The sequence below is a fragment of the Vigna umbellata genome, chromosome 4 (assembly GCF_029865625.1).
Source record: "Vigna umbellata cultivar VRB3 chromosome 4, Vumbellata_1.0, whole genome shotgun sequence".
In the NCBI taxonomy this organism is placed as follows: domain Eukaryota; kingdom Viridiplantae; phylum Streptophyta; class Magnoliopsida; order Fabales; family Fabaceae; genus Vigna; species Vigna umbellata.
In genome coordinates, this window is record NC_142168.1 from 46245147 (window position 1) to 46317235 (window position 72089).

Here is a 72089-nt window from a genome sequence, read left to right on the forward strand (position 1 = left end):
ACATACAACACACAAAGACCAGCAGTAAGATGTCCCCTCTCCTGCCGTCTTCAACCCTTTGAGAATCCCCTCAAAGTCTAGAACGCAACACGTCCTCTTCCTGTAGTCACAACAGGGCAACAACACCAATCTTCACAAGATTGAATTCCTGATCACCAAAACATACACCTTCAGTGCAGATTTGATCAGACAGTAAAAGTACACAATTTTTACTCTTGAAGCTATCTCCAAAGATGAACACCACGATCTTCTTTAAGAGTTCTTGGAGCTTTTCCCAAATCTGTAAGACAACATTAATATGAAAATTATCACACAATTCGTTAGATTCTCAAAACTTCTTACAAAATTCAAATTTGCGTCAATATATAGTTTTTCACAAATCTGACGCTCTTCAGTCGACTTTGCCACTGATGAAGTCAAATACAGTCATTACAGTTATAACAATTAGTAACAGTCATAGCAATTAATTGATTACGCAATTAATGCAGTTGTTTCACAATTAATGCTTGGTCAAACATATTTAAAAATATAGTCGTTAGACACTTTAAGACAAACATTAACAAAATTTCAAAACATAACAAACTTAGTCGAATGGCTTGCGCACATAGTCGACTTTGTAACAGTTAAAAACATAGTTTTAAAAAACTTTCTCTTCAAAAATTCTCACAGCATACTTTGAAAAAGTTTGTGCAAAGCCATGAGTTTTAATCGACTTACTTCATAATGAAGTCGAGTTAAAACTGCTGTTTTGTTACACAATTTAAGTTCAACTAAAGTGCATGTGGTTGTTCTTTTCCAAAACAATTTTCATGCAATCACAGATTAAATGTCACATATATAACATAGTGAATTGCAATGATCAACACAACACAAACATGTTCTCATATAATCATAATCATGAAAGTAATGAACATGTAACACATAAACACATGAGTTATTAATTAAGTGTTGTCATCATCAAAAACCAAAAGCTCTGAGATTGTAGGTTCAACTAAACCAGTGCTCCCCCTATCAACAATCTCAACAAACTGCATATAGATCTTTGATCCTAAAGGAATGATAAACAAGTTGACCAAACTTGAAGATTTGATGGCAAATCCTTTTCAAGAGGGATGAGATGATGGCATACCACTAGTAGTGTAGGATTTATTTTGGGCCTTGTGTTTTGGGCCAAGTAGAATAGGATTTTGATCACTCAAGTCAACAAAGGGCCGAGGCCCAATGTTGAACAAAGTGGGACATGATTTTGGGCTTGTTGACCAAGGGGTCAAGGTTTCATCTAACTTGATGGACTAGGAGGGGTGGGCCATCCATGCCATGTGTCACCCTACCTTTGGATAATTTTTCCTCCGAGTTAGCAGCCACATATCACTCTAGGAATGGAGGTGATTCTCCATAGGTAGTGGCCACATGTCCCCGTCTCACTAGAGAAGACTTTTTCCACTTGTCATTCTCTTAATGGAGATGATTTTCTCCTTGCTCTCCATAGGTTTAAGTTTCTGTCAATTTTGAGACACCTTAGCCTATAAGTAAAGGTGTTTCTCCTTCATGTAATACCTTTGATTTAGAATAAAGTTATGCTGCCATTTTTGTGCCATACTGCTCTTTTAAGTTCAGCCTAGGATAGAGCAACCCAAGTGGTCTCCTCTAACCACCTTTCTCCAAGAGTTGACCCAACCTCTCTTAGAGCACCAATAAACACTGCCTCCATCATCCATAAACCACACAAAACTGTGAGCATAGCTCCCATGTTTATCAAAGCTTCCACATCCATCATCCTTGAACCCCAACACATGGCTTTCTCTTTTAGCTTTGACCCAACTTAGCTAAGGAGATTGCCATCAGACCTAATCGGTCTTGGCTTAAATTTGATCGAATTCGGTCGAGTCGATCTTGACTGAAATTTGGCCAAATTCGACTAAGTCAACCACCACCAGAAATTTGTCGAATTCCATTAAGTCGTCGCGATCAAATTCGACGAAGGTAACCTTAACCGAATTCGGCCGAGTCAACCTGGAGTGAAATTTGGCCAACTTTGACCAAGTTTGCCCTGATTGATATTTGGCTAAATATGGCCGAGTCGACCACGATTGGAATTTGGCCGAATTTGACTAAGTCGATCACGACTAAAATTTGGTTGAATTTGACCACATTTAACCCAAACTGAAATTTAGCCGAATTCGGTCGAGTTGGTCCCAACTTAAATTGGGTTGAATTCAGCTGAGTAGACACAAACTGTAATTTGGGAAGAATTCGATTGAGTCGGCTGAAACCAAATTTGGCTGAGTCAGTCTCAGTCGAAATTTGGTCAAATTCGGTTAAGTTGACCATGATCGAAATTTGACAGAATTTGACTGAGACAACACGATCAAAATTTGTGTGAATTTGACCCAACCGACTCTGGTGGAAATTCAACCGAACTCAGTAAAGTCAACCAACTTTGACCATTGTTAATTTTTCTCTTTTGCAAATTTTTTATAAAAAATCAAGACAATTCGAAAACAGTTCACAACCAGGCTAGTTCAAAAATATTATAGTTGTAATTCGATACAGAAATAGTGTAGTTTATTTCGACAATAGTGTAGTTCATAAATAAGTTAAAGTACATAGTACTTCAATTTATATTACAGTGCAACGTAATTTAATAAAATAAAAAATAATTCAATTTAGTTGATCTGAACTAATTTTCAATTCAATTTAGATGAATTAATTCTTTTTTTTCACAATAGTTTTTAACAATTTAATTTAGTGCAATTCCTTTACCCACTCCTAATTTTCATAATTTCAGAGAAGATGATTACTGTGCGGATAATTTGACTTTTCTTGAATTAAAAAATAAAATTTAATATAAATGATACTGTAGTATATGGATAGTTTTTTATTTTTTTAATAATGTGTTTCAACGTTTTATATTTAGAGTTGTTGATTTTTTTCATGTATGAGTTTGGTTTAGTTTCAATATTTGTTTTCGTATTTCTTTAATATTAATTTTTATATAATAATAAATGACTAATATATTTTTATATGTCAGTTTTAACTAAAATTTCAAGGTATATATGATGTCCAATAGAAGTTTATATATATAAAAAAAAATTACGAGTTTTATTCTGTTCCTATATGTTACGCCACCCTTTCCTCATTTTTGCTGTGTCCAAAATGAATGGTCTGACAGAGTAAGAATTGAATGCTTAAAGCTACCACAAATTCTATAATTTTCGTAAACATTATGGAACCGTCGAAGGGTGGGAGTGATAGTTGTGCGACCATTAAAGAGGACGAAACAAACTGGTCAGATATTTTATTAATTTCCCTCACACATTTCTCTCTCTTGTTTTAAATATGTTGCCTCTTCCCATGAATCTCAACAACAAAAGTTTTCCTTGGTTGGTTTAAGGTGAAGAAGGAATGGAAGCAATCAGCGAGGAAGAGATTATGGAGCCAGTGAGTCCAACAGGGCAATACTTGACAAGCTCTTCACTCAGTATTTACATTCTTGCTGTCATGGAAACTCAGCTTCCCATTATCGATGACTCTCAAACTCTCCCACTTCTTCACAATCTCTTCCTTCCCATCAACCCTCGTTTCTCCTCTGTCATGGTAACCATCTTTTCACTTACATTTTTTATATTCTTCTCTTTTTTAATTACTCATTTTTATATCTTCAAATATATATTAAAAACTTTTTTTTTATTTTTAATGCATAACTAGTGAAGAATTTGGTATATATTATGTAATATGTCTTGTAGATCAAACACCTATTTTTTCTTTCTCGGGAAGTATATTTTTAATAGAGTATTTTTGTGGCAAATTTCCTGCATCTATCATAACATGCGTTTCTGTCACTCACAACACTGGCTTCCAACTTTAACTTTAAGATCTAGATAAGTTCCACCACTCAGGTGGTAAAGTAATTTTTTTTTTCCAAAAAGTGCTAACAAAATGAAAAATGTGTTTATTGCAATTTAGTTTATCTGAATATTAAAACAAAAATCTAATATATAAGTAAGTTAATTAAATTTAGGCTTAATTACATGGATAATTTTCACTTTGGAGACACTCTGTCAATTTGGTTTCCATTTCTAAAATTTTTTTAATTCCGTTTCTAAATTCATTATGTGTCAACCATACATACGAAGACCTCGGTAAGTCAGATCAAGTTATCTGGATTTTTCATCTAGAGTTCTTCATGTATTTTACTAAATTAATTGGACTTTCCACCGAACTATTTGACTTTTTGATGCATTTTATCGAGCTCTAGGGATGTCTTGTTGAGCTATTTGACTTCTCTATATATTTTATTGAGTTTTATGTATGTCTAACTAAGCTATTTTAGTTCTTCATGCACTTAGTCGAGCTCTAACTATTTGAGTTCTCTATGCGCTCAGTCGAACTCTCTGACTACCTTGGTGACCTCTCAACGCTTTGTTTTTTACTTTTCTTATTCAAATTTTTACATAAAAAAATCCTTAATTATGTGTGACAGTTTGTATAAATTATCACGAAAGCATGCCTAATAAGTTAGCATTGATGATTTAAACCACGTTAACAAAAAAAAGATTGATTACTACACATTACTAAACTTGGAGATGAAAAAACGAAAACAAAATTAACACATTTGGGACCAAAGTAGAGACCATCCAATAATTAAGCTTAAATTTAAAAACAAAATCGTGTGCATGTATGTAAATATAAGGGTAGGAACCCATTTAATAGAAATGAATTTCCATCGACTTTAAAAATTCTTTCTTTAAAGTGCCTTTAATGCATAGGTATCCATATAGCATCTGCGTAAAGGCCGGCATGACTAGCCTTCCTAAGTTATGAAGAAACCTTCCTAAATTGAGCCATGTTACCCATTCCCCTGCCCATTCTTTAGCCAAAATACATGCCTCTAATTACACTACCCAAAGTAAATTATACTTACACTTACACATTGCCTTCAACTTCTCTATGCCACACCTACCCATTACATAAATGACACCACAAATTATCTAATGTAAAATATTTAACATACATTAATTTATGTAGAATTATTTAAAGTGATCCGATGAAATATGACATAATAAATCCAACCAACATTATTAATTAAGATATATTTTAATATTATATTAAGATGTGATTTTAACTAAATCATCTTTACAAAATTACTATTGTGATTTATACCGAATAAATTAATCTTATTTCTTTTCAAGAAATCCCCACACCATTTATTATATACCATCATTTTGCTTCATAGTTATTTCTCCACCAACGTTTTCTCTCACACAAACCATGGTATTCTTGTATGAGTCTAATATGATAGTTAATGTGATGGAAAAAAAGGGAGAAACAAAATAAAGTGAAAATAAGATGAAAAAGAAGATAACTAGTTACAGACACATACTTTTAATCAAATCAAAAGAAAATGTGCTGTTATGCATGCACTATATATGTATAAAATATACATAATTGATTTGATTAGGCATGTATGTACCCTTTTGCTGTTATTGCCTCCAAGACAAAAAAAAAAAAAAGAAAAACTGACTATGGATTTGAACAATAGATCAGGGACAAAAATGGAGATAAAAAGTGGAAGAAAGTTGAAGTGAAGCTTGAGGATCATATCAAAGTTCCTACATTTGAAAGTGGCAATAACTCTTCAAACTTGTTATATGATGAGTATCTTGATGAATACATGTCAAAAATAGCTGTGGAACACTTGCCACAACATAGACCCTTATGGGAACTTCACATTGTAAAGTACCCTACAAGCAAAGGCATGGGAACCTTGGTGTTCAAACTCCACCATGCCCTAGGGGATGGTTTCTCTCTCATGGGTGCCCTTCTTTCATGCATGGAAAGAGCTGACAAAGTCTCTCTACCCTTCACACTCCCATCAAGCCAAACACCCAAAACACCAATGTCTAACACCAAAGGGCTGTTCAAGAGATTGCCCTCCGTTTTTCTTCGTACTCTTTCCGATTTTGGATGGAGCTTGTTGAAGAGTAACTTGATTGAAGATGACCAAACCCCCATTAGATCTGCTGCTGAAGACACCAAGACAAGACATATCAACATCTCCGATGTTTCTTTCTCCTTCGATCTTATCAAGGAAGTCAAATCTAAACTTGGAGTGGTAGGTCAAATCTTTCTAAACTTTCATATATCATCAAGTTCATTATTACACAGCTTTTAGGATAATAAATCTCACTTCCATATATCCATGTTTTTCGTAACTTAATTACCTTTTAATTCTCTTTAAAACTTGATTATTTTTGACGCAAAACACGCGATATAATTGTTAAAAAATGAATTTTTATATTTAAAAACAAATTAACAAAAAAAATAGTAAATATAAAGTAGGTGTAAAAATTTATTGGGTACGAAAAAGATTAATTATGGCTTTATTATTATTTATTATTATTGTGGACTTTTGTCTTTCTCAACTTTGGCAAATTGGTCTCCTAACTTAATAGTGAAAACTTCAGTTTTGTTAATTTAATGATAATATACATATTGATGTGACATTACACATTGGTGGCAATGTATATAAATATTAAATGAGATTATAACAATTGAATTAGCATTGAAAAGTAGGAAAATCCAATTAGAAATGTATTTTTTAAGCAACCATGTGTCTAAATATGTTTAGCAAGTGTATTAATTATGTTTATTTTTGTTGGATAATGGTGTTATGGACATGAGGACAGAGCATAAATGATGTGCTTTCTGGGGTAATATTCTTTGGAATTAGGCTATACATGGAAGAAATGAGTGAGAAATCAAGGGAGGGTCATTCCACAGCACTGGTTCTGCTGAACACCAGAAACATTGAAGGGTACAAATCTATAAAGGAAATGGTGGAAAAGAGAAATAGCAATTCTGCATGGGGAAATCAATATGCCTTTTTGCATGTTCCAATTCCACAACTCACTGATTCCAAATATGCAAATCCTCTTCACTTTATTTTTGAAGCACATAAAGAGATAGCTAAAAAGAAAACTTCTTTCGCCACTCCTCTCACTGCCATGCTTCTCGATACACTCAGAAAACTAAGAGGAACTGAGGTAAAAAAATTGTAAAAAAGAAAATATTTTCCATAATAATGATTATGATCATCCTCTTGTGACTTTGTATCAGGCTGCAGCTAAATACTTGTACTCAACCTTGAGAAACTCAAGCACAACAATCTCAAATATGATTGGACCAGTGGAACAAATGGCTGTGGCTAATATTCCAATCAAAGGATTTTATTTCATGGTGGCTGGTTCACCTGAGGTATGTCTGGATTTTATTATTGTTCTTCATCTGTGTCAGTAATATCTTTTTTTAGTTAGATTTTTAATTTATTTTTTTAGTGTTATTTTTACTGAATTTTAAAATATATAATCTTAAATTTTTTAATGTATTTCAAAACATTAAGATCAATATTTATTAATATTTTTTAGCAATTTCAAAAGTTGACAGATAATTTTTTTTCCACATAAATCCTAGTTTTTCCCAAGAACATACACGTGTTCCAGACATTGCTTTCTGCATTTACTAGCGACAATTAATGAATGGTGTGTATGTGGGTTTTGTTAGGTTGCACATCAATGCATGTCAACCAATAACATAGACCTAGCCCCCACATATTAATTAAAAGGTGACAGAAATTTATTGACTGATTAAACTAATATTTCTGTCTCTTTTCTATTATCATTTAATGTTTAATATAATATTAATGATGTTTTTTTATCAGTAGTATATTCTTACTTTTAATTTACAGCATCATAAGTAAATTTACTTAAAATTAGTAAAAAAAATTATATCTTCAGTTCTTCTATTACATTATTATAAAATTTCTGTGATCTTATTTATAAGAAACATGATAATATCAAGGTTTCAATGCAAAAAAGTACACATTTTTTTATGTCAAATATAAAAAGTAAAATTATAATAAATATCAAATTAAAATATCAAATAAAAAATTGAATAAATGTTAAATAATTATAAAATATAGTAAAAATAATTTGATTTAATAAAATTAAGAATTATATTTTTAAAATCGAATGAAATCATATAAAAAGATGTGTAATAATAGAAAAATATCTTAGAAATAAAAGTAAATTTTGTAGGATTATACACATTAAATATTAAGAGAGAATACTCTGGAAAGAGATGTTATTCACTGTACAAAGGATTTATATGATTAAATACTTGAAGTTAAAAATTAAATTTTTTTACATAAAAACTAAATAAATATATTAAGTAGACAGAATAATTAAATGAGTATTAAAAAATATAAAAGAATTATTTATAAGTTTTCAACTTTTCTTTGATATTTTGCTAATATATATATATATATATAATTGTTTTTTCGATTAATTAATCAAAGTAGATCATTTCACGAGAATGATTTTGTTCAATTAAATTGTGTAGTTATATTTTTTTATTAATTAAAGAAAAAGAATTCTAATTTTATTAATATACATTGAAGTAATTTTTTCCTTTTTAACATTTTCTTTTCACTCGTTCTAGTTTGCTATCACTGTTTGATATTTGTTTACATTTTGAAAGAAAACATTTGATGGTTGCAGAGTCTGACCATGACAATCATGAGTTACATGGGAAAGATAAGAATTGCATTTGGAGTAGAAAAAGACTTTATCGATAAGCAATTGTTCAAGTCTTCTCTGGAAAATTCTCTTCAGATTATCATAAAAGCAGCAAGACAGATTAAGGCATAAAATCAAATATATGCATGCATGCACTATTATTCTTATTCATATTTTTTACTTTATTTATTTAATTGTGCTGTAATGATTCTGTAATATGATTTTGATTGTGGGTGTGAAATGTATTTATATTGAACTGGAACTGTATCACTACCAGAATGTATAAGTGTTTTGTTTTTTTAATTCCAAGCATAATTTCAAAAGTACCATGGAAAAGTTTTGTTTTTAATTACTGCATTTAATAGAAAATGAGTTTTTAACTCTATTTCGTCTTAAAACTTAATTATTTTTTTGTTTTAAACTATATGTTATTAATATACAATTTTGTTGGTTAATATATTAGTAAAACCTAGCTAACAACTTCATCCAATTTAAAATAACTAATTCAAATATACGAATTAAGTATTGTAGAAGATATTAGCTTATACTGAAATTAACAGTTAATTTGTTCATCACATCGTTAATAACATTACAAAATACACATAAACATAAAAAGTCTTTCAAATTAAAATATATATATATATATATATATAAACATCACATTGTCAAAGATTCGGATAATTAGACCTAAGTTGAAGGAAGCTATTTTCAACAAAAAAAGGTTGAATCAAGTCATATGTTCAAATATTTTTAAAATAAAATTGTCTTAAAAAATAAATTAAATTAATTTTTCAAATAAAAAAAATTATAATATAAGATATTTCAATTACTTAATCCAAACATATTATTTACGAAGTAAAGAAAATTCAATAGTGAATAATTTAAATATAATGTATTTTATTTTTTTAACATTACTAATTTTTTTTATCCAAACACAAGTTTAAGATTTTTTAGATTATATATCTTTTTCATTTGTCTCAGAGATAATGACATCTCTTTCATCGTCCTGAACAAAAAAATACACCTTACGTATTACTTCTTTATATCCTTTTGTTTTTTTTAATAGAACCATATCACAAAACAAATCAAGTATATATATTCAACTAATCTTTAAATAACCAAAAATAAAAAATAAAACAAACAAAAAATTCTAAATTTAAGAAAATAAAATTCCATAATTATGTTAAGACAAGATCGTTTAAAGAAACTAGAGTGTTTAGTAACTTGAGTTTCAAAGTTTAACAAACAACACTTAACGAAATATTAATTACAGAATATAACGACAAATGGTTAAAGGATAATACTGAATAAGTGTTTATCAGATATAACAATCTATCCATAGTATTGAACAAGATAAACATTTATAAAGAATATAACACTTAAAGTGAATTTTGTCTAAACACAAACAACGTTTGGTATAATGGAAACATAGTCCAAGTAATCATTGTGCTAAATGGTGATGCTTAGGAATCAATATCCAAACGTGTTAAGCCACTGTGCATCTGACAGAACGAATTGTCTAAGATACCAGGATCACGCACTAAATGTCATCAAATGATACATAACTATTCGATATCTCAAACATGTCTAATGCATAAACATAAAAAGACCAAATGCTATAGAACTCTTAACGGAGTGTTTAATCAACATTGTGCTTGAACAAGAGATATATCGTCTGAACAATATGACAAAGTGTCTAAGTGTTAGCTATGACTAAGCATAACCAAACGATGCACTAGACCTTAGACATCATTATGAAACATGCGTATAAAGTCTCCTTGAGGGTTATCAAAATTTGTGCTTGTAATCAAACACTAATTATGTTTGGATATTTAGAAGTGAATTAAAAAACTTATACTATTTAGCTCAATTGAGTTAAACGTTCTAGACAATTGTCTAGGGAAACTAGAAGTGGTTGAGAATACTTGTATACCAAGAGTGCTTAAACTCGTACTAGTCAGGATTGACTACGGGAACCAGGAGTTGCATTTAATACTTAGGAACCAGGAGTGGTTAATAATACTTGGAAACGAGGGGAGGTTGATAATACTTGGTGTATACTAGGAGTGATTTGTACTCATTTGTAATCTTTGAAAAATATTAGTGGAACCCCTTAAAAGTTCTTAAGGGAGACTGGACGTAGCTCAGGTTGAGTGAACCAGTATAAGAATACTTGTATCATTGCTTCCCTTATTTATAACATTTTCCTAAACCACTTTATTGAAAACATACGTCTAAGAGCTATTACAGACCGTCTAACCCCTACAATAGTTATTAAGTGTTGATTTGCGAAAGAGTTTAAAAGCACTATTCAAACCCCTTCCCCATTCTAGTGTTTTTTCTACATTTCAAATTCTACCCTTGTAGTTAGGACAACTCCTAAAACCGTTTCACAACTTCATTTGATATCTTATGTAAAAGGTTTCTTCCATAGTGTTGATAGGGGGAGCTATGTAAAGCTGAACTCATATCTCACATATGAGTTTTTGATGATGACAACATAAATGTTTTATAGTTTCTTGCACATGGCAAAATTGTTGTTTGTTTATATCTGTATATGTGCTTGAACTATCTGTGTTATGCATTCACTATTTACAAATGAATTTTTGGTGAAACACTTTACACATTACATATCTGTATGAATTAATCGATTACACAACTTGCTTAATATGTTAAATTCATCAGATATCAGTACATGCTTAACAGTGGCAAAACATCAAGTTTTAACCAATTACATTATGGATATAATCGATTAAAACTCGTAGTTATGCCTGCACATGTTTACTGAGTGCATTGATGTGTTTTGAATAGAAAAAGTTTTCAAAATGCTTAAGTTTGAAACTTATCTGATTACACTAATTTCTTAAGCGGTTAAATTGTGCATTGATTGAAAACCTTTTCCAAGAATAACCATAACTATCACAACAAACATATTTTTAAATACTATGACTTCCATGTTTTGGTTAACCGATTACATGCTCTGCTTAATCTGTTAAATGCTGAAAATGTAAATTTGTATAATAGCGTAATCGATTAAATTGCGTCAGAGTTGTGAAAATCTATAAATAGACGCATTGCTTCTGTTTTCAACAACTTTAATGAATCATATCTTTATGTACCCGACATTGTTTATTGACATTTATTACAAGAGCATCCTACTCTCTTCAAGAATCAAGAATTCATACATTTGGATATTTTCATCAAGATTCTTTGAAGAATTGAAGAGCTTACATTGGCTGGTCACTTTCTACACATCAAGGTGTACTGTACCAGATCTGTTTTTATTTGCAATCAAGTCTGATTGTTGTTCCCTGTTGCTGCTGGCCAAGAAGAAGGACTTAGAGGAGATCTTGTGACTTAGAGTGGGGTATCTCTAAGGGTTGACAAAAAGATAATTGTTCTTTCTGGGTATTTTTGCTATAAGTGATTTGGAGTTGTGAGGAGAGTACAGTAATTTTTAGAAAGTTACTCAAACTTTAATCGATTAGGTTTTCAGTATAATTGATCAAATCAATCTTGATGATATTTGTTTCTCAAAAAATTGGAGAAGGTGCTTCCACAAACAGATCACCTTTGTTTGAAGGAGAAAACTATCCCTTTTGGAAAATTCGAATGAAGATTTTCTTGGGATCAATTGATAAAGATGTATGGGATGTAGTGATAAATGGTCCATATGAGCCTGTTAAAGTGGTTAATGGCAAAACTGTGAAAAAGAATTTCACTAAATGGAATCTGGACGAGAGTAGAAGAGCTCATTATGATGTGAAGGTAAAGAACATCATTTCCTCGACACTAACTATGGATGAATTCTTCAGAGTATCAAATTGCACTTCAGCAAAGGAGATGTGGGATGTCCTAGAGGTTACTCGTGAAGGAACATATGAAGTTAGGAGGGCCAGGAAAAATTCTTTGATCCAAGAGTACAAAATGTTACGCATGAAGGCTGGAGAGAATATATATGATGTCTAGAAACGTTTTACTCACATTGTTAATCATCTAACTACTATTGGAAAATCATTTAACAAGGAGGAAATTAATATCAAGATTTTGAAGAGTTTGAACAGAAACTAACAACCAAAGGTTACTGCAATTTTAGAATCGAGGGATCTGACTACAATGAATATGGCCACCTTGTTTGGGAAGCTTAGGGAACATGAGTTTGAACTAGGAAGATTGAGGGAGGAAGAAGAAAGTGAGCAGAAACATTCAATTACCCTCAAGACTACAAGTAAACATAGTTCAAGAAAGCATGACTGTGATGCAGACTCAAATTCAGTACTGCCAGAAAAGGAAGTATTAAATATGATGGTAAAGAAGTTTTCAAGATTTATGAAATCTAGAAATCTAGAAATTTTGTATATGATTTTGCAAGGAATGCTAGAGGCAACAAAAGGAGAAGCAAGGTTGTCACTCCTACCTGCTATGAATGTGGCAAAGAAAACCATATAAAACCAAATTGTCTTATCTTGAAAATGAAGCAGAAAATTGATGAAAGATCAAATCAAGACAAAAGGAGGAGCAAGTGATTATATTGCCTAGGAAGAATGTGATTCAGGTTGCTCTTCAAGTGATGAAGATGATCAAAGTCTAAAAGAAGAGAATAACGTATGTCTCATGGTGGGCTCAGTGAACTCAGAAGGGAGTGGATGCAGTTTCAATGATTAACCAATGCACATAAGATATGATCAACTGCTGGATGCCTTTCAAGAACTACATGCAGAAGCCATGAGGCTCCAATACAAGGTTAATTGATTAAACAATGAGAAAAAGGATTTTGAATATAGGATAAATAACCTTGTTGATGATAATACTTGTTTGAAATTTGATCTTGATATTGCTTTACAGTCTATTAAAGATGCTAAAACTGAAGCGAAAATTGTTGTTAAAGACTATACTGATTGCCCTGCTTACCTAGAGAAAATTGACTATTTTACTAGAACATTATCTAAGTTTACTCTAGGCAAATAAAATTTGGAAGCAGTACTTGGTTCTCAAAGAAGGGCCATAAATAAACAAGGCATAGGTTACTTTGCAAAAAGTGAAAGAATTAATTCAAAGAAATTTGCTGATTTGAGTAAATCTTCCTTTGTTACATGTTTTTACTGCAATACTATTTGGCATATTTCAAAATCTTGTTATTTCAAGAAAGTTGGTATCCCCTAGGGAACATACAAGTGGATTCCTAAGAAACCAACTCCTACCACTAACATAAAAAGCCTTAAGTTCATTTGGGTACCTGCAACCAAACCTTATGATGCTTTCACAGGGAAGTAAAACAAACTGGAGGCATAAAGACTCAAGAAAGGCTTAAACAATGAATCAAATACTTCTTGAGGTCTGCAAGTGGTAACAAGATTTTATTTCTGTAAATCATGCATCATTTATTCAATGTAACATTCATATTGATGTATGTGATTGATCTATGCTGATTTGGTGTGATATCTTGTATGAAAACATGTTCTGCGAATTTTAATCGATTATATAAAGATATTAATCGATTACACTTTTCTCTGTATTTCACTGTTTTTCAAAAACTGAGATTAGTCACATTTTAATAGGTTAAAGTACTTATGTAATCGATTAATATTCATCATTGTTTGCTGTGATTGCTTTTTCTGTGTATTGATATGAACCAATCGGTTAAATACTTTGGACAATTGGTTAAGTCTAGAAGTTGGGCTTTTTCAAATATTCAAATTTTCAAATGGGCCTCTTTCAATACTTATTCAAATAGGTTAAAGAATTTAATCGATTAATTTGTTCTTTAGCTGTTTTAGAAACTAGATTCTAAACCCTATATGAGAGAGAGATTCTTTGTGTAACCCTGATTCTACAATGGCCTCTTCATCTTATTCTCACCGTGGTAAAAGAGCTGCACCATCTGTGAGGCGTGCCAGTCCCAATGGATGGATTAGTGATGAAGAAACTCTGTCAAAATTCATGTGCTACATGAAACTAATGGAGGTAACTTCTCACATGTTTTTGAATCTGCAATTCTTTAGAAATGAAGGGTTTCTATTTCAAGAGTGGCTAGCGTATCAAGGACTTGGAAAATTTGTTCAAATGACAGGGCTACTATCCAAACCTTGTAGAAGTGTTCTATGCAAATCTGAAAGTTGAAAAAAGTTTCATCTGCTCAAGAGTGAAAGGCATTAATGTCAAAATTGATGAAGAAATGAGGACTTCTTTTGTTGGTCTCAAAGCAGAGGGATACAGGTCACACTTAAGCACTTCTAATATAAGCAAAATGGACATCTATAAAGACTGTTTAAGATTTCCAAATAGGCCAAGGGCTTTCTCTCTTTTCCTGAATGGAGGCATGAAAAGAGAAGAAAGATTATGTGCATTTGTACTAGCTTGGATAATATTACCTGGAAAAGGTAATCATGATCGGTTAACAACTAAAGATGTATATTTGATCCATGCCGTGAGAACCAGAATACCAACTAACTAGGTATCAGTCATTAGTGATCATATGATCAACATAGCAAAACTACATACACATTGTCTGCCTTATGGTGTATCCATAAGCAATGTGTTAAGGCAATATCACATTGATATCACTGGTGAAGTCAAATTGGGATGCAACAAAGGTGAATGAAATATGGAAACCAACACTACACCATATAAGACTAAAGAAAAATGAAGATGGTTGGGTATTCAAGGATGAGCGTTTGCCTATAATGGAAGAAACTATACCTTCAAGTGTCGATGAAACTCCGTATAGTTTCATGCCAAAAATTGAGTTTGAAAAATTTGTTGTAGATCAGTTCCAAAGACATTCAACAAAGCTCTCAAAAATTGAAAAATCGGTGACCAGAATTCACAGGAAAATAGATGAAGCATTGGAAAACAATGTTTTTGGAAAATCTTCAGAGGATGGTACAAATGATATTGAGGACCAAACGGAAGACGAGTTTATGGAAATCTCAGACTTAGATTAGGAAATATAGTCTAGATTAGGTCCTGTTTTGGTTCTGATTTTGTTTTTGATTGGATTATTGTAAATTTGGCCATAAGGCCTTATCTTCTGAACAATATTACTCTATTTCTATTTTGAGCTTTACTAGTTAAATGAAATATTATGTTTGATTTCATATGTTGTGTTTACTTGTTACATGCTTTCTGATCGAATGATTGGATGAAATCTGTGTGAATGATTGAATCTGTTGTGTATGAATGCAATATGATATTTTTACTGTCATATACATCATTGCTCATTCATACTCATTTGATATCTCAATTGCATCACAACTGTTGATTATTTCTGGACTAACACTCAACATCGTTGAGAAAAGTTGTGTTATGCAGGTTTGATACTGATTTTGAAAGCTGTAATGATCTTATCAGTGTTACTGAACACCTTCGCGAAATGTAATCGATTACAAAGGATATTTAATCGATTAACATTTGCCCAGCAAGATTTTAGTCGAATAGATTATGAACATAATCAATTAAAAATCGTTTCATTGGTTTGTATATTTATATCTGCTGAGGTAACTGCTTAACATGGTCAAACTGTTATTTTATAAAAATTGTTTCATTGGTTTGTATCTCATTATAAAATTAAGTAATATATCATCACAAACAAAAAAACTTAAATTTTAAAAAAATTATTATTTTTTAAATAATTATAAACAAAAATATTTATTTCAAATTAAATTTAAATAATTCAAATATTTATATAATTATAAATTCCTGATATTTCATTCAAAAAATTAACAAAATATCTTAAATTTTTTAAAAAAAGTTAAAAACTATAAAACAAATCAAACTATAATTTCTATAAAATTAAAAAATTCAAATAAATATTAAATATTTACAAACTAATTATTTCATTCAAAATAAATATAACTAATTCAAATATTTATGTAAATAATTAATAAAACAATTTAATTAAAATAAATATGAAAAAACTGTAAAAAATAATTCAAAACAATAAAATTTAATCAAAATATAAAAAAGTAATTAATTAAAATTGTTGAGATTGTTGATAGGGGGAGCAAAGGTTTTAGCTCAATCCACAATCTTAGTATTATCTGAGTTTTTTATGATGACAACACATAATTAATAACACAGGTATATTTTGTGTTACATGTTCCATATTTACATGTTATATGCTTTTGATAACTGTGTTAAATTTGTTCAAGCATATAAGAGAAGATGTTTGTGTTGTTCATTGCATATCATTGTGTTACATATGTGTTTTTATGTGTGAATGCATGACATTTGATGTTGAAAAGGAAAACCACAAGCACTTATGTTAAACATTAAATGTGCGACAAAACAACATTTTTAAGTCGACTTCATTATGGGGTGAATCGATTAAAACTCGTGTCTTTGCACAAACTATTTTCAAATGTGCTGTGAGAGTTTTCAAAGAGAAAGTTTTTCAAAACTATGCTTAACACTGTTGCATAATCGATTGCATGTGTGCTGTATTCGATTAAGTTAGTTATTGTTTTGAGATACCGTTAATGCTTGACATAACTGTCTAATGGTCATATTTTTTATTGTGTTGACCAAGCATTAAATGATAGTCGACTACATTAATTGCGCATTCAATTAATTGCAGTGATTGTTGGTAACTGTTATAACAGAATTGTTGTATTCGAATGCATTAGTAGTTAAGTCGATTAAAATGCGTCTGAGATGAGTTATTCTATAAATTGACGCAAATTTGATTTCTGTAAGAACTTTTGTGATTCTAACATTTTCATACCTTTTGCAGAAAGCTGTGATCTTACATAGAGTAAAGAAAAGCTCCAAGAAACAAGAGTGACCGTAGTGATCAACTACTTGTGATTTCTTGAAGAGCAAGATTGCTGTGTTTTTCAAAGGCTGATCAACTTGCACATTTGGGTGTCATTGAGAGATCAGATTTTACAATCTTTTGAAGATTGGTTTGAAGTTCCCTATTGTGATTACAGGAAGAAGAGCGTGCAATATTCTTGACTTTGAGAGTATCTCAAAGGGTTTAGACAACAGAAGAGGGGATTCTTATTGCTGATCTTGTTGTGTATTGTCTATATTTTGATTAGAGGGTTAGAGAAGTGTTTTATATTTTTGACGTGTAGTCGCTATAAAAGCCTTATTGTAATTGATCATTATAGTGCATTAGCTTCTTGGAAGGACACTAGATGTAGGCTTGACCGAACCCGTATAAAAACATAGTGTTTGAATTTTATCATCCCTACTCTCTTTATTTAATCGATTACGTTCTGCATTTATTCGATTAAATTTCCGCTGTATTGAAAATATTTTACCTTGCGATTCAAGAAAAGTATCAAGGCATCATTTTTGTGAAAATGATTTTAAAAATTTTTATTTTTACATTTCACCAATTCACCCCTCTCTCTTAGTGTGTGAGAAATTGAGCCCTTCTATTTTAATAAAAATAAATATAAAAACACTAAAAAAATAATTTAAAAACATTAAATTTAAACTTGAAATTTATGTAAAATTAAATCATTAAAATAAAATATAAAAAAATCAAATAATTAAATAGGATTTTGAAACGCGATATCGGATGTTGAAAACTGATTCGACTTCTATCGGATTTTGATATTCGATATAAACTTAATCAATTTTCAACATTTGATATAGTCTTTTCGTGTTTCAAAAACTGATTCAGTTATTCTAGTTGCAGATCAGTTATTACCTTGTCCAAAACACGTTGTAATCATTCAAATCCTAACTCTACAGTCTTATTCTATATCTAGAAAAATACTATAAAATTGAAAACAAATAAAACAAACCAAACGCATCAATCTTTGAGTAGCGAAATCAGAGGAAAGAAGAGCAACACAAATGGAGAACACGAAGAACAGTGTGTGTCTGAATCCACGAATGAAACGAAGTTCAACCTGCAAGAAGAAGAAGACAAAGTTGGCTGTGTGTGTCTGAAAACAAAGCAGAGAGTGGAAGCAGAGCAAAGAATGGAGGCAGAGATTACCGAGACGAAAGAAAGGATGAAAGGAGAGAAAGTGAAATCCAATGCAAAAAGAGAAAGTGAGTTCTACAAGAAATATGAAAGCGTGAACAATGAAGCAGAGAGAAAGCGGTTTTAAGAATCTTTAACTAGATTCTTTTTTGAGTTTCCCTAACAATTCAAGTTATATCATATTAAGAGAAAAGAAGGGGATGATAAAGAATAATTATCTCGTTGACGTAAAAGTAACTGATTCCTCTCATAATAATATTATATTAAATTTTATTGCATTATTTTAGAATAACACATTAATCTACAGTAAAATATTTTGTTTTTAATATAACAGAAAAAATACGGTATTAATCTAATAATTTTAATTTTAGTAATTCTATTGGACTGAATATGTGTTTTATCTTTATAATTATCATATATATTTTATTAAAGAAGAAACCAATATAGAGATATAATTAATCATAGAAAAATTACTAAAAATTTTAAATTTATAAAACCAAAGCAAAAAATAAAAAACTTCCTATAATTTAACTCCATTTTAACAAAATTAAAAATTTTGTACCCCAACTATAATTTTTTTTTCTTATCATACTAAAAACAAAATATGTAATACTTGTCACTAAGAAAAGACTGGGTTTTGAGAAACCAACAAATTTAAGTTAGTTGATGTATAGTTTTATTAAAAGAAAACTTAATGTCTCTATTGCATTCAAAGGCAATGTTTTAAATAAAAAAACGATCTTATGCCAGTAAAATATTTTAAGAAATGACATAAGAAAGTATTAAATAGTTATTACCAAAAGAAGATCATACCAAACTCAACACAACAGAGTTTCAAATGAGTGATTAGCCAGCATCATCCACTTCTTCAGCTTTTGCTTTATCTTATACCAGTAAGAAATAACACAAGAAAGTTTTAAAATGGTATATCTATTGAAGTTACTGGCAAAAGAAGATCATTCCAAACTCAAGACAACAGAGTTTGAAATGAGTGAGTGATTAGCCTTTTGGTTTATCTTTATGATTTATGAATGAGTTAAGATGATCTGTTTTTCCATTGTACTATTGCCAAGGTATGTCTGCCACCACAGGCAACAAGTTTGGCTATCCAATGTCCCTCAGCTTCAGTGGCAGTGAGGTTGTGTGGAGGAGGAAGGTTTATAGGTACCTCCATTGGTTGACCAGTCGTCACTTTCCTACCATATCCAAGACGTCCATGGTCACCTCTACCAAACTGCAAACAGTTCAACCCAACAAATAATATGCTTAAATCACTGTTTTTTAATTCATTCAAAATCTCCATTTTCTTAATGCACACTAGCAAGAACAAAGAAGAAAAGAAGAGTCCAGATTCTATACTGGGTTTTTTGATATTGTTCTCTGCTGGGCATTAACAATACATTGGTACTTTAAAAATCTTTTTATATATTTTAAAACATCAAAATCAGTGTCTATTAGTATATATTTTTAAGGTACAGCAGAGGATCAGCACAGCAAAAATCCAATAGAGAATCCAAATTCAAAAGAGAAGAGAACAAGAGGATACTGAATTTCAAGTGTTTATATTTTCAGACATGTATCACAATACATCACTACTGACTGCCTAACATAAAACACAAAACCACACATTTTAAGGATAGGTTGAATTGCAATGTTGAACCCTTTAGTTAGTGATAAGGGATTCCAGTTCTCCTATTTTTCTTGTGATTATAGTCATTCCATTTTGGAAAATCACAACTTTTGGTTCAATCTTTAATATTTAATTTTGCATACGTTTTATTTCTTTTATTTTGGTCCAATTGAACATTAGATCTAGCATGTTCAGTCAAAGTCCTAAACAAATACTTTAACTGTCACTTATTAAAACCTGAAAATAAGACAAATAATGGTAAAACGTGTTCAGTCATTCTGAACTTTGTAAATTCAGTTTTAATCTGTAAAAAATTTTGTCCATTTTTAATAATACTTAATTTTGAAAGGAATCAATGTTAGTCCTTGGTGATTTAAATAACGCTAAATAAGAAAAATGGCTTAGTGTTTGAAGAACCAAAAGTAGTGCATTTAAAAATAAAGGAAAAAAAGGCTGGCTTAGTTACCTTTTAGTTATATTATTCATTCATTTGTTTATTCTTGTTCAATTTAATCCCTTTCTTAATAAAAGATTCAATCAAGTATCTAAATTTTAAATATATAAGTGTTAACTATTTAATATTCAATCAGGTCCCTCAAATTTTTAAAATAAAACAGTAAGGCTCTTTCGTGTGTTGAAATTGATATATGGATTTTATAAACTGTCTATATGGGAATTAAAATCTACAGTATTTGTTTACTAACTATTTTAATGTTAATTGGGTTAAAATTGATCACAATATTACGTTTTAAAAGATTGAAAGACTTAATGGAATATTTTACCAATAAGAAGACAAAATTGAATAATTAATATATTAAATCTGTTTTTGAATGATTCTATATGACCAAATCATAGAAAAGAGAAACAAAGATGGCATAGAAAATACTTACAGAAAACATGCGGCCATCGCGGGTTAATGCCACTGAGTGAGTACCTCCACAAGATACCTGACAACAAATCAATAATCTTCATATCAGAAAAATGATTACCCATAAAATTTCCTCCCTTAAAGTGTCATGATTAGTACAAGATATGAAGCAACAACAGGTTCATGTGATGTGAGAAGTTAAATATACATCTTCAGAATTAAAATAGTTTTAGATATTTTGGTTCTTCATTTTGGAGCATCAATGATGTCAAAGTTAAAGGCTAGAAATTTTTTGTCGACATTACCAAGCCATGACACTAATGCACTATGTTTTGTTAGTGTAGAAAGAAAAAAAAAAAAGTACCTGCACAATATCTTCTCCAGCCAAAAGTTGAACCTTCTGGGGTACCATTTTACTGCTCTTGTCACTATCACCAAACCCAAGCCTGCCATGTTCCCCCCTTCCCCAGCCATATACCTGAAATGATGTTAACAAAGATAAAATTATAGCCAAATCACCACAAAAATATTAACAGAAACAAAAAGACCAGACAGAAGGAAAGAGTGGTAGTATTAAGTATCAAATATCAACAAAGAAACAAAAAGACAACTGAAAGGTATGGCCCCTCTTACTCCTTTACTACATAGGAACCTATAACTCCATGGAGAATGACCACTTGCATCCAATGGGCTTGTGATATGTTCAAGGGAAACATTTATGTTAGAAGAAATAAGAGGGACAGACGGGTTGGGTTTGTTGTATCAGACTATTATACAGTCTGTTTGGAAGGATGTTTTCTTTAGTTTTCGTCATTCTTGGTATTCCTGTAAAGAGATAGGTGAGGAGAGTCTGGTCCTCTCGAAAGACCAAAGGACTGTGTTGTGTTTGGTTCCTCCTCATTGGTGAAATCCTTTGGTGTTGTTCTAATAAAGACTCCAAGATTTTGTGGGTTTATTTGTATCAGGTCTGAATACCTATCAGCTTGCAATTTAGAGGAAGAGGAACAAGGGACAGAGTTTCATTCGGTAAAGCTGCACACTTAGTTAACAAGTAAACTGGGGTGAATGTGATGCATAACAAGGCCCAACGTGGAATGGTTTGCATAAGATGAATATTATGGGAAAGTTAGAAGAAGACAACTGACTCGAGGGACTAGAACTAATCAGGCAACAAAAGTAAACGGGATTTGTTAGGAACCCATAATTGAAAAGAGAAAGAAGAGTAATAGTCTTTATTTTATAGACCAAAAAGAACACACAAATAGGAGACCACTCTCTCCTCCAAGGGTTTCCCCTTCACAAAGAGCTAAAGCTCAATCTACAAAATTATCCAAAAGTGCCTAGCCTACCAGGACCTCCAACTATATAAAGGAAACCTCACTCACCCTAAAAAAATAACTAACAACTACTCCTTAATTTGTTTCCTCCTATCATACACATTATATCCTATCATTACACGCCGCTATAGAACAACCTTGTCCTCAAGGTTGGAACAGTGAAGCTTGATCCCATGGCTACAGCCTGCAATTTCAGATCTGGAGGCTTGGGTGGTGGTTGACATGAGAGTGGCTTTTGTATACCAGATTCTTAACCCAGTAATGTGGAATCCCAAAATTCCAATGTCATTGATGTTCCAATCATTATCACTGTTAGGATATTTATCCTATTTTATCATCATTATAGTGTGTCAAGGGTTACCCTATTTATCATGATTATATTGTGTCTAGGATTACTCTATTTATTATGTACTTTTGTATCAATTTATTCTTATAAATAAAAGATCATGAGAGGCATCAATCAAGCCCTCTAGAATTATTTTACAGTTTAATTCTCAAGTTGGTATCAGAGCAGGTCGATCCCGCTCTGGTTTCTGTCTCGTAATATCTGTCCGGCGCCACAGTCTGTCGCCGCCCGTCACCGTCCGCCACTGCCCGCCGCCGGCCACCGTCGTCCGTCGCCGGCCACCGTCATCCATCGCTATCACAGTTCCGTTCGTCTAAACCCTTAGGGTTTTCTTGTTCCTCGCTGGTACTATTCGTCTTCTTCAGAAATGGCGTCTCGCAGTACTCTTTCCTTCTCCGGAAGTCCATCAATTACCTCCGAGAAGCTAAATGGAAAAAATTATCTATCATGGTCTGCTGCCGTTGAAATGTGGTTCCTTGGCCAAGGGCATTATGACCACCTTGAGCGAGATGGAAGCCATGCGCCTACTGAAAAAGCTGATCAGTGGAAACAAGCAGATTTCTAGTTGTGTGCCCTGTTATGGCAATCAGTGGAACACAAACTTCTTGTATCTTTGAGGGCTTCCAAAACTTGTCACTCCTTTTGGAAGAAAGCCCAAAGCATTTATGCCAACGATATTCAACGTCTCTATGACACTAAGAACAAGCTTGCATCTCTTAAAATGGCAGACCATGATATGGTGTCCTTCATGGCTGAAGCCCAATCTGCTGTCGAAGAACTCAGGATGTTTTTGGAAGTGGACCCATTAGAGGATATAAAAAGAAACAAGACAAATTTTACATGGTGTTGATCCTTCGTGCCCTACATCCCGATTTTGATTATTTCAGAGATCAACTTCTAACTAGTCATGAGGTCCCCTCTATGGAAACATTGACCACTCGTCTTCTGCGTGTCCCGGTACCTCAAACTCAAGAAGCACATGAACTAGTGGAACCATCTGTCATGGTTGCTACACGAGGAAGAGGAGGACGTGGCACTAGAGGAGGAGGACGAGGAGGTCGGGGACGTCCTCAATGCACATACTGTAAAAAGATGGGTCATACTCAAGAGAATTGCTACTCCTTACATGGTTTCCCTTCCAAAACCGCCAATATTTCGAAGACTGAAACTTCCACTTCTACTTCTATGATTTCTGAGGATGAATATCAAGAGTATTTAAGGTTAAAGTCTAACAGCTTGGCACAACCATCTCAATCTCCCAGTACATCAACAGCCTGCGTTTCTCAATCTATGCAAGGTCAAAATTCATGGGTAATTGACTCAGGTGCTTATGATCACATTTATGGTAATACCTCTTTGTTTTCATCTATTTCCTTTCGAGAAAAACCTCATTTCATAACCCTTGCAAATGGATCTAAAACTTCCTCCAAAGGAGTCGGTCATGTTTCTTTGTCTCCCTCCCTCAATCTCAACTCTGTCCTTTTTGTCCCTAATTGTCCTTTTAATTTAATTTCCCTAAGCCAGTTGACCAAAATGTTAAATTGTTCAATAACCTTTGATCATAAATCTTTTGTTATACAGAAGCGTGATTCGGGGAGACAGATTGGAGAAGGTGGTGGATTATACCATTTTGGATCTCGTCCAAGGGTGTCCTGTGTTGCCGCTCCTAATCCTAAAGTGCTACATGATCGACTTGGCCATCCTCATTTGTCCAAATTAAAAAATATGTGTCCTGAACTTAGTGGTCTCCAAACCTTAGAATGTGAGTCATGTCAATTAGGAAAACATGTTAGATCTTCCTTTCCTAAAAGGTCTCAATCAATATGTAATTCTAGTTTTTCCATCATTCATTCTGATATATGGGGACCTAGTCGTATCTACTCCTTTGGTTTTAGATATTTTGTTACCTTTATTGATGAATATTCAAGATGTACTTGGGTTTATCTTATGAAAAATCGTTCTGAATTGTTAGCTATCTTTACATCTCTTTTGAATGAAATCAAGAATCAATTTGGTCAAGTAATCAAAATATTAAGAAGTGATAATGCAAAAGAGTATTTTTCATCCTCCTTTTCTGCCATCTTGAGTTCCCATGGTATCTTACATCAGTCTACTTGTCCTCATACACCGCAACAAAATGGTATAGCAGAACGAAAAAATAGACACTTGGTTGAAACTGCTCGTACCTTTTGCTTGGTGCCCAGATTCCTGTCCATCATTGGGGAGATGCCATCTTAACTGCATGTCATCTTATTAATAGGATGCCCTCCTCGTCTCTTGATAATAAAGTCCCTTTCTCTATTTTGTTTCCTAATAATCCTCTCTTTCATACATCTCCCCGAGTGTTTGGCTGTGTATGTTTTGTTCATGACATGTCTCCAGATCTAGACAAACTCTCCGCTCGCGCTCTCAAATGTGTCTTTTTAGGCTATTCTCGACTTCAAAAAGGATATCGGTGTTACTCTCCTGAAACCAAGAAGTATTACATGTCTGCTAATGTCACATTCTTTGAACACACTCCTTACTTCTCTCCATCTGTTCAGGATGTTTCTATCCTTCAGCAGGTCCTTCCTATTCCAATGGCTGAGTCAAATAGCTCCACTGTCTCTGTCAATCCAAGTCTTGATCACAATCCTCCTCCACCTGTTTCTCCACATACTGAGGTCATCCTACACAGGGCCCCAATGGATAGTCCACCTCCCCAAGACAATGGTGAATCTCCTACTTCAGATTCTTCTCCCTCGTCACCTCCTCCCACGCCTCCTGGTGAAAATGATTCAGCATGGCCTATTGCCCTCAGAAAAGGTACTCGTTCCACTCGAAACCCTCATCCCATTTATAATTTTCTAAGCTATCATCGATTGTCGCCCTCCTATTTTTCTCTTTTATCCTTAGTGTCCTCTGTTGTTATACCCAAGAATGTGAAAGAAGCACTTGATCATCCTGGATGGCGACAAGCTATGATTGGAGAAATGCAGGCTCTTGACCACAGTAATACTTGGGAGTTGGTGCCCCTTCCCCCAGGCAAAAAGGCGGTTGGCTGTCGATGGGTGTATGCAGTTAAAGTTGGCCCTGATGGTGAAATTGATCGGTTCAAAGCTCAGCTTATTGCAAAAGGTTACACTCAGGTTTATGGTCTTGATTATTGTGACACTTTCTCTCCTGTAGCCAAGATGACTACTATTCGCCTCTTCTTTGCCATGACAGCCATTCGTCACTGGCCACTTCATCAATTGGATATCAAGAATGCCTTCTTACATGGTGATCTTGAGGAAGAAGTTTATATGGAGCAACCTCCTGGGTTTGTTGCTCAGGGGGAGTCTGGTATGGTATGCAAATTGCATCGATCTCTATATGGCCTCAAGCAATCCCCACATGCTTGGTTTGGAAAGTTTAGCTCCATTGTTCAAAAATTTGGACTAAAACGCAGTGAAGCAGACCATTCAGTTTTTTACTGTCATTCTTCTCTCGGGAAATGTGTTTACTTAATAGTATATGTTGATGATATTGTTATTACAGGAAATTGTTGGAATATCTCAACTAAAAGAGTACTTGTGTAGACATTTTCAAACCAAGGATCTTGGAAGTCTCAAATACTTCTTAGGCATTGAAGTAGCGCAATCAAAAGATGGAGTTGTAATCTCTTAAAGGAAGTATGTTCTTGATATATTACAAGAAACAGGCATGATTGATTATAGACCGGTAGACAGTCCCATGGACCCAAACCAGAAATTAAAGACAGAAGAAGGTGAATTATTCTCCGATCCAGAGAGGTATAGGAGGCTGGTTGGAAACCTGATTTATCTCACTATTACAAGGCCAGATCTATCCTTTGCAGTTGGAGTGGTTAGTCAGTTCATGCAGGCTCCATGTGTTGACCATTGGAATGCTCTCATTCGCATTCTAAGGTATGTAAAGAAGGCTCCCGGGCAAGGATTATTATATGAAGATAAAGGAAGCATTCAGGTCTCTGGGTATTGTGATGCAGATTGGGCAGGTTCACGTATTGATAGACGGTCTACTACAGGATATTGTGTTTTTCTGGGAGGAAACATTATTTCATGGAAAAGTAAGAAACAAAATGTAGTAGCTCGATCAACCGCTAAAGCCGAGTATAGGGCAATGGCGCACTAACATGTGAACTTATATGGGTGAAACAATTCCTTCAAGAGGTTAAATTCTGTGACATCCATACTATGAAGATGTATTGCGACAATCAAGCTGCTCTCCACATTGCATCAAATCCAGTGTTTCACGAGAGGACTAAACATATAGAAATTGATTGTCATTTTGTTCATGAAAAGCTGTTGCATAAAGAAATATGCACTGAGTTTATTGGGTCAAACGATCAACTCGCAGATGTATTGACCAAGTCACTAAGGGGTCCTCGGATTGAGTTTATTTGTTCCAAGCTTGGTACATACAATTTGTATGCTCCAGCTTGAGGGGGAGTGTTAGGATATTTATCCTATTTTATCATCATTATAGTGTGTCAAGGGTTACCCTATTTATCATGATTATATTGTGTCTAGGATTACTCTATTTATTATGTACTTTTGTATCAATTTATTCTTATAAATAGAAGATCATGAGAGGCATCAATCAAGCCCTCTAGAATTATTTTACAGGTTAATTCTCAAGTATCACATCTAAGTTCAAGCATAAATTCTTATTCATATTACATAAATCTGATTTTGGGAAAAATTGTTGCTTGGCTACATCTCCACCTTCAACTCTCTTTATTGTTGCATCCCCTTCCTCCTCCATCATACTATATTTTTCTGTTAAAAATCTCCCTTTTGTTTTGGTTTTTTCTTCCTTACAGAGGGTGTGATTCTTCATTGCTGGTCTTTCTTCCACAACTAGAGCAATTTGCATATCTCTAATTAAGTCCTTTAAACCATGTTGTGGCAACCAATTGTGAATGTTAGATTGCAGCCCTGCAAAGAAATATCCCTGCCATTGATCTTCTGGTGTTTTATTTGCTTGTGACTCCAATATCTTGAATACTTGGATGAATTTTTCCCCACTCTCAGTCCATGTTACTACTGCCAAACTCTCAAGTAAAACTCTCCGGGCATTTCCACCAGCCGTTGGCGCCAAGAAATTAAACCCACCCTCCTCAAGAATGCCAATATCTTTATGGATATAAAGAATATCCATGTCCCATAAACCATCATGTTGTGAATTATTACTAGGCAACACATCAATAGCATAACAAAATTCACCCCTATTGTTGTTTCCTACTCCAAATTCTTGAATTTAATCTTCCACCCTTTCTTGTTTAATTGTTGCCCATTTTCCAACAATGGCTTTCCGTTTCCTACCCCCACACTTTTCAAAAATGGTGCTGCATTCTCTGCCCCAACAACTCCTACAGAGGGGTTTAGAAAGATCTTCCCAAGAAAGGTTCTTGGATTTTTGTTGCTAGGTCGTGAACCCTTGGACTACATTTTCTTCCATGTTATTGCCTGTTGGGTGTACCCTTGTTGATCCTTTGATGTTCTTAACTTCAAAAACATTTGTTGCCCTTGTTGTTTGACCTTTGGTGTCATTCCCTTCAAATGTGGACAACTTCGCTCCTTCAACCCACGAGAAAAGTAGTACTTCCTCTTCTCTTTTTTGCTCCCAATTGATTGAATTTTCTCCTCCATCTAAGGGTTTCTTTGCTTTCTTGATATTTTGCAGACTATTTTTCTCAATATCCATCCCAGCTTTACCTCATTCACAGACCCTTGGCTATCCTCCAAACTTCTGTCTGACTTCTTGAAGTTTTTCATAAGAACTCCAATAATTTCCTTGAGTTCTTGCTGCCCATCTCTTAGCTCCTCAATTGCCCTTCCAAGAGTGGACAAGGAAACACCAGTGAGATGAGTACAGCAGGGAAAGAGGGGGCCAGTACTACAGGAATATTCAAGACTGGCAGTATTATGACAGGGGATAACCGTAGCAGAGGGATAAGAAACCTGCCTTACCCAGAATACATCTGAAGGAGAGAAGAGGAAATGTGTTTTCATTGTGGAGGTCCCTATAGTCCAAGCCATAGGTGCCCTGGAAGGAGTATCAAGATTTTGATTATGGTCGAAGATGAAGAAGAAGGTGAGGTGAGAAGGAGGGGAAAATGGAGCAGAAGTGTATGGAGCTGTCAGCCTTCTCGGCAAGAGGACTGACTCAGACAAACACTATCAAATTACAAGGATGGGTGAAAGGAAAAAGGGTGTTAGTGTTAATTGATAGTGGCACCAACCACAATTTTATTTCAACAAAATTGGTGGTTGAATTAGGCCTGGAGGTGGAAGAAAGCCCTCCCTACAAAGTATGCTTGGGCGATGGCCACACGAAGACTACTAGTGGATGTTGCCCCAACATTTTGGTCGTCCTGAAAGGAGTAGAGGTCAAGGAGAAATTTTATCTCTAAACTCAGAGGAGTAGATCTGATACTGGGGGTATCATGGCTAACTTCATTAGGTTCTTTGTTCTGTTTCATTTTCTGGAGTTAAACCAGAATAGTGTTCCAGGTTTCTTGCTCTTAAGGTTTCTTGCTCTTAAGAAACCTAACAATGTTTGTCCATAAAAATATTGTTAATGGACAGATTGGATGGTTTTTAACCTTTTATTATATGATTATGAGTAGAATAATTTTTTTCAAAGCATATTCAATGGATCAAAATAAATTATTTTTAATCTATCCATTAGGATGCAACTAAAAGTTTGTCCAATCTATTTGTTTGTATCCTACTCTTTATCCTCTATATCCTCAATAACACACCTACTCACCCTTATTCTTAGCATGATTTGATGCCAATGAAGATGAACTAATGTGGCTTCAATGTTGACTTGAGCAGCATGTAACATGACTGCAAAGGCATGTGCATGGGAGAGACTGTTGCTAAGAGGTTTGCCATACGACATTGTTAATGTGGTTATTAAAGTTATCAAGGATAGAGAAGGCTAATAAAAAATAAAAAAATCAAGGATGGAGAAGTCGGTTTTGACCTTGTGACATAGTCCTTGCAATTTCCATGGTTAAGTTATAATTGAGATGTCTTATCTAGGCAATGCGTGTACCACATATCCATCTTTCTCAGTCCTTAATAATGCACCTCCTTGTCACTTTTCTTAATCTCCCTTCGTGCCATATCGAAACAACAAATTAACGACTCTATAAAAAGAGGATGAAAAGAAGAATGAAGTGAAGGCTGAAAAGGAGGGACTTCTTATAGAGACCATGATGACATGCATAACTACCAATCAATAAGGAATTTGATTGTAATAGATAAATAAAAGATAATGATGCATATTTCTCTTTGATCCTACCATTGGTATCCTCCAACCCATCAAATTGAAGGATAACTATAGCAGCACCAAAGAGACTGAAAATAAACAATATTATTTAAAACTTCCCCTATTTACATTTCTTTAGAAATGCATTTACTTTTAAGATGTACTTTTTATTCTTTCATAAAATATAATAATTTGTAGTAACATATCTAAAGAGGATATAATATTGTTTTGAATGTTTATCCTTGGCCCCTATGCTTACCAATTTTTATTTGACTAATTTTATAAGAATATTGAACTGCAGAGATCCAATTCCAAACCGAACCAATTCATTCAAAATTGGATTACTTTGGTTCAGAGAGGGAGTAAAGCCTATTTTGTAGGCTTAAGCCTAAATCATTTTGGAAGATCATATCATAGTATAACCTAGATCCATCAAAAGGGTCACTCATCATATTACACGAACCAAGTCCAATAGTGCTGAATGTGAAGGGGTGTACTGGGAAAAACTCAAGTCCCAAAATGACTAGAGATAGTGGCCAAAAAGTATATATATAAGTGATGACAATCTTTACCTTACGTGTCGTTTTGTAAGGTTGTGTTAGGTCTAAACAACTTTGTAAGAGGATAGATAATCTAAATTGCTTCTATTAAAAGAGTATAACAAGCAGCTTACTTTATTGCAAAAGCTATTTTCAAAAACAATAATTTATATATGGTTTTCTCCTATAACAGCTCTTTTCAAAAGAAACAGAAAACTAAGAAATTTAAAACTATGAAGTTAAATGTAGAGTTCAAATATTTTAATGGTATATCTTCAAATTAAAATTTAAAACCAATAGATTCTACACACAAAAAGAGTACCTCTCCTTCATCGGTCAATGCAGTAGAATGCCATCCACCAGCTGCAATATCAACCTAGAGTTCCAAACAGATTTAATAAAAGAAATTAGATATTTAAACTATAATCAAAGATTGAAAGTTTGTAGGGTACAGATGTATAACAATCCTCAACTCCTATGCACATCCAAATATAACCCCAAGAGAAAGAATATGTTAGGTTTCACTTCCTTAATTGATGGCTAAGGGAACCCCTGAAGAATAATAAGAGAGAAGAGAGAGATATTTGAATTTCCAGCCCCTTTTCATTCATTCGAAAGGCTATATATAGCCATTACAAAAAATATTCAGATCATAATTGGTTACAATCAAAGGGTCTTCCTGATTTGGTGGGCAAGGAAATCTACAAAATCAAAAGCAATCTACCAAAACGCATAACTGAATTATTCTGGTGCAATGAAAACCTGGCACTTCTAGAAACATGCTGACAAAGAGGGATTCTATGGAACATAATCCTTCAAATGGGCTGGTGTGGTAGTAATCCTTTTGGGCCTTGCCTTATTCAGATGGCCTATGGTTTGCTTGCTAACAGAATACCACTGGAAGCAAGGAGCTATACCCGCAAGTTGGTAAAATGGAAATAAATGAAAAATAAAAAGAAAATTAAGGGGCTTTGGTAGAAGAAAAAAAGAAAACATATGAGTAAAGAGATAGAGCGATAAGTAGAGATAGTGAGAAGTAGTACATTGGATCCCACCAATTTTAAATTATCTTTCCTCTTGTTCTTCCCCACCAAACTACTTATACTAATTCTATCTTCATTCATCTTATTAATTTCATTAATACCAAACAAAGGCTAAGCATTTTTAATAATCTAGCATTCTACCTACATGCATAAACTTAATATTTGCTTGTGCACCAAAACAGCTCACAAACACACGCTTGCAAGCGTGGACACACACACACACACAAGTTGTAACACTGATATATGCCTGTGTTCTAAAGCATACATCCAATTCTGAATCACACAAGTTTATAAAGAGGAATATTCAGATATCACCCAATAATTTGTCTCATTAATTATCTATTTGATTTGAGATAAAGATTTCTTTTCATTTCCTATGTCCATGAACCATAATAAAAAAGGATCTTGTTTTCACTTTATCTCTTGTTTTAAACGTGTAGCAGAGGTAATGGTGAAAACAAATTCTTGTTTTCACTATTTATTACACAAAATCATTAAAATAAAAAGTATGAAATGTGATTTTTTTATAATTATTTGTGAAAAAAAAATCTCAACCCAAAGATACTATAATACACATTATATTGTTGTCACTTTGCTGACATGCAACAAGATACAGACTGAGGAAATAAATTTGACACCACAACTCATTAGAAGGATAAATTTACATTATTGAGTATATATTATCACACATTTTAAAACTACAAGGAAAATTAGGCAAGCCATCCTAGCCCCATGGTTGTTCTATAACTTATATTTCCTCTTCGCCAATGGTAGTTTAAGAAACACTACAAAAGGTATGACAGAATCATCCTTTTGTTAACCATTGTAAAACAAACTCGACAAAGGAAAAGGGAAAACAAAAGGGGCACAAGAGGTAATATGCACACAGTTATATTCAATGTTGTCAAACTCAAGGATAATAAAAGGAAGGGGAGATAAAAGATCCTCAAACATGACTTGTAAGAGTTTACGAGGATATGAAAAACTATATTTACAGACCTGTGCATGCATTAAAAATAATATAGACAGCTAAAATAGATTGCCATGTCATAATTTACCATAATAACTAATAAATGGCAGAAAGATTAGAAGAACATATGATAGGTTTCTGAATTGGAAACCTATCTAATTAGCACTAACACACACTCAACAACCAGAAAAGAAGTATAAACTATATATTTCTCTATTCAGTATAGCAGCCAAACAACCTCGAAGGGAGCCAAATTCTCCCTCCACAGGATAAACGTGATCTTGTCTATACAATATACAATTCCAAAAAGTGTCTATTACTCAAATACATCAGCTCTTTTATAGGAGCTTTATTTCCCGCCCAAGCTATGATTATAGTTATAACTACCTCACGTCTCTCCCCCTCTTTATTCCCTTTTTTCTTCCTTTCAAAAACTCTCCATACCCTATCAACATATTACTAAGAAAAATTATAGAACAGAATATAGTTGAAGTCCAAGGCAACAATTGATGATGATAAAGGCAACACCGACGGTGTTGATGAGAGAATCAGAGACGGTGACGCGAACCTTGTTGATGGTGAAGCAATAATGATAGTAGCATTAGTGCTGCAATGACGACCATAATGATGGGAGTGTCATCAATTATGGGCGTCATCGAGCATAATTGTTTGGTTTTTATTTGCTATTGGGAATCCTAGGAGATAAAGAGCCATCCTTTTTAATTTTTTAAGTCGGGTCATCACAAGCCTCATCTAAAAAATCCCAACACATGAGTTGGATAACTCAAACCCTAGGGTTGACCAACAAATCACTTGAGATTAAAACAAAGAAATATATTTCCATAGGGCTTAAGGAACCCCTCTCATAGTTCTGTATTTATATATATGAAGGTTGATACAATAGGAAGACTAAAAGGCAAAAAGCTCTATCCTAGGCTACTTGGACAAATAACTAGGGGCAGAGGTTATCTAACACTCAACCTCCTGCCTTAGACTTAATGATGACATGGATTTTCAAGCTATTTCAACACTCCCCCTCAAGTTGGAGCATATAGATTGTATGTACCAAGCTTGGAACAAATAAACTCAATCTGAGGTCTCCTTAAGGACTTGGTCAACACATATGCAAGTTGGTTATTTGATCTAACAAACTCAGTACATATTTCTTTTATAAACAACTTCTCACAAACAAAATTACAATCAATTTCTATATGTTTAGTTCTCTCGTGAAATGCTGGATTTGATGCATTGTGGAGAGTAGTTTGATTATCGCAATAAATTTTCATAGTCTGGATGTCACAGAAGTTAAGCTCTTAAAGAAACTGCTCCACCCATATAAGTTCACATGTTAGTGACGTCATTGCCCTATATTCAATTTCAGTTGTTGATCGAGCCACTACATTTTGTTTCTTACTTTTCCATGAAATAATGTTTCCTCCAAGGAAAACACAATATCCAGTAGTAAGTCGTCTGTCAATAGGTGAACATGTCCAATCTTCACCACAGTACCCAAAGACCTGAATGCTCCCTTTTGTCTTCATATAACAACCCTTGCCCAGAGCTCTTTTTGATGTACATTAGAATGCGAATGATAGCATTCCAATGACCAACACATGGAGCCTGGATGAATTGACTAACCACTCTAACTGAAAAAAATAGATTCGGCCTTATAATAGTAAGATAAATCAGTTTCCTAACCAGCCTCTTATATCTCTCTAGATCAAAGAATAATTCACCTTCTTCTGTCATTAATTTCTTATTTGGGTCCATAGGACTGTCTACTGGTGTACAATCAATCATACATGTTTCTTGTAATATGTCAAGAACATACTTCTTTTGGGAGATTACAACTCCATCTTTTGATTGAGCTACTTCAATGCCCAAGAAGTATTTGAGACTTCCAAGAATCCTGGTTTGAAACTGTCTACACAAGTACTCCCTCAGTTGAGATATTCCAGTAGTCTCATTTCCTGTAATGACTATATCATCGACATATACTATTACCTAAACACATTTCCCAGAAGATGTATGACAGTAAAAGATTGAATGATCTACTTCACTACGCTTTAGCCCAAATTTTTGAACAATGAAGCTGAATTTTCCAAACCAAGCACGTGGTGATTGCTTGAGACCATATAGAGAGCGATGCAACTTGCATACCTTACCAGACTCCCCCTGAGCGACAAACTCATGAGATTGCTTCATATAAACTTCTTCCTCAAGGTCACCATGGAGGAAGACATTTTTGATATCCAATTGATGAAGTGCCCTATGACGAATTGTTGCCATTACAAAGAAGAGACAAATAGTAGTCATCTTGGCCACGGGAAAGAAACTGTCACAATAATCAAGGCCATAAACCTGAGTGTACCCTTTAGCAATTAATTTTGAGCCGATCAACTTCACCGTTAGGGTCGACTTTAATTGCTCACACCCATTAGCAACCAACTGCCTTCTTGCCTGGCGGAAGGGGCACGAGCTCCCAAGTATTACTGTGGTCATGAGCATGCATTTCTGTAATCATGGCTTGTCACCATCCAAGATGATCAAGTGCTTCATTCACATTTTTGGGTATAACCATAGAGGACACTGAGCATAAATGAGAATAATAGGCAGCTGACAATCTATGATAGCTAAGAAAATTATAAAGGGGATGTGGGTTTCAAGTGGAACAATTACCTTTTCTGAGAGCAATAGGCCAGCTTAAATCATCGTCACCAAGAGTCGTGGTATGAAGTGACGAGGGAGAAGAATCTGAAGTAAGAGATTCACCATTTTCTTGGAGAAGTGGACCTCCATCGAGGTCTTGTGTCGAAAGATATCAATATGTGGAGATGAGGGTTCAAGAGGCTTTTATCAAGACTTAGATGGACACAGACATTGGAAATATTGGATGCAGCTATGGGAATAGGAAGGACCTATTATATGATATGAACATCTTGAACAGAGGGAGAGAAGTAATAGTTACTCATTTTCAAGCTCCTGCTTTAGACTTAATGATAACATGGATTTTCAAGCTAATTCAACAAGCACTACATGATGCATGACCCGCTGGGTAATAGTTACTCATTTTCATCACCATGGCAATAGTTACTAATTACTGCTCAACAATACAATATATTGAAAGAATGGAATTGAACGAATGAATATCTTTTATTGATGGTAATATCTAAATAAACAAAAGTAAACAATAATTGGGAGTATAACCTCCATCAATTATTTGGGAGCATAACCTCCCTCACAAGACAATAATGTCTGTCACAAAACTCAATAATCAAAAGCATGCCCTTAACCCTAGACTCTAGCTTTATTTATACTAATTATTTCCCGCCCCATCTCTTACTAAATATTTCCCTAGAATATATCTGCATTTAATATAAATATCTCTATATTTAATATAAATATCCCCATATATTATCTTAGCATATATCCTTAATTATAAATATCTTATATTGAATATTTCTCTAGGATATATTATTATTTACTCTAATTAACTTATACTGAATATTCTCTCCTATTGTGGCTCCTTTTATTGTAATTAGCTCTCGCCCCCCTAACCGCTGCGCAGTTAAGATGGTGATTCTTCAACCGTTCGGCTCAGGTCCTTCCCTGCTTCCCACCGTTCGGCCTGATCGCTCCCTGCCTCCCACCGTTCGGCCTGGTTGCTCCCCGTTGTCCACTGTTTGGCCTGGTCGCTCCCCTTTGTCCACCGTTCGATCTGACTGTTCCCCCTTGTCCACCGTTCGGCCTTACCTCTCCATGCCTTCCACCGTTCGGCCTTTACGGTCAATACGGTTCGGCCTCACTTCCCTCCTACCTTTCTTCTCCTTCTCATTACCTCCCACCTTATACCCTAACAGAAGCTCACACAACTTTCTATGAACAAAAACTCCTGATAAATTACTTTACTTCCTTTTGTTCGGGCATAAAAAAAATAATCTATTGTGTCACCTACTACTTGCTATAAAATTTAAGAGTGAGATCCAAAAATCATCTTGGAATGTCATATTCCTGCAGAAATATGCATCAGTGTTCACATACCAAAATATATTATTTATTCTGTCTGCTGACGCAGAAGCTGAAAATAACAAGGTGTTTTCAGAGAATGATATACTAACCAGAGTAAGATCAGAAAGTCCTTGGACAGGAATGGGTTGTGATCTAGGTTGAGTATCTCCAGTTCCAAGTTGTCCATATTCATTATTTCCCCATGCCCATAAAGTTCCATCCTCTTGAAGAGCCAAATTATGAAATGCTCCAACAGCAATGAGCCTCACACTTTCAAGACCTTGAACCCGAACAGGAACTGAAATCTGTTTTCTGTAAGATAAAGCAAAAATATTATAACTCAGCAAAATGTAGAAACTGTTTGGTTACTAAAAATGCAGAAAAACATCTGAATAAGTAAATTAAGTTCATATTTAGATAATAGGAATATAGTATTATAAAGAAAATGAAAAGAGAAACTGTTAGGTTTCTTGGCCAGATTTATAATTCAATTTAAGAAATTAACACACAAATCTTACTACACAATGTAAATAAATAATACTCTAATTCTGAAAAACATAATACAAGAAAACATCCAACAGCTTCCAAGGGAAGAAATTTCCTTCTAGGACAAGCCCTGTTCTAAAACAAAATACACACCACCCCGGGAACTAGAACACCCCTTCCTTAAAAGACAAAAGCTGCCTAACTATGAATTAAAACTTCCCTTAACTGTTGTTTAAACTCCTCCTAACTATCCCTAACCACTTCATACTAACTTCTATGTTTTATTTTTGCCAAACTATCTAAAAACTGTCTACAAACTGTCTAATACATTACATATCCTATCATTACTCGCCGCTGCAAAACAATCATATCCTCAAGGTTGTAGTCTAGAAATTGGTCCTTAATCGTTGTGACAACTTCCCATGCGACTGCCTCAAGACTTCCTTTTGGCCGTTGGCTTAATCCTTGAATCTGCAAAAATCTAACTTTGACAACATAATATTTTGCAAACAAATGCTTAATAAACAGTATGACTCGGGTTCCAAAATCAACAAGTTTATTACTAGAGTTTGCTAGCAATCGATTTCCATAACAGATAAGAAACCCAAGACAAAAGGGACATGGTCTAACTTTCTTGTCCTTCTTGCATAGGGCCTACTACTTTGTCAAGAAATACTCCACCAATTGGTTTTCTAATGTTGGGTATACTAGAGACACCAATATCTTGAATTCTTGGATGACTTTTTCCCCCTTTCCCTGTCCTTATTACTGCTGTCATCCTCTCTAAAATTTCCACACTCCCAATCTGTTACTGTTGCCAAACTCTCAGATAACATGTTCCCTTGTTCCCTTGTTCCCTTCAACTATCCTTAGTTGAGGTGTTGCAAGATCTTCCCAAGAAAGGTTCTGAGATTTCTGTTGCCAGGTCTTGAACCCCTTGACTGCATTTTTTTCCATGTTATTGATGGTTAGGAATACTTTTGTTGTTCCTGTGATGTTCTGGACTTCAAAAACATTTGTTGTCCCAACACCAACTACTACCTTTGAACCATCCACATTCAAAACAACCTCATCTTTTACTTTAGTCCCACAAGTAATAGTTAAAATGTTCCCACCACATTCGGTCATCTTTCCTCTGTCTTCACCATCCTTCACTGTTTTGACATATTCACCAAGACCTACCACACTATCCCCCTAAAACCAGCAGCTTTTGCAACTTCATTCTAAAAAGCAAGAGTCACAACATTCCCATCACAGTCTTGGTCTCCACATTCCTCTTCACTGATATCCTTTTCTCTTTTCTTCTCCCAATTGATGGAATTATCTCCTCCATTTGAAGGTTTCTTGGCTTTCTTGATGTCTTGTAGATTATCTTTCCCAACAACCATACCCTTCTTTACCTCTTTCTTTCCTTTCATGATGTCATGAAGAAGTTCCCCTCTCCCTCCCTTTCTTGCTCTATCAATAGATTTATCCCTTCCTTTAGAGTCCCTTTTCTAAATCAGGACATCCAGAATCCTATTACATTCCCTTATCATTTCTTCCAATTATTAGAAACTTTTCTCATCTCTTGACACCATGCCCTCACCTTTTCCAGTTCACTGGTCCCCCTCTCCAAACTATTGAATTCCATGCTTTCCCTCCTTCTTGATCCGGTAGGTCGAACCAATTTGTTAGGTTTCTTGGAGATAAGAAACCAGATTTATAATTCAGTTTAAGAAATTAACACACAAATCTTACAGCACAATGTAAATAACACTCTAGTCCTGAAAAATATAATACAAGAAAACATCCAACAGCTTCCAAGGGAAGAAATTCCCTTCTACACATGACAACACCCCCCTCTCCTTAAAAGACAAAAAACTAGCTAACTACTAACTAAAACTTCCCCTAACTGTTGTTTAAACTCCTCCTAACTACCCCTAACCACTTCATACTAACTTCTATATTTATGTTTGCCAAACTATCTAAAAATTGTCTACAAACTATCTAATACATTACGTATCCTATCAAAAACACTTTATTAAGATAGAAAAATAAGTGTGTAGAAGCAAAAGTGCCAAAGTTTTTCGTGGCAAAGTGCCATCTTTGCTACAATTTGAAGCATTTGTTTGGAACAGAATTTTAGTTTTGGAAGCTTCTTCAGCATGTCACTTTATACGTGTGATTTTGCAATCTAATTTTAAGAAAAAAAATACGAATAGATATCTTCAGAGATTAGGAATTGTGGTAATTAAAGGAATTATCTATAGAACCTTCTTAATTAGAGAAAATATCTATAGAATCTTCCTATTTAGAGAAAAATCATTTATGATCTTCTAGATTAATTTTTAGTACATTGTTTCCTTATTTCCTTTTTTAGAAGATTAGATTGCTACAAATAGGGGTAAGGAGAATGTGATTGATATGAATGAAAATAATAAAATCATTCTCTTTTTCAAGTTGGTATCAGAACTCCCGATCTTGGGAGCTTCGTTTCTGCTGCAACAGTAGCCACTGTCGTCGTTGTCCAACCACCGTGTCTGCCTTAATCTAGTCCTTCACAATCTAGTCCTTCACCACCACTAGATCTTGATAGGAAAGCTTATAAAGAGGAACTCGAGCACTTAAAAGCAATGGTTGAATCCATGAGTAAGCCCTATGGATCATGTACTCTGTCCATGTAAGGTAAGATTTGTCTCAATATTGCTGCTCATATTGCTGCTCTGGGAATATAATTTTGGACTCATCTATTGTATTAAAGGATGTTTTACATGTTTCACAATTAGCTAATAGTCTTATCTCTGTGTAAAAACTCAAAGGATTGAAATTGTTCAGTAACATTTTTCTAAACTTATTGTGTTTTTAAGGACCTTGCCACGGGAAAGATGATTTTAACTGTTAAGGAGCATAGTGGGTTGTATCTTTTGGAGTGTAATGACCAAAGCAACACAAAAATCATGACTCAACAAGCTACATCTGAGACGTGAGTAAATGCCCAAATATTGTTAAATAATCAAGGGCTTGGGCATCCTTCATTTAATCTTATCAAGTCCTTATTTCCCATTTGTTTAACAAGGAGTCTGTTGAGTCTTTTAATTGTGATATTTGTCAGTTGTCAAAACACCATCTTGCATCTTATCCTATTAATAATAAAAAGAGTACTTCTGCATTTGATTTAATTCACTAGGGGACCTGTAACAGGATCTATTTATGGAGCCAAATTGTTCGTTACCTTTATTGACGATTATACACGTGTCATGTGGACATACCTTATGAAATATAAATCAGAAGTTTTTCAATTTTTTGTTAATTTTTTCCATCTTGTCCAAAATCAATTTGGAAAATATATCAACAGAATCAGGTCTGAGAATGGTATTGAATGTGAATCATGAATTTCTCAATTTTTTGTCTCATAATGACATTGTTTATGAACTAACATGTGTAAACATCTCTCAACAAAATGGGGTTGTAGAAAGAAAGAATCGTCATCTTCTTGAACTAACTAGAACTCTTCTTTTTCAAATGTTTGTTACAAAAATTACTGGGGGAAGCTGTGGTATATGCCACATATCTCATCAACAGGTTACCCACTCATATCTTAAATGACATTAGTCCTATAGAGTCTCTATTGTATTTTGTTCCTTCTTCTCCCCTAATAACGAATCTACCTAGTTGAATCTTTGGATGTGTTGTTTTTATTCATTAGATCCCAAAGTTCTTAAATGTGTCTTTATTGGATATCATTCTAATGAAAAAAGGGTACCAATATTATCATCCTCAAAGTCATTGCGTCTTTATCACCATGGATGTCACCTTTCATGAAACACAATCATTATATGTCAGTCCACCACTTCAGGGGAGAAAGCACTTGAAGTGGAGGAACTCTCCTTCTTGTCATTACCATGTTTGTCTTTGCAGAATGCCCAAGATCTGAGCAATGAAGCTACCATAGTCCACAGTGAGGAAGACGATTTTTTTGGCAAAAAATATGAAAGAAGAAAACAACTCACTTCAACTCTAGAGCAAGGAAAATTGTCTAATCCGGAGGTGAGGATCCTTGAAGATATTAGTGAGAAGGTAAGTATTACTGAGGATTTACCCATTGCATTGAGAAAGAAAGAAGATCATGTGCTAAATATCCTATTTCGCAGTATGTTTGCACTAACAATCTCTCTGATAAACACAAAAGCTTTATTGTTGCCATTAATGCCACAGAAATACCTACCTCAATCCAGGAGGCCATGAAACTTGAACATTAGAATCAAGCCATAAAAGAAGAGATGAATGCATTAGAAAGAAATTCAACTTGGGAGATTGTTGATAAGCCAAGAAACAAGAAGGAAGTCGGGTGTAGATGGATATTCACAGTGAAACATACGGCAGATGAGGACAATAAAAAGATATAAAGCTAGATTGGTGGCAAAAGAATATACCCAAACCTATGGGATTGACAATGAGGAGACATTTGCCCCAATGGAAAAGCTGAATACAGTTCGAGTTGTTCTCGCTTTGGCAACTCATTTTGGATGGGACTTACACCAGTTGGATGTGAAGAATGTATTTCTTCATGGAAATCTAGAAGAGGAAATGTACATGGAGATTCCCCAGGTTTTGAAGTGAAAAATGAAAGAAAAAAGGTATGCTTCTAATACACTGTCGTTGAAACTATCAAATTAAAACTACTTTACAAGGTACCTTCAGTATTTCCAATTTAGTAGTCAACAAATTAGATAGGGTTAAAGTAACCGAGTCGTTTCCCAACAAATACGGAATTTATTTTCAAATACATGACTCTTATGAAGACTTTTAAAATTCAATAGAATGCAATGCAATGCTTAATAAGTCTATCCTAATGATACTAATGTTAAAGAATGTTGTGAATTTAATTAAAGAACAAATGAGAAACTTAGAAACAATAATAATCAAATTGGCTAATTCCACAACTTTTCCAAAATAGATTCATCATCGGTTATCCACATATTATTGTTCAATTGATCATTGTTTGAGTTTCAAATTAATTAAAGTACATTTTTAATTAACTCAAGGGCGATTTTACAATTAATCAAAGTAGATTCTCAATCAAAAGTAAGACCTTTCTAGATTATTCACAATAAATTCAACCAAAATGCATTCTCAATTAAATCATATTGTGTTTAATCGTAACTATTCTTAAATCTTCTAACCAAATTAAAAGTTAATTAATCAAAGTACATTCTCAATTAATTATTGTTAAAGTACTTACCACTAATCAAAGTACATTTTCAATTGGTAGCAAAAACTCATTCAATCATATGAAAGTTCATAAATTCAATCAAAGTACATTCTCAATCAAACCTAGAAACCCTTGAACTCATATGATCAATATGCATGAAGATTCAAACATCTTATAATGTAAAAATCATTACTATTGACATGATTGAGAAATGAAAGACATAAAACAAGGATAACCCAAATCAATAATCAAAAGAAACAAATACATTAATTCAACATAACCTCAGAATCCATAATAAAATTATAGTGGAATAGCTCTAGACGCTTATCCCTCCATGAATGGAGTGAAATACATAATCAAATAAAAGTGAGAAGAGTGGTGGATGATTACTTTCTAGTGGAGGAGTCTGGGTAAATGCATGATTGATTTTCTGCTTCCCCTAGGTTTTTTTATATAGGAATTGTTTGGACTTGGATTTTGAATATTCTGTTGATAAAATCTTTTATCTGTTACTATAATATCTTCCAAATAATTAACAAATTTAGATAATTATAAAAATATTTGGGAGATATTTTATATTGATAAAATCTTACTTGATAATGTAATATCTCCCAATTATCTTTTAAATGATCCAATATCTTCAAGATATATTTGATTATTGTGGAGATCTAAAAATATTTGAGAATATCTTTTCTAGATTCAAAAATATTTGGCAAATATTATCTTTTGATATTTACTAATATAGTTAAATAAGGTAATTATTTAACATATCAAATAAAATATCTTAAGATATATTTTTTCCAAATTATCTTTTATCATAAACATTTATCAATTATCAAATCCTTTTTGTAGAAAATATAAAAAAAAAACCGCAAAATCCAATTTTTGTTGCCTCTTCCTTTTTTTGGCTTAGCCAAATTCCTTCACTTTTTCATGTTTTGCTTGGATTGACTTCTTGTGGTCTTGATTATTTGCTATTCTTGAATTTATCATTAAGGTTTTCATGTTTTTCTTGGATTGACTTCTTGTGGTCTTGATTATTTGCTATTCTTGAATTTATCATTAAGGTGTCATGAAAATTTAACCAATTTATTTTCATGCCGTAATCAGTTCAACTTAGTTGCAGTTGTACTAACACACCAAAATAACCAAAGAATATTTATGAAACTAAAAAGCTATTTTTATCCTGTTTAATAAACTCAATTATAACAAATATTCTTTTAAAGTATAAAAACTAATTAAGAATTCAATATTAAAGGCTAAATGAGATCATAAATATGCACTCATCAGCCTCCTAAAGAAAGCATTATATGTCTTAAGCAATCCCCTAGAGCATAGTTTGGAAGATTTACAAAAGCAATAGTTTCCTTGGGATACAAACAAAGCCAAGGAGATCATACTCTATTCATAAAGCTCAATATTAGGGATTGATAGGAAAATTGATTTATCTATCACACACAAGACTAGACATTGCTTATGCAGATAGTGTAGTGAGCCAATTTATGCATGACCCAAGAGAGAGACACTTGCAAGGAGTTGACAAAATTCTCCAATACTTGGAAGTCAAGTCGAGGAAATGGGCTATTATTCAAAAGGGAAGACACATTGACTATGCAAATATATACTGATGTTGACTATGCAGGCTCTATTACTGACAGAAAATCTACTTTTGGGTATTGTGTGTTTCTTGGAGATAGTCTGGTAACGTGGAAGAGTAAAAAGAAAGATAGAGTATCTCGTTCTTGAAGCTGAATTTCAAGCTCTTGCTCAAGGAATGTGCGAAGGACTATGGATGAAAATCATTTTGGATGACCTTAAAGTCAAGGTGGATAATCCTATGCAACTAGATTGTGACAATAAATCTGCCATGAACATAGCCCGTAATCTAGTACAACATGACAAGACCAAACACATTGAAATTGATAGACATTTCATCAAAGATAATCTAGACAGAGGCTTTGTGATTACAACTCATGTTCCTACAGAAGGTCAGATAAGAGATATTTTTACAAAAGGACTCCCTTCGAGTAGATTTCAAGATCTTGTGGGCAAGTTGGGAATGATTGATATTCATTTACCAACTTGAAAGGGAGTGTTGTAATTAAAGGAAATATCTATAGAATCTTCTTAATTAGAGAAAATATCTATAGAATCTTCTTCATTAGAGAAAATAGGTATATGATCTTCTAGATTATTTTTTAGTACATTGTTTCCTTATTTCCCTTTTTTAGAAGATTAGATTGCTACAAATAGAGGTAAGTAGAATGTAATTGATATGAATGAAAATAATAAAATCATTCTCTTTTTCAAGTGGAACCTTTATCACTTAGATTTTGTTGGAAAGTCTTATATAGCTGGTCTCAAATTTGGGAGTGCGACTTATATCTATTTGTTGGACAACTTTACCTAATATCAATTGGTTTTATGGTGAAATATGGTATGGTATCAAAGCCTATAATTCATCTTCATACCTTGACACTTAGACTGCAACTCATATATCAATTGAGTAACTTTGTTTAATGTCAATTGGTTTTAAGATGAAATATGACAATTTTAACCATTTTCATTGTTGTTTTTTGTTTTGTTTTTTGAATAGGACTCTTTATCTTGCTTTTTCTATGCAGTTCACTCCTTTCATCTCAACAAATTTATTTTTTAAATCTAAAATGAAAATTACATGTCACCCGGAGGCCATGGCTGACCCCATGTCCAAACATGGCCTTCACACGTAAGTACCACTGAGTGAGTTCCTCCTGCAGCAACCTGCACCCCGAATGAATTAGAAAAACATTAAACTAAGTAAAACCCATGCCATCCAATTTTCAAATGATGCATCTGTTACAATACAAATGTGGAAGTACCTATACAAACTCAAACAAAGAAAGCATTTATTGCACAATTACTTTACCAAAAAGAATCAAATTCGATTTATTAAGCAAGACTACAGGGGTTAACGGCATAACAAGAATTATAATCAGACATCATTCAGATTCACAACATGAATAACAAATTAAAATGAACAATTAAAACTTTCTGGAGCTATAAATAATTTTTTCCTTGTCACATCATCATCAAAAAGTCAAGGTGATAGAATTACTCTTGCTAAGGGCAAAGCACATATCACAATTTTAACTTTAAAAATTACTGGGATTAAGCATTTAAAATAAAACTTAAGAATAGGTAAACTAAAACAATTATAGGTTTACCAGTGTATTGCTTACTGGAACATAGGCCATTTTAGTTTGAACATGTCTCACAGGGCCTTGCATGGATCAAGAAACTCTCAAGTTTAGAAGGAAATGATTTCCTTCACTTATTATATCACAAACATACATCCGATATGTATACAAAGATTTGTTGGATAGTTTTGGAAATAAGAACAAACTATTCTAGGGAACAAATCCCTGAGATTGCAGGATTGTTATGCTTGTCATAAAAACATGATACAGCAAATATACAAAATCAAAAACAATAGGAATACTATCTGAAGGTTTCTAAAATATATTTTGACAGAAACTAAAGAAAATCTCAGATGTATCCATCGCTTTCCAACATATAAGAAGCTGTAGCTTGATCTTCACTTAAAATATATGTATAAATACAGTATTTTTTTCTTGCTCTGTGGTAAGGTTACTAGTAAGCATTGAGCAAAAGCAACTTAAACATCTCGAAACTAAATCATTGGCATGTCTGACATTCTACTAAGGTTACATGGGAATTGTACAATAATAACAACAAATTACAAGGACTAAAAGCTACCATAACGTTCTGTCATAGACAAAATATTGACAGTGTCACTCACATCCCCTTTTCACGAATTCAAAAGGATGATGAAAGGTAGATGAAAACTTTCATACGAATTATAGTGGCATAAAAAACTAATGATTTGAAGGAAATAAATGCACATCTAAAATTAAAGATTGGCACAGAAACAAAAGTAAAGGCAGACCGTTTTTGTTCCACCATAGCATTCAAGGCATTGGAATACATAAATTACCTGCCGAACAACAAGCTTAGGAGCACAACGTTGAGGGATCTCTATATCTCTCCTTAAAGGTTTGCCAGTATCATCCTTGCGCTCAGGTTCTTCACCACACTGCCCATATTCATTTCCACCTGAAAACAATTATGCCAGCTCTTAGAAGTTTTGTAATATATACATCAATTAAACTGAATCAACACTCTTTCAGAATTTTGGACAGCTAAAGGGAAAAAAATAATATGGCCTTCCACCCAACTTCAAATTTTTATCTTAAGATAAATTAATAGTTAAGAAGTATGTAGTACATGTACACAATTCATGTAAGTATACAGTTTGTCACTTTATACGTGATTATTACGGGACTTCTTTTAAAATAATCTGGTACGCAGTAAGTCAGTAACTATATTATGACATGGTTATTTTGTCCAAAGAGTCGTTGAACTAATAAGTGGATGGAAGGGTATAGATTTAAAAAGTAATGAAAGGAAGGCATATTGCAATCTAAGTGGAAAACGAGAAGACATTTTGGTGTGTTTGGATGAGCATTGGAAAAATTAATTTTGAAGTGATGTGATTTTAGTTTGGATGATTTTATAATTACAAGTTAATAGTAAAACTAAGTATAAAATTTCTATCCAAAACAAATCCTATTTAAATTTGCATTGATTCAGAATCAATTCATCAGCATGAGATTAAACATGAGAAGATTTAATGTGATTCTAGAAAACCTAACATGGAGCTAAACGCGCAATTAGTATGCGTAATGACGTTGCCACTTTTTGGACAATGCTAACTCTAGTGATCACAAAATAATAAGAATAATAATAGTAGTAGTAATAGTAATAATAATGATAATAAAAAAATGATGATGACGACGATGATGAAGATGATCATGATAAAAATAGTAAGAACAACAACGTGATGGAGAAATGAAAGCAAAAAGGATTTATGGTGTGGAGTGAAATGAATAATAGAATAATACCCCAGGCATAAGCTCTGCCCTGATCATCAACAGCCAAACAGTGCCATCCCCCAATAGCCGCCTAACAACCACAAGTTATTCACTATCAATATTAACAAAATAAGCACACCAAAAAGAATGATAATCATGAAGAGAATGAACGAATGGATGGATGTATACCTGGACAATCTTAACACTGGAAAGAGCCTTGACCTGGCTGGGAATGTTCTCAATCTTGTTCTCAGACTTACTCTCAGCTGGATGCCCAAGTGTGCCCCTTTGGTTCCAACCCCAAGTGAACAACTACATCACCCAAGTAACCACCACCCCACCAAAAAAGATGAGATTTTGAACGATACACACGATTTATAACAACGAAAAAGAAAAGAAGATACAGAGAGATTAAGATACCTTGCCGTCCTCACCGATGGCGAGGGAGTTTCTGCTGCCGGCAACGACGGAGCGGAAACGGTGAGGTTGGAGAGCTTCGACGAGACAGACCCATTCTTTCTCTTCGTTGTTGCCGATTCCTAGTTGACCATCTTCACCAGAGCCCCTGAATGAAAAGAATCGATCACACACGCTTCTTTGAACGAGAGAAGAGAAAGAAAGAGGAAATGGTGATAAAGAGACAGAACAAACCATGCAATAATACAGGAATGGGAATCCATGAAGGTTGGAGCAGAGTGAGAGAGAGTGTCGAGAGAGTATCCAATAAAGAGAAGATTATCACAAACACTTTGCGTGCGTGGAGCTTACGAGTTAGCGTTTCTGTACACTTTTTTTAAAAGGAGAATGTTATGTTCACAATCATTTTGACAACAATTTCACAATGACATGTGGCGTCTTTACATTAGGTAAATAAAGTGAAAAGAAACAAGAAAGAGATAATCAGGTCGAGGAGTATTTTTGGAAAAGATTTTAAAATTTTAAGAAATGGGTTTGACGGTTTATTTTGGGCGTAATGTGCGTAGGTTTTTCAACCCTTCCATCTTCTCTGTAGCTCTGTCGTCCATCTTGACCCTTCCATCTTCTGTCGCATTGTATCCTGTATGTTATCTTTGAAACCCTAGTGTTGTTGGTCTTGTGTTGTTGTATTTGTGTGGTTGGAAGGCAGGTGTCGTTTTGTGTGTGGTTACTTTGTTGTGGATTTTCCGTCTGCTGGAGGAGGCCGTGGAGCATTATTATCCGTCGTTGTTGGTGTAAGTAAAAATGGTCGAGCCCTCACATTGTCTTTTACATTGTCTTTTTGGTGTTTCATTAACCTTAATGATATAACGAGTGTGGATTGTTATCTTGTTAGGACAATTTCAATGGAAGGGAAAAAACGAAGTGTAAGAAAAATTATAATTTTCTTTTTATAGATTATTTATTATCGTATCAATTGTAGTTATTAATAAAGTTATCATCATTTTTGTGTAGTAGCGGCTTCTTACCTCGATGGACTCATCGATCATTATTGAAATGAATCGTTTACTAGGAAAGTGTCATGTGGAGCGCATTAGGATGACTCTATTTATGTGGTGTTTGAATGTTCATAGCCTTGTGGAGGTGAATTTGAAATTATTGAAGGTTATGGTTTGCAGGTGGGCCGGGCATGATAATAGTTTTAGAGTAAGTCAATAGTTGGTGCCCTTTTCAGTTATTGATGTGTTCATGAGCATAGGTTTAGAAATAGGTGGTTTAGAGATTTCGTTTGATGAAGTAGTTGTTGGATTGGTTGGTGAAATGTTTAAATAAAAAACTATCACTTTGAAGGAGTTGACGGACATGTTTAATGTCATTGTGCATGATAATAACATTGATGTTGATGTAGTATGTAGGTTATATATATTAGTTTGTTTGGTTGTTTTTTATTTTCCTAGGAAATCAAGGCATGTTTGTAACATGCCTTTTGCAGTGTTAGATGACTTAGACAGTTTGTGTCTATACGATTGGTGCACCGATGTACATAAACATATTGTACAGAATTTAAATAAATGTAAGAAGAAAATTATGAGAGGAGGTATCGCGCAGTCACTCACTCTTAGTGGCAATGTGGCAGTGTTGCAGGTAACATGATTTATAGTTTATTATTTTGATGTACTGGAGAACATTGTCAATTAGGTTTGATGAAATAATATTATGATATTGTAGGCTTGGGGGGTTGAAAGACTTTCTTTGCATGGTCATGCTTCACACAGGTTTTTCCCGCGCATAATGCAATGGTTCCCGTATAAATCAAGGACCGAAAAAATTGAACATATATTTAAGACCGGATATGTAAGTGTTTTGATATTCATTATTTTTTATGTAAAAATTGATTGTCTTATTTGTCAAATTTTGTTGTGTGATAATGGTGCAGTTAAATCTGGAGTGGTATGTGAGAAAGGAAGATCGACATCGCCCGGAAATCCGTGCAGCTTTCCACATGGATGACGGAGGGATGAGTGAAGGATCCTTGGCTGAAGGATCCAAGGTTGAGAAAGATGATGACGAAAGCTCTGATGACGGCACATGGGAAGTAGGTGCCGAGGAGAGATTGAGGAAAAACAATGAAGATCTCATAGCATTGAGTGCCAAGATTGGAGTTCTTACTAGGGAGTTATTTGAAATTTGTCAAACTCCAATCTTTACTGAAGAAGATGTATGTGGTACTGATGAAGAAGTTGCTGGTGGAGTTGATGAAGCACCTGAAGTTGAAGGTGACGAAGAGCCTGAAGTTGGTTGTGATTGTGGATTTGAACAACAAGGTGATGGTAATGCAGTTGATGACTTCCTAGGTGCATATACGGAAGTAAGAGGGGAGGATAAAACCGCATATGAAGATGAGGTAGTTTCAAGAAGTCATGATAACATTGTTTGTATTGAAATCCATGATGATGGTGATGAAGAAGAACGGGAGGTCGTACCATTGGTTATCCCCCCATTGCGCAGTTTTGTTGGGGATCCAACCACCACTGTTGATGTAGACCAATTGTATAGAGCAGTCAGCATCAGAGATATCACTGTATACAGGTATTTGCTGTGAATTGTAGTTGTGGTTGGCGAATCTCTATTGTTTGTGATGAACTAATATTTATATGTTTAGGGTTGTATGCGAGATAATTGGGCAAACCTTGAGCAGGACTTCATTTTACACTTTGGCTCCGATAAAATACGTTGATAACATGGTTAGTATTGTGACATTTCTTTGTGTTTCATGTTGTAGTTTATGTTAGTAATGTGAAAATTTTTTATTGTGTAGGTGGTGTTATTTGCTTGTACGATGTTTATGTACTTTGAGAAAAGGTTGTGCGGTGTTGTTAAGAGGATTCATTTTAGTCCATTATACTCGGTAAATAAAATTTGATATTGTATCATATATTTCATTGAAGAAATTATTTTTGATTGATTTTTAATTGATGATTTTGAAATTGTCCACAGCACCATATTCTTACAGATTATAGGAAACGTCCACAGAATCATAATGTTTGGACGCTTCATAACTATAACAGTTATCTGCGTTGCGATCAGTTTGGACTTGGAGACATTGCCACAGCTGACTTTGTGAGTAACCTTTAATGTGCAATACTTGTCCAGTTTTGGTCGGAAATGTGTTATTGATATTGTTTTTATTGTTTGTAGTTGTTTATGCCATTTGTCCACGATGATCATTGGTGGTGTTATTCAGTGAAATTGAGTTCATTAGAGATATTTGTGATTGACTCATTGGGTAAGGGGATCAGAGACTGGAAAAGGATAGACACAGCTGTTGTAAGATTCCACATATTTCATTGTTGATGACCCTGTGATTGTCAGATAACCCTGTATTGTTTAACATTTTTTTGTATTTGTTAACTGGTAGGCTGAAAATATGACACGGTTTTTTTGCCTCTTGATGAATAGACGGGAAGGTAGTATTGGTCCTTTGACTGTTAAACAAGCAAATATCCCATCCCAACCAAACTTGTAAGTTTTTTGAATTGTACTGCTGTATTATATTGTGTTATGATGAATATATGGTGAAAAGTAATTTTATGTGGTGGGTATATTTTATCCTGGTTCGGATCTTACCAATCCTACATCCAGTCACTTATCTCAAATCAAGATAAACAGTTCACTACTCACAAAACAATTGTAAAAGTTTAGAAACCACCTCTCTTGTTACCCCAAGGGATGAAAGTCACTTCTGCTATAACCCACAAGAGATGAACACCTCCTCCAAATCTTCACAAAGGATGAACACCTCCTCCGAATGCTTCACGAAGGATGATAGGCTTTTAACTCAGCAACAACAACAACAACACTCAATCACACTCCTTGTGAAAGTTCTCGCTCTATGCCAACACACCAAGTTCTCAAAGCCACATCACAAGGGTTCAACAAACCCTAGAACACTTATCACCACACACTACAAATAAGATTTTTCAAAATACACTTATTTCATATTTTGTATTTTTGTATTTTAGAATGAGAGTCCCAATCTAATTTATAGAGACCTCACTCAAGGATATCTCCAAAATTTCGTTGTCAACTAATTAATGTGTGATAATCAATTATCCAATTATGGTAATTAATTATGCATTTAATAAATGCACAATGGTAAAAAAACTTACTTAAAAATTCTCATAATTTCTCATTATAATCAATTATGGCAAGTCATAATTGATTACTGATAATCGATTATTACAAATTTATAATCAATTATCTTGAGTATAAAATGAGGTTTTCTAATTCAAAATAAATTTTAACACAACCTAAGACAATCAATACATAGAATCAAATATAAACCACATCCTATACATAAATCTACTAAATTATAAAAGCTTGAATATAAAAACAAGTCTTCATGAAGATCTTCCTACTTGAGACTTGACTTTGAGACATCATCAAAAATTCTGCTCTTTAGCTTTATGCTAACAAGTTCTTATAAAAAATGTTTTAGGAATGAGGTTGAGGTCCCTTACTCAAAGCACTTCAAGTTGTCCTGAAGTAAGGATGGGCTCCTTAATGTCCCTTCATCATCCAAGTTACGTTGTTCACTCTTCCTCCTTCTTGTCCAAGCCTTGTGGGTGGCTACCTATCAAATGCACTTTGACGCTCAAGTTAGTAATAGGATTGATCGATTTTTTTAGTTAAACTTAAAGGGCCATGTGTGGGCAAGCAGTTGAATCCAAGGTAAGGCCGAACAATTGAGGCCGAACAATGGAGGCCAAGATTTGTCAGGTACCCAAGGTAAGGCCGAACACTTAAGGCCAAGATTTGATGAGTGCTTGTAAGGCCATGATTGGTCGAGCACTTGAGGCCAAGGTATGGCCGAACACTTGAGGTAAAGATTAACTAGGTACTTGTGAAGTCGTGGTTGACTGAGCAGTTGAGGCCAAGGTAAGACCGAATAGTTAAGGTCGAACACTTGAGGCGAATGATTGGTCGGACACCTGTGAGGCCATGGGTGACTGAGCAGTTCAGTCCAATGTATGACCTAACAATTTAGGCAAAGATTGGTCGAGTACATGTGAAGCCATGGTTGGTCGAATAGTTGAGACCAAGGTAAGGCCGAACACTTGAGGCCAAGATTGGTCGGGTATATATGTGAGGCCAAGATAAGGTCGAACACTTGAAAACAAGGTAAGGCCAAACACTTGAGGCCAATATTGGTTGGGTACTTGTGAAGCCATGGGTGGTCGACCAGTTAAGGCCAAGATGTGGTCGAACACTTGAGGAAAAGATTGGACTAGTACTTGTAAGACCATGGTTTGGTGAGTAATTGAGGTTAATGTAAGGCCAAACACTTAAGGTCGAACACTTGAGACTAAGATTGATTGGGTCACTATAAGGCCATGAGTTGTCCTGTTGTTAAGGCCAAAGTATGGCCAAACACTTGAGGCCAAGATTGGCCAAGTACTTGTGAGGTCATAGGTGACTGAGCAGTTAAGGTCAAGGTAAGGTCGAACACTTCAGGCAGAGGTAAGGCCGAACACTTCAGGCCTAGATTAGTCGGGTAGTTGTAAAGCCATAGGTGGTCGAGCAGGTGAGGCCAAGGTAAGGACGAACACTTGAGGTCGAACACTTTAAGCCGAACACTTGAGACCAAGTGTGACCGAGTACTTGTGAGACCATATGTGGCTAAGTATCTGTGAGATCATATGTGGCCAAGCAATTGTGGCCAAGGTAAGGCCGAATAGTTGAGTTTGAACATTTGAGGCGAATATTAGTCGGGTACCAATGAAGCCGTGGGTGGTCGAGTAGTTGAGGCTAAGTTAAGGCCGAACACTTGAGATCAAGGTAAGGCTAAACACTTGAGGCCAAGATTGGTCAGGTACTTATAAGGCAATGGGTGGTCGGGTAGTTGAGGCCAAGGTATGACCGAACATTTGAGGCCAAGATTTATTGGGCACCTGTGAGGCCATGGGTGACCAAGTAGTTGAGGCCAACGTGTGGCCGAACACTTGAGGCCAAGATTGGCCAAGTACCATTGAAGCCATGTGTGACCGAGAAATTAAGGCCAAGGTAAGGATAAATAGTTGAGGAGGAACACTAGAGGCAAAGATTGGTCGGGTACATGTGAGGTCATGGGTGGTCGAGCAGTTGAGGCGAAGGTAAGGTCAAACGATTGAAACCAAGATTGGTCGAGTACTAGTGAGGCCAAGGTAAGGTCGAATAATTGAGGCCGAATACTTAAGGCCAAGGTAAGGCCGAACACTCGAGGCAATGATTGACCGAGTACATGTGAGGACATGAGTGGCAGAGCACTTGTGACGAAGGTATGGCTGAACACTTTAGACCAAGATTGGTTGGTACTTGTGAGGCCATGAATGGTCGAGTAGTTGAGGCCAAGGTGTGGTCAAACACTTGATGCCAAGATTGGTCAAGTACCTATGAGGCCATGTGTGGCTGAGTAGTTGAGGCCAATGTAAGGTCGAACAGTTGAGGTCAAACACTTGAGGCAAGATGACCAACTACTTGTGAGGCCTTAGGTGACCAAGCAGTTGAGGCTGAACAGTTGAGACCAAGATTGGCTGGATACTTGTGAGGCCAACGTAAGGCCGAACACTTAAGGTTGAATACTCGAGACCAAGGTAAGATCGATCACTTGAGGCCAAGATTGACCGGGTACCTATGAGGCCTGAGGTACCTGAAAAACCTTATAAGTGGGGGGAACATTTTGTATAGCACGTTTGTCAAGTTTTGGATTTGTTAAATGAGTTCTTAACCGTTGGACTTGTAAATGATAATAAAAGCTAGTTTCTGTCAACGTGTTATTTAGAATGTACACTGTAGAGTTTATAAGAACTTCCTTAGTTGAATAATAAATGTTTAGTGTAGAAAGTTCTTGTATATAGAAGTAAAAACGCAACTACAAATTTTATAAGAGAATCATTTAAACAAGAGAGAAATAACAAATGTATAGGTATTTTTATACTAGTTCACTCTAATTAGGTTACATTCAATATGCTCCATAGAGTGTTCCACTATAATCTTCAACAAGATTACAACTGAGTATTTGTACCACTCCTGGTCTTCTCATTCAACGAATAAACTCCTGTTACCCTAGAGTGGATGAGTATTCTCATCATTCATGGTCTTCTCAATCAATGAATAACCTCTTATTAGCCTAGACTGGATGAATATTCGCACCACTCCTAGTATTAAGCAACCTCGCTTAGATTTCCTTAACTCAACTAAGTTCAACAAGTGTTTTAATTCTCTTCAGAATAGCAATCAACAATTGCTTACAGGTCATTCAGACTATTACTCTCGTTGAGAGGATGTGATTACAATACAATGCAGTCTAAACACTAGCAAATGTTTCTCTCTTTTCTCTTTCTTTCGTTCTTATAATCAATAAGCAAATATTACAATGAAGCTCAAATGTATTGTTTTTCTTATTTTCTCTTCTTCTCTTTTTCTACTCAGATATTCTCTTTTTCTTGAGCTCTTTTTGTGATTTGTTTTGAACGCTTCTCAAAAGATGAATATTTTCATTGTATGTTATCCTCTTGATTTTTCATCTAAATGATCTTCTATTTAAAGGCTCTTGGGTAAGTGTCCGTTAGACTAAGTTCTTGGCCATGATTCTTGTGTCTTCTCTTTTTTTACGTATAACAGTCGTATGTTAAAGTTAACTTGTTAGAGTGTGTACGCTTTTTTAGTACTTTGCTTGAAGTAGGTTGCACTTTGTTTTAGATATCGCTTCTAGTGAAGAACATTATGTGAATATCTCTTTTGTCTCTAACATCCATTTTGATATTTTAATTGAAGTTTGTGGATGAATGTAGAGTAGATTATATACAAACAATAGAGTAAATTGTGCGAGTAACAGATATGTCTTCTCTCGTATCACTTTTATTGTTTTTAAACGTTTAGCATTTATTTAATGCTTGCTTAGAACAACAAAATGCTTTTTGATTTTCTACTGTTAGGGTAGCGTTTAACAATTTAGTTCTTCTAAAGATACCAAGTGTTGATTAAAGACTTCATTGTTGGACGAAGTAATAGTTTAACTCATGGTATCGTTTAGATTGATGTAAACGTTTTTTGTGATATTGTCTTTTTAAAGCAATAGTGTTTAGCATGTTATATTTTCTTTGGTGTTTTAAGTTTTAGTCCTTTAGAATGTTTTTGTCAACGACATTGTCATGACATTGTTTCGTTTTCCCGAGAGTTAAACTGAATACCCCTTGGGTATAGTGAGCTTTATGCGTTTAGCTTCAACTCTCTTAGACGTTTTGACTTAACAGTCGTTTAACATAGTGTCTGGGTGTTTTAACTTAGTTGTTTTTTCGTTTCCTAAAATCCTAAGTTTTTTCTTAACGTGTTTCTATGTTGGAGATTTTGAACCTAAGTCTTGTGTTTCTTCCTATGATATTTTCAGATTATATTATTTCGTTTAATTTATTTGGTTAAACTTCAAAACATGAGAGTGTTTAGGCGTATAGACGATTTTGTCTTAACAAGGACATGGATGGCTGAGCAGTTGAGGCCAATGTTTAGCCGAACACTTGAGGCCAATGTTTAGCCCAACACTTGAGGCCAAGATTGGTCGAGTACTTATGAGGCCATGAGTGGTCGAGCAGTTGAGACCAAGGTAAGGCCGAATAGTTGGAGTCGAACACTCGAGGTCGCACACTTGAGACCAAGTGTAGCCGAGTGGTTCAACTAAGTTAACACTGAACAAAAATATTGAGGCCAAACGATTGGGCAATTGAGGTTTGCCAAAGTACCGCTCGCTGGTTCCTTATGGCTACCATGGTGGATACTCACTTAGCCCCACTGTGGATGCCAAAATATTTTGGGAATGAGGTTGAGGTCCCTTACTCAAAGCACTTCGAGTTGTCCTGAAGACGGATGAGCTCCTTAAAGGTCCTCCTTCATCCAAGTTACATTGTTCATTCTTCCTCCTTCTTTTCAAAGTCATGCGTGTGGGTACTTTTCAAAGGCACTCCGATGCTCAAGTTAGTAATATGACTGATTGGTTAGCACAACAACTAATGCATATTATATGCACTCTCTCTTTAAGTCATACATGTGACCTTTTTTTATAATAGTTATGATGGACCTTTACCTTTTGCTGGCCTAATGACGGTCCAATCATACCTTAATTTGCATTAGGGACTTAATGAGTCATTACCATTTATAATCTAACCATCTTGTTAGGTCATACTGGGCATGACCTAGAGGAACTTGGCGTAGAGCATCTCATCCTTGAAGAAGGACGACTTAGGTGGCTGGCCTAGGTGGACGACCTGGGTGGTCGGCTTAGGTGGTCAGTCTAGGTGGTGCTCGATCCCAAAGGACATCGTACGGTACAAAAATCGAAAAAAACGCTAGTCAAATAAAATAATTGAAGTAATAAAAGAAAATAAAAGATTAAAGAATAAAATAACAAAAGACAGAAAAAAATTTATAAAAAAATTTAAAGAGATAAAAACAATGATAAAGAAAATATGTTGATTTCACAACTTTTTCAAAATAGGATTCATTATTGATTATCTAAAGATTATTGTTCAATTAATTATTATCTTAGATATTCAAATTAATCAATGTAAATTCTTAATTAATTTGTTGGTGTTCTCACTGTTAACTAAAATACATTCTCAATTAAAAGCAAGAACTTTGTAGATTAGTCATAGTAAATTTAACCAAAGTACATTTTCAATTAAAAATTGTTATACCTAATCATGTTTATTCTTTTACCTCTTATATTAAGTAAAAATCTAATTAAGAAAAGTACATTCTTGATTAATTCTTGTTAAAGTTTTTACCACTAATCAAAGTACATTCTCAATTGATAGCAATAACTCATTCAATCACATATAAGTTTCTAACTTTAATCAAACTAAATTCTCAATTAAAATTAAAAACCCTTGCATTGATATGTTATGTAGATTTAACATCATGCTAACTTGCTATAATGAAAAAGTAAATTCTTTTACTTGATTAAGAAAAAAAGACATTGATAAAAATAATTCACAACAAGGATAAAATCAACCTAGAGGCTTAACACTCCATGGAATGTTGAAATAACATAAAAAAATATAAGAAAAGAGGGTGGAGAACATGAAAGAAGAGATAGAGGAAGAAATTTGAACCCCCAAAGGGTTACTCAAGCTCTCCTATGTGTTTCCCTAAGTCTCTTTATATATAAATTGGATTGGACTTTTTTTAGGCTTTTTTTGTCATTGTAATCTTCTTTATGATAATGTAATCTCTTCCAATTATCTTCTAAATGATCCAATATCTTCAAGATATATTTGATTGTTGTTGAGATTTAAAAATATTTGAGAAGATATTTGCTAGATTAAAAATGATTTAGCAAATATTATTTTTTGATATTGATATTGTTAAATAAGGTAATTATTTAACAATATCAAATAAAATATCTTAAGATATATTTTCCCTAGATTATCTTTTATCATAAACATTTATCAATTATTAAAGTCCCTTTTTAGAAAAAATAGAGAAAACTACAAGGTCCAAAATTTGTTGCTCGTTCCCTTTTCTTTCCTTAGTCAAATTTCTTCACTTTTTCATGTTATGCTTGGATTGACTTCTTGTGATCTTGATTATTTGCTATTCTTGGATTTATCTTTAAGGTGTCATGAAACTTTAACCAATTTATTTTCATACCTCAACGAGCTCAACTTAGCTTCAACTACACTAACACATCTCAAAATATCCAAAGAACTTTTATGCAACTAAATATATTTTTAATATGTTTATGTATTTCATGCTAAATAAACTCAATTATAACAAATCTTAATTAAAATATTCTATTAAAGTACAAAAACCAATTAAGAATCCAATATTAAAGGCTAAATGAGGGCATAAATATCCACTCATCACCTAGTGATTACCATTTGTGTACTAGTCTAACACACAGACTTGTCTACTACCTAGACTCGTCTAATATTTAAGACTTACCCTTTGCCTTTTCGAGATTTCTTGTTTATAATATCATACATAACATTCAAATTCCATTCATTAAGCACATAAAAAAACATAAGTACAAATAATATATTTTAATCTTCAAACCATATTGATCAATTACTTAATCTCATTATATCGATTAAATATTCTTTCTTTGTCATTTAACACTTTCACTACTCACCTGAGACTCTCCCATATATTAAAGTGACTATTTTGTTATCATTAAAACCTTATTGGTTAATGTGACTTGTCTATTTTAATACACTAGAGTAAGAAGAGTCATCTCTTGAAAAGGAAAGGGAGAAGAGTGGTAACTTCTACCTCACCACTTGGCTTTAAGGTCATGGTTCTCTTAGTAGGACAATAAGAAGCAATTTGTCACATCCCTAAACATTTTATAAAACTTGACTTTTGAGAAGTGTCATTAGCCAAATTGGTATTAAAGGGTGGCTCTTGGTGAGACTTGGGAAGTGGTCATTCTATGAGTGACTCCTCCTTCCCCATCTTTTCTTTTAATTGAGTTTCTTTAAAACAAATTGCAAAACATGTTCAATAGTGGAATATACGTTGAATGTCTCTTCTGAAACCACTCACAAACTTAACTACTTGACTTCATCGTTTCATCATGTGCGTAAACCTTAAGTAAGGACTAAAAAAAGATTTTCTTATAATAAAAATGAATAAATCTAGGTACGTTAAAAACTGAATATCCCTTCACGAAGTTTTAAGTAGTCCTTAGTAATTGTTTATACAAATTTAATACCACTAAATATATTCCTCAAACTCAACTAGAATTACATCATCCTTTTTTAAAGCATTAATGTTAACAAATTATAAATTATAAAGTCATAATATTTATTAAATTATAAAATTTAAAAATAACATATGACATTAACTTAGTCAAGTGACTGTCAGAGCGGCTGTAATAACAAGTAAACAGAATAAGGTTGAGAGAAATTTGCACAGATGATTTTATCCTGGTTCGGATCTTATCAATATTACGTCTAGTCGCTTATCTCAAAACAAGATATACAATTTACTAAGCACAAAACAATTACAAACTACAATCACAAAGATACAATTTGTAAAAGTTTAGAAAACACCTATCTTGATGCTACAAGAGATTAACCTACACCTCCTTTGAATCTTCACAAATATCTTGATGCTACAAGAGATTAACCTACACCTCCTTTGAATCTTCACAAAGGATGAAACACTTCCTCTGAATACTTCACGAAGGATGACTCCCTCTTCTGAACACTTTCTTAGACACCACCAAGGTCTATTTATAGACTCAAGCAAAAACTTCCATTTTTTTGTTTTTAACCATTGTAACGCTTTTAATCAATTAAAATAAGTTTTAATCAATCAAATCATGTAAGACAAAAATAACGATAATTTCAACAGCTAGAAATTTCAACGAACAACTTTCACTAATCGATTAAACCACCTATAGATTATTCCACTGTTGTTTGGATTTTCAACATTTGTAGCAAATAATCGATTATTTACTATTTTCATCGATTAAGACTAATTGATTATTCTACATTTTAATCGATTATTTCACTGTTCACGTGAATAATAATTTTGCTTCAATGAAGTGCTGTAATGATTTAAAACACTTTCCTTTTTCTAATCTAAGTCCTATACATATTTCTCAAAGTATTACAAAAACTTTCTCTCATTACAAGTTTTCAAATTATTTTGATTCTTTATTATTCTTCACTTATCTGGACATCATCAAAATTTTTATCTTCGTCGTTTTGCTGACAGTGATAGGATAAGAATTGTCTCATCAAATTAACTCACATCATACACTTAATAAAAAAAATTAAGAACATAGACCCATTAGAATATATAAATATTTAGTATTCAATAAATCGTTAAAAATTTAATAAAAACTTAATTAAATTTGTTTAAATTTATCAGAAAATTAAACCTTAATTAAGTTTTTTTTTTCTTTTAACTTTTTCACCCAAAATTCTAGCAAAATCCCCGTGTATTTTATATTTTCTTTTCTCCTTTCCACTGAGAAACCTGTGTTCTTCATGCTTCAACAGAGTATTCTGCAGTGAACCAACAAACTTCTAAAGCACAATCTCAATCTCATTGTCATATTCAAACCTCAATGGGTTACATTCAAGACGCACGCGAAAATCACGTTAAGAAGAAAGTGGAAGAAGGTACCACCTATTTTTTACTTCGTCCACAAATTCTAAACCCTAAACGTACCGATTACAAAAAGTGCGGAAAGTTGTGATTTCCGAGGAAGAAACGAGAAAACTTTTAGTTAATCGTTGGTTTAATTGAAATGGGTAGTTCTCATACGTATCCAAGATGGGGTCATGGTTAAGATCAAGTTTTTTTTTTTAATTGGTGAAATTAATGAGCTGGTGTATCATAAAATTTGCAGCTTTGCGCAGCAAAATGAAGCAGAAGGCACTGAAGGAGTGTGATCGTTACACGGCAAAGTATGCTGAATGCGCTTCCGGGAAAACACTGTCAGTTGTGTGGCGTTGTCGCCAACAAGCTAAAGAGTTGAATGATTGCCTTCATCAATTGTAAGCTCTGTTATGAAATGAATCACTGTTTGATTTCTTTGATTGAATTCTTTGATTGTTTTGTTGAGAGCAAGAAAAGTTAATTTGATTTGTAGACAAGTTGAATGCATTTGTTAGTATTAAGTTATTTTAGATTGTCATTCCATCATGAATTATCGTTTCTCATGTATATAGTGAAAATTATACCACATGCAATATTCAGTGTTGCCTTTCTATTTCATTCTTCATTCTCCCTTGTGTCTGTGCATCTTATTCTGTTTCTTAGAATTCTTGATATAATTGCTTAAGCAAAGTTTTAAGTTCTTAATGCTGTTCAGTAGGGTTTAATTCAGTGAAGATATATTGAAAACTTATCAGGATAAGGGATAGGTACTGTCGAATTCAAAGGGACATGACAAATTGAGTTTTAGCCTGTTTTAGAAAAGGATAAAGTTTTGTTCCTCATTTGTCTTTTCAACTGTCCTGTTTCCATTAATGAGTATTAACATCGCCATGTTTCCACTCTATTTCTTGTAGTCAAATATTCTTATGCTGTTTTCACTGAATGCAATATGAATCATTGAAAACAAGAAACACAATGAAAACAAGGTATTTGTAATTAGTGATGAAACTAGAAAATAGAACAGGAAAATATTTTTTAAGCTAAATGGGCCTTAAAGACATTGCCAACCTTTATTTTGGTTCACGTCTATCAAGTTCATTTTTTGTGTAAGGATGGTTTTTTGGATCAACATTACCAATATTAATTTTCTGTTCAGAGTAAATTTCGATATTTTTTTCTAATTGGGGATGCATTTGTTGAACCTTGGTTAGGACTGTTTCTGGCCAATGTTGGCTAGGGAAATTTTCCTACCACATCAGTCAAAAAAGTCGGCCAAAAAATAACTTCAACCAATAAAATTGAAAAATAACTTTAATTGATATCAACCAACATATTGAATTTGGTTACATCTTTGATAGACTACTTTGGTAATAAAATTCTTTGTAGTACTAATGTAATAATACTCTCATCGTTGTAGGATCAATTTAAGGGTTTTGGTTTCTTATCAAGTTTACTTACCTTCATAGATGCTGAAAACTTGATGACATATATTCATGTTTTTGTCTCTTGTGTACATTAGTCATTAGAATCCTCCCTTTTCCTTGAATAACTTTTGTTAATTGAAAACATAGGAAAAACACTATAGAGGGAATAGTGTTTTTAAAATCCTTTTACAAAGCATCGTCTAATGACTTGTAAAGGAGATATATAATTGTAATATGTTTAGACACTAATTTTAACAAGATAAGTAAATGGAAAACGTTTTAGATAACAAAGCAATAAGCCACAAATTTTATACTAGTTCACTCAACCTAAGTTACGTCCAGTTTTCTCTTAAGAACCCTTAAGGGGTTTCACTAATCGTTTACAAGATTACACGAAATTATCACCACTTCTAGTTCCATAGCCAACACGACTAGTCTGAGTGTAAATTTACAAGTATTCTAACCACTTTTGGTCTCAAGTATTCTAACGAATTTTGGTCTCAAATATTCTAACCACTTTTGGTCTGAAGTATTCTAACCACTTATGGTCTTGATCCTATAGACAAGTGTTTTAATTCTCTTCAGAATTGACAACACAAAATGTGTTATTAGCAAAAGTAGAGATAATAACTCTAAAGGAGAGGATATAAACAATACAAAGATTTCTGTGATTTGCTCAGGTTTTTCTCTCAAAAGAAATATACAATGTCAGACAATATATGAGCACATGAAGCTTGAGTTCACTATATTTCTTATTTTATCCTTCTTGTTATCATTCTTGTCTTCTCTTCAAGCTTTCGTCTATATATAGCTTCTCTTAAAAGATAAACGTTAGACAAGGAAGTTGACTTTAGGAGAGCAGTTAGCCTTTAGGTAGGAAGTCATACTTTAGTCTTCTTTGTAGAGGTCAGAGCTTTATTATAGCCTTAAGAAAACTGATCTTGTATGATGTGACAGAGCAAAAGGCTTCAAGGGAAACATTCCCATAATGTTCTTCTTTCACAACGTCTTTTTCTTGGGTGCAGTGATTCTGATCATATCTTTTTGCTTTAGTGATATGCACAAATATCAAGAACGAAGTATATAAGCATCAAAACATTTAATCGTACATGCATTAAATGTTGGTAAGCATTAAACTGTATTGCATGTTCAAATTATCTTATCATTTTTCACGTCATTCATAAATGCATCGTTTGTAAAACATACATGTATAATCATCCGATAGTATAATTATTAGATGCTTCTTCAAAGGTTATAGCATTTAGCGGTCATTCATTAGACAATGTATTCTTAAGACGCTTTGCTTGATATAACACTAGAATAAAAAATTTCTTTTAGCTTTAGTGTTATAAAAGAGATAGACTTTCTTGTTCATAAGACGCTTTGCTTACTCATATAGTGTATTAGATAATTCTAAAAAGAGACGCTTTCTTTTCTTAAACATTGTTCATAGTTGTAGTTCATTAGATAGTTTGGTCTAGGAAATGTTATTCAGACGATACAAAATATTTCTTTCTTTAGACGCTCTTTCTTTTAAAAGACATCTTTTCATGCATAGCATTATTTGTTTAAAGTTTTTTGTTAAACTGCAAAACCTGGGTTGCTTAGACGATTTATTCTCTTCAGGATCTTGTCTTAACATTAATTTGGTCATTTGTACTTGCCATCAAATTTGTTCATCATTGGAGATCAAGAAAAGGAGACACTTATGTGTGTGTAAGAAAGGATGTTTTACTTTAGTCTGTAATGTATTCTTTTGTTACCAGTTTATAATTATACTTGAATAATGTGTTAGGAATCAAAAATAGAAATGGGAAAGAAAAGAAAGTGTAAAAGCTTGATCTACAAATGATGAGCTAATAATGAATCCTCTACCCGCTTAATTCCCCTGTTTATATCTAATAAATTCTTATAACTAACTAATTAACTACTCTAACTGTCTGTTACTTATTTCCCTTTTCTTCTAGCTAACTCCTAACACTATGTCCACGTTGGATTAGCTTGTAGCTTATTAAAGCTTTTCAATTGAGATAAGTATTTGATTCCTAACTTAGAAAAGTCCTGATGAGAGCATGTTTAGGAAAGCTTTTTCCCTAACATTTAAGCTGCTTTCTAAAAAAAACTAGCTTAAAATAAGCCTGCTGTTTGGGACATCTGCTTAAATTTTGAAAAAGGCTTTTGTTTTTTTGGAAAATAAGCAATTTTTTTAATTTGAAAAATTTGTGATTCATAATTGTTAGAATAAATAGTCTTCAATAGGATTTATTGTAAGGTGCTATGTGCTTTGTGCTAAAACTAGTTCCTAGGTGTATCTCTTTGAATTCCCTTATTTTCCCTCTCATACATTGTATGTGGTGTATCCCAAGTTATTGTAAATATGAAATCCTAAGAGAGGGGAAGTTACTCTTATCTAAAAGCTGTTATTTTAATATCCAAACAAAATTAAATCTTAAACCACTGTTTAGCAAACTTGCCCTGACAAAAATTGTTTATGATTAAAAACAATTATTCATACGATGGTTTATGGAAATAATTTAATTTTCAAAGTTGGCTCAAACATATCCTAAACCTATAGGTGCTTTTGAAAAATTAGATGATAGAGCAACTTTTGAAAAAATTGAGGTGTATACGTTGGTTTGTTTTCTCAATGATAAATTTAGTTCATTTTATCTCATTGGTTCGTTTTATCTCAATGATAAATTTCTGGAAATTGGTTCTTTAATAAACTGGCTTCATCAATAACAGTTTACGAAATGATAAAAGGCTCAACCTCCTAAAAAAACAAACAACTGTACCATTGTCCTGCAAGAGGCCCTAAAGGACTAAGTTAAAGTACCTTGAGGAATACAATTTTTATTTAGCAGTGTTGCAGTGAGTTGTAAACTTAGCAAGTTTCACCAGTTAATGTGACTGATAGGACGTTTTCTAGATTTGCTTGTTTAATATATTTGCAAATATCAGCCCAACTATTAGAAGAAGACATTTAGATTCATTTCTTGGTATCCCAATTTTGACATTCTATCTGTTTATCTGATTTAAACCATGTATGTTTCTGAACATTCTTGTCAATCGTTTACTCAGACAAGATATGTAAGATTTACTATATTCTTTGGTAAGAGGAATGATACATAAGAAAAACATCATACCTATTGGAAGAGTGATGACAATAAGGTGATTATTATACACTACAATTTTAAAAACAGTGTTATACATGTGTATATATACATTGCACGGGTTCTTCATGTTGTCCATGTTAAATCTTTCTATTCATTATGTGTTTGATAAAAGAGGAAAAATACTGCATTTTGGATCTTCATTTAGTGGTTCAAAATAATGACACTGATAATTATTAGCTATCCTTTATTTTCAAAATAACCACACATCTAATGTACTTCCCAATTATATAAATAAATACTTCAAAATTTCCATCATGTCAGCGACCAAAGAGGAGAAGCATCAGTAAAGCATTAATTATTGTTTATCATTCTTCTTATTCATGTAAATTTGATCTCTTGCTGCTATTATCATCTTCAGCTTACAACCAAAGTTGTATGTTGTGAACTATGGGAGATGCAGTTTAGTATAATTGTGTTGCTTGTAGACAACAAATTTACTTTTTGAAAAACTGATTTATCTTTGTTGTTGTTGTGTTATTCGTGCAATCAACAATACATTTTATAGACTCACATATCTCTGACCATTGTACTCAAAACAGATAAAAATGACTAACACATTAACTACTTAAAAGACTCTAATGATTAATACATTAATTATCCATAAGACTCCTACAGAAGTTTATTCCAAATCAAACATTGCAATGTATGTGGAATTGATATCTTCTGTTAATTCTTTTACAGCACCAATGATTCTGTTTTGGAGGAAATGAAGAAAGAATACATGTTAAAACAAGCAGAGGGCTCTAGTAGAATCCAGACCGCTTGATTGCAATGTGTACGGTACAGTTTATCAACATAATCTGACATCTTCCATTTCAATTTTTTAGACATTTAGGATGAGGTGTTCATCATTGTGAAGTATTTGGACCTTCATTATTACTCAAACCTTTTGTTTTTGCGAATTTTGTATGGATAATAGAACATTAATGCAAAGATATTGGTTTGTTACTACAACTTCTATTCAAAGCCATTTTTAATATGGTTTAAGTTACGAAGGATTGACTTTGAATGTGCTTTGTGAACCAGGAATATTGCAAAATAAATACAAAAACTATTAAATAATATCTAACTAGATATTATATATAATTTTTTTTTTATTTTTTAGATATTTTTTATATTATATATAATTTTGTTTCTCAATAGCTATGGTATTATTTTAGTTTAGAAAGTGGTTTTTGTAAGATTGAATTATACTATATCTATTCCTTAAGATAATAAGAGTCTATTCAAGTCAAGTTCATTAAATTATTATGTCATCTGCCATGGAGCTTCTATTATACCACCCACATATTTTTAATTATATTTGATTCTAATACCAAAAGAGTATAAAGTGTAAATAGATCAACTATGATGGTGTTATGAAGTTGATTTAATATTTCATTCGATTGGGATGGCAAATAGGTTGAGTTTAAATTTGTTATTAACAATAAGTGCATATTTCTTTTTTTTGTCATGATATTATTATTTATTGTTGAAAACAATTATTAACACCGAAAAGTTTTTTGAATGCATAGAAGGTCGATATTTCCATGGTAAAATGATTTATTTTTAAATAAATACGTGCAATTCAAACAATTTTATTTATCTTTTTCATATTCAGTTTGTTAATAGAGGGGGAAACGGACAAATATTACAGTTAACATATTTTAGCATTATGCACCTAAAAATGTCATTATAGTTATGGCAGAATTTATGCTTTGGAATATATTTTTATTTGAATTTTAGTATAAAGAAAGTGTTTTTTTTTTTAATAATTGGAATAATTTTATTTTTCAAAAAATATGATAAAGATGTTTGGTCTACCCAAAACTACTTCAATTTTATTCTAATTGATTCATCCCCAGGGGAAGACATTGGCATGGATTTTATGCTTGGTTTATCCAAAATTCAAAGGGGATTTGATTCCACTTTTGTAGTAGTGGATAGATTTAACAAGATGGCTTATTTCATTCCATACCACAAAGTTGATAAGTTGATGATGCTAGTTTCATTGCCAAACTCTTCTTTAAAGACGTGGTTAAGCTGCATGGTGTACATAAGACTATAGTATTAGATAGAGATACTAAGTTTTTGAGCCATTTTCGGAAAACTCTTTTGTCAAGGCTAGGAATCAAACTTCAATTTTCAACCTCTAGTCATCCGCAAATAAATGATCAAACCTTGGGTAGGATTTGATCATTTAAGCTTTTCACTAAGATACCAAGTAGTTGATGAAGACTTCATCATTGGATGAAGTAGATCGTTTGGCACATTGTATCGTCTAGCCTATGTTAACATTTCTTTAAGTTTTTCTCTATTTCATTCAAGGATGCATTTAGCAATGTGTCTTCAAACACAAGCTTTTGGAATATCATTTTAGACTTTTAGCGTGCTTTTCAAAAACTTTGTTTGACACTTCTATCTGTCAAGATATATCGAGAGTTCATTTGATCATCGCCTAACAATATGTAACATTCATTGCATTCAGCAAGACTCTCATTGACACATTAATTAGGGAAATCGTTTAGTGGTGTGTCTGTTCATACCTTGATATTTTACTAAGGCTTTCCTTAAGGTGTTTAGATATTTCAGAGCATTTTACAAACCTTTTATATTTTAGTCGTATTGTTATTCTAATGATAGCTCATATGCTCATTTTGTTTAATGTTGTTTGTTAAACTTCAAAACATATGAGAGTGTTCAGACAATTTAGTTTTATAGACGATTTTATTTTAATAGTTATGGTGGTGATGTGGTGTTAAAAGAGAGATTGCTCTAGTCTTGATCTTAAGATGAGTAATATAGCTAAAATTGGGCAGCATAACATTATTCAACATCAAAGATGATACACATCTATTTATAGGCTAAAGGTGTCTCATAAAGACCCTAAAAATAAAAACTTTGCATGTCAACCCTACCATGCAACTCTTGGCCAAAAATGGTGGCCCTTTCAAGAGTGGGCAAATGTCCACAAATCATCTTCAATGAAAGAAGGACATGTGACCACTCATAAAGCAAAATCTTCTCCATTTCTAAAGTGCCATGTAGTAACTACTAAAGCAAAATCGTCTCCATTGGAAGCATGAAACATGACACATACTTTCCACATAGTTTGAATGTTCAACTAAGAAAAAAAATCCTACAATAATTAGACTTTAATACAAACCTTAAACAAACCTACACTATATAGCCTAAATTATTCTTTATTCTCCATGATGACCCAAATGAAGAAAAGCTTGATTTCACCTTCTAATGTTGTCTCTTCTTGCAAAAACTTGGTCATGCTTCTTGTAATGAGACTCTTGACTAAAAGTTTGCCATCAAGTATAAACAAATAACAAAAACAATAAATTTAAGGAAATAAAAAAATGTATAAAGTTTTTAAACATATTATAAAATCATATTATGTGGAATTATTTTGCTTTAGGTAGATTTTACACTATCATATTTTAAAAGATTTCTTGCAATTTATGCTTCAAAAGTCATAAAACTAACTTTATATTTTTTATTTATACGTTAACTTTTTTAAGTTTACAATTATTTCGTTCTTATAACTTACGTTGTTAATTAAAAGCTAAAATCTTAAATTTCATGTGATAGAGATATTTTATAAAACTCAAGTTCTAAGTTAATTATTTTGACTATGATATAAATTGAAGATGCTAAAAAAGTATTCGTTGTAATTTCTTCCACTTTTCATTTTTACAACAATAAAATCGTCATGAACTTTTGTAAGACTTGGAAAAATAGGGTCTTAGAAATAAAGTAGTTGAAAGAAAATAGGAGATATAATTTTGGTGGATTTAGATATTTAAAAGAGATATTATTATATATAATTAGATATTATGGCTAGATAATAATAATATATATAATTGATAGACTCATTATAATAAATTAAAATAAAAAGTATTATTATAAGTGAGAAAATATTAGAGATAAAGTTGATTTTTGGATAGTGGATTCTAGACGTATGGTTCTTCATTCTGATTGTTCGGATCTTCAATTGGAGGATTAATTTCGGAGAAAACAGCCTAAACGAAAAGAGGAAATTATTCCCGCGTAACACATAATTTGCACTAGTGTTTTCGTCGTTGTAAAGTCGTTCACCGTTAGATTGGACAGCTTTTTGGACAGTGAGTTCCATACGTACAGTTCTTCATTATGACCGTTCAGATCGTCAATCGGAGGTCTAGTTTGGGAGAAAATAGTCTCGCATCAGCAACTTTATTTCAGAGAATTTTCATCTTCTTATTTCTCATTTGTAAGAATTATGCTTAGTTAGTTTGGCTGATTGTAAACCTCATTTGGTGTTTTTACCGAAGACTCTTTTGCACCCTATTATTGGGCGTATAACATGTCAATAATCGGATCTAGATGATTCAAGTGATGTATTATGTGTGTTTGAGTATGTTTACATGGGTATGTGATGCTTAAATGCATGTATGATGTGTTAACTATGTTCCCACGTTATCTAGGATTGATGTATGTATGTTTGAATGCTTGAATCATGTCTAGGATGTGTTCGATTCAGTAATAATCGATTATCATTAGTTATAATCGATTATATGTGCATTGGTTTTGAGTGTGGTTTCGAAATAATCGATTATCTAGGATGATATTCGATTATCCCTTCCCGTGTGATGTTTCTACGTAAATTTCACTGAGATAATCGATTATCTTAAGTGATAATCAATTATCACAATGAATTTTGGTGAAAATGGCGAATTTGATGAAGAATGGACGTGAACCAAGCATGAGGAGTTGTGGAACATGATTATAATCAGAGAATGAGGTTAGTGGCTATGTTTAGGGTCAATTTGACTTGTGGTTGACAGTAGATCATGAGTGAGTGATGGGATGTACTTGAGTATGTGATTAATGAGCATGAGAGTAGGGAATAAGTTTACTTGTTGTACCTCGTAAATCCTGGTTCTATATGCGGATAAGTGCTTCATTTTGCCTTGTGTGTGTCTTGTAGCAGAGGATACAAGTGGGTTATAGGAGCGGCTACAGTCGGTGAGGTAGGGTACAAGAGTGAGATGGACTCTTTCCACTAAGGTATTGTGGTATGGTGATGCTCATGGTGTTGTTCATGACTAGAATAGTCATGATGGTGGTGTATCTATGATGATGATCATGGTACTTAAGATGCTCCAGGTTATGTTATGTTGATAGTGATGTTACTATAATGGTTATAGTAAGTAGTTAGCATAAGTGCTTATGAATGGATAGACAAAGGGTCTATATGTGAGATGTTAGTGATGACATCAAGGATCGATGATCAAAGTTCAAGGATTACGGATCGAGGATCGAGTAATTCAGTATGATTGAATTGTTTATGTTATAGGTTTATGAATCCTATTGTTATTACTACTATGTATGGGATGTTTGATTATGGTTGATATAATTAGAAGGTATGTATCTTGTTGTGTGTTTGATTATGGTTGATATTATTAGAAGATATGTATCTTGTTGTATGTTTGATTATGGTTGATATAATCAGTATTTATCTACCTTGTTGTCATGATTATTTTATCGGTAGCTAATCCTATACATGTTTGTGTGTTTGTGAATGAAATTGTTGAGATTGTTGATAGGGGGACCACAGGTTTAGCTTAACCCAAAATCTCAGTGATATTTGAGTTTTTGATGATGACAACACATAATTAATAACACATGCATATTCTGTGTTACATGTTCTATGTTTACATGTCTGACGAGTCAATATTTTCTTGACTTCACTTAGCTTATTGTGCTAGATTTAATTAGGGAATTGTGCTTGAATGTCCAGTATTTTCCCATTTTTGCTAATTGTGCTTAATTTGACCAGAAATTCTTATTTTAATTATATTGAATTATCTGAGCTTATTATTTTCATTATTGATTGCAGGAAAAATTTTGGAAATACATTTTGGGACATTTGGAGGGATGCCACATAATTTAAGACTCTCCACATAAACATTTTAGAATTAATTATTTTTTAATTTAGTGGTTTAGAATTTTTGGATCAACTTTTACACTTTGGATTAATTTTTGGCAAAGTAGACTAGGCCCAAAAGTGGAGGTGAGTGACTTGGCACCCTAGGATTTTGATTCAGCACTACCCCACATAAAAGGGGTGAACTTGGATTGGAGGGGCAGTCAGCCGCCACCCTCACTTAGTCCTTTTTTTTTCTGGCTGGAACGTTTTTATTTTGAAGGGAAAAATGTGAATGTTGTTACGATTATCGAAAATGAATTGTTGATTTTGATTCCAGTGGACAATGCTTTAATTTTGCTTCCAGTGGTGATTTGATTCTAGCGGTGATTTCATTTTGCTTTTAATCATGGATGGTCCAGCACTGCACGTTACAAAGAATTTCAACGATGATTTCATTTATTTTGGCTTTGAGAATTGGAAATGCTTATTTCATTTTGAAAAGCAATGTTCGTGGAGCAGAGGAGGAAAAATTGATTTAATTTTAGAAGCAGGGCAGTACCGTGATTTACTTTGGAGGTGCGCCACCAGTGATAAATTGTTTGGAGTGCATACATCTATGTGGAGGGAAAGGCGAGCTCCAAGCTGCAATGTTCAATTAATTTATTAGCTAAGCCTTACTCTTTTATTCCAAGCTTTATTCAAGGTGCATTTAATTTGTTAGCTCAACATTGCAATTTAAGAGCATCGAATGAGTTTTTTTTATTTATTTATTGCATTGCAAGTAGATCACGCACATTGACATTGAATGATTTATTCCAGAGTTTTCATTTACTTTAGTATTGTCTATTATGTTCAGTTGTGATAATTTA

General features: G+C 33.5%; 5 protein-coding genes across 6 annotated transcripts; 4 read left to right on the plus strand and 1 right to left on the minus strand.

The window, feature by feature from the left end:
• The first annotated feature begins 3142 nt into the window (after positions 1-3142).
• LOC124834734 (wax ester synthase/diacylglycerol acyltransferase 4-like) lies at positions 3143-8902 on the plus strand. 2 transcript variants are annotated; one of them, XM_088111666.1, is made up of 6 exons: positions 3143-3288; positions 3395-3597; positions 5543-6115; positions 6690-7046; positions 7120-7257; positions 8559-8902. In XM_088111666.1, the coding sequence occupies exons 2-6, from the start codon at positions 3406-3408 to the stop codon at positions 8706-8708; spliced, it is 1410 nt and encodes a 469-aa protein (XP_087967792.1). In that variant the 5' UTR covers positions 3143-3288; positions 3395-3405; the 3' UTR covers positions 8709-8902. The 2 variants fall into 2 exon arrangements, with proteins under 2 accessions (XP_087967792.1, XP_047165464.1); XM_047309508.2 differs by lacking the exon at positions 3143-3288 and having other exon boundaries at positions 3323-3597.
• Positions 8903-12188: 3286 nt separating this feature from the next.
• LOC148200386 (uncharacterized) lies at positions 12189-12545 on the plus strand. The gene has a single exon (XM_088112922.1). The coding sequence runs from the start codon at positions 12189-12191 to the stop codon at positions 12543-12545; it is 357 nt and encodes a 118-aa protein (XP_087969048.1).
• Positions 12546-19291: 6746 nt separating this feature from the next.
• Positions 19292-47967, minus strand: LOC124822599 (ultraviolet-B receptor UVR8-like). The gene is made up of 11 exons (XM_088113370.1): positions 47810-47967; positions 47579-47723; positions 47348-47470; positions 47189-47249; positions 46222-46340; positions 44902-44987; positions 36655-36856; positions 30846-30899; positions 21382-21495; positions 21040-21096; positions 19292-19753 (listed from the first exon to the last, which is right to left on the minus strand). The coding sequence occupies exons 1-11, from the start codon at positions 47836-47838 to the stop codon at positions 19556-19558; spliced, it is 1188 nt and encodes a 395-aa protein (XP_087969496.1). The 5' UTR covers positions 47839-47967; the 3' UTR covers positions 19292-19555.
• Positions 47968-49366: 1399 nt separating this feature from the next.
• On the plus strand, positions 49367-50498 carry LOC148200387 (uncharacterized). The gene is made up of 4 exons (XM_088112335.1): positions 49367-49429; positions 49512-50164; positions 50238-50319; positions 50394-50498. The coding sequence occupies exons 1-4, from the start codon at positions 49367-49369 to the stop codon at positions 50496-50498; spliced, it is 903 nt and encodes a 300-aa protein (XP_087968461.1).
• Positions 50499-60571: 10073 nt separating this feature from the next.
• Positions 60572-66275, plus strand: LOC124822603 (Cytochrome c oxidase biogenesis protein Cmc1-like protein). Its single transcript, XM_088111529.1, has 3 exons — positions 60572-60741; positions 60972-61119; positions 66003-66275. Exons 1-3 carry the CDS (start codon positions 60687-60689, stop codon positions 66085-66087), a joined length of 288 nt encoding a protein of 95 aa, XP_087967655.1. The 5' UTR covers positions 60572-60686; the 3' UTR covers positions 66088-66275.
• Positions 66276-72089: the final 5814 nt, after the last annotated feature.

Excerpts from the sequence above, each read along its gene's own strand:
- LOC124834734 (XM_088111666.1), top strand. The coding sequence starts at position 3,406 with ATGGAAGCAATCAGCGAGGAAGAGATTATGGAGCCAGTGAGTCCAACA. Across the intron at positions 6,116-6,689 it reads TCAAATCTAAACTTGGAGTG|AGCATAAATGATGTGCTTTC; the intron begins GTAGGTCAAATC and ends ACATGAGGACAG. Across the intron at positions 7,047-7,119 it reads GAAAACTAAGAGGAACTGAG|GCTGCAGCTAAATACTTGTA; the intron begins GTAAAAAAATTG and ends ACTTTGTATCAG.
- LOC148200386 (XM_088112922.1), top strand. The coding sequence starts at position 12,189 with ATGAAGATTTTCTTGGGATCAATTGATAAAGATGTATGGGATGTAGTG.
- LOC124822599 (XM_088113370.1), bottom strand. The coding sequence starts at position 47,838 with ATGGATTCCCATTCCTGTATTATTGCATG. Across the intron at positions 47,250-47,347 it reads CCAGTGTTAAGATTGTCCAG|GCGGCTATTGGGGGATGGCA; the intron begins GTATACATCCAT and ends TGTGGTTGTTAG. Across the intron at positions 30,900-36,654 it reads GACTTTCTGATCTTACTCTG|GTTGATATTGCAGCTGGTGG; the intron begins GTTAGTATATCA and ends TTGGAACTCTAG.
- LOC148200387 (XM_088112335.1), top strand. The coding sequence starts at position 49,367 with ATGCAATGGTTCCCGTATAAATCAAGGACCGAAAAAATTGAACATATA. Across the intron at positions 50,165-50,237 it reads AGAGATATCACTGTATACAG|GGTTGTATGCGAGATAATTG; the intron begins GTATTTGCTGTG and ends TTATATGTTTAG. Across the intron at positions 50,320-50,393 it reads TAAAATACGTTGATAACATG|GTGGTGTTATTTGCTTGTAC; the intron begins GTTAGTATTGTG and ends TTTATTGTGTAG.
- LOC124822603 (XM_088111529.1), top strand. The coding sequence starts at position 60,687 with ATGGGTTACATTCAAGACGCACGCGAAAATCACGTTAAGAAGAAAGTG. Across the intron at positions 60,742-60,971 it reads TAAGAAGAAAGTGGAAGAAG|CTTTGCGCAGCAAAATGAAG; the intron begins GTACCACCTATT and ends TAAAATTTGCAG. Across the intron at positions 61,120-66,002 it reads AATGATTGCCTTCATCAATT|CACCAATGATTCTGTTTTGG; the intron begins GTAAGCTCTGTT and ends ATTCTTTTACAG.